The sequence below is a fragment of the Muscardinus avellanarius genome, assembly GCF_963383645.1.
Source record: "Muscardinus avellanarius genome assembly, chromosome: 13".
Lineage (NCBI taxonomy): Eukaryota > Metazoa > Chordata > Mammalia > Rodentia > Gliridae > Muscardinus > Muscardinus avellanarius.
Window position 1 is genome coordinate 70217560 of NC_137799.1, and position 69535 is coordinate 70287094.

At 39.6% G+C, this 69535-nt stretch overlaps 1 protein-coding gene across 1 annotated transcript; it reads right to left on the bottom strand.

The window, feature by feature from the left end:
* Nucleotides 1-24991: 24991 nt before the first annotated feature.
* Nucleotides 24992-45105, bottom strand: KCNV2 (potassium voltage-gated channel modifier subfamily V member 2; the record flags this gene model as incomplete). The annotated part of the gene is made up of 3 exons (XM_080708991.1): nt 24992-25104; nt 32356-32632; nt 43696-45105. 3 exons carry the CDS (start codon nt 45103-45105, stop codon nt 24992-24994), a joined length of 1800 nt encoding a protein of 599 aa, XP_080565117.1.
* Between the last annotated feature and the right edge of the window lie 24430 nt (nt 45106-69535).

The window sequence follows — 69535 nt, forward strand, 5'->3', positions numbered from 1 at the left end:
GAGCCCTTCAGTTTCCAAATCTCCTTATTTCAGCTGCCCCTGGGGAAAAAGACGCAAAAATAAAACAAGTATGACCAAGTCTCTGAGTTGCAAACCAGACTGTGACATTCGAAAGGGATTCTAGTCTCACTCTGGCCACCTGCCAACTCTGTCACCTTGGATCAGCCCCTCTGACCCTCCGCTGGACTTTGCTTTTCTCATCTGACAGATGAATAATAATTCCTGCCTTTATATCTTGGAGCTATGTTCACAATGAAATGAGATGAAAGCATTTGTGACCTAAACACTGCACACAGGTATGAGGCATGATTAAGAACATTACAAAGGCTTCTTGTAAAATGTGAGATGTGAGATTGATCTAGATTTGTGACACTTTAACATATCTTCCAATCATGATCCGAAAGGTCTTACTTGACTGATTCAGCATCACAATGGAAAGAAAAAGCCCCATCAGTTTGCTGAACCCATTAATCTTCATTTGATCTTTAATTGACAACTTTACTAGTGATGGCATTCACCTAAATGGGCCACAGGTCTAGTGGAATTGTTTTCACTTTTAGACAGACCCAAATGAAACAATGCCTACTGATAGCGCTGTAATTAATTACTGCCCTATCGCTCTAGGCAAATCTTTCTCTTCATTTCTTGCTTCTGGGGAGAGGAGGAGAAGGGGGAGAGATAAAAATATTGGCTTGTTTTCCTGTTGGTAATTCAATGTTGGTAATTCACAATTGATAAAATTAATTGCTGCCCTTATCAGTGGATTGTCTGGAAGGTTTTTTTAAGAGTCCACTGATTACTTATAAAGTCTCAAGGACAGAAAAGGAGCCAGATCTGGCCTGGCCTTATACCATCATTCTTCCCTAGTTTCAAATACTTTTGGAAATAGGGTTTTACAAGAGATTTTCAGGTTAAAACAGTAATTTAGAAGTTATTGGTTACCCGTGCCTATCATTATGTGACTAGTATTAGGAAGACTAATGATTATAAAAAAAAGAATCATAGTGTGAGCAGGTATGGTGGCACAAACTGGTAATTCCAGTACTCGGGAGGCTGAGACAGGAGGATCACACGGGTTCGAGGCCAGCCTCAGCTACTTAGTGAGGCTCTCCACAACTTAGTGAGATCCTGTTTTAAAATAAAGAATAAACAATGGGACTGTGGGTGTAGCTCGGAGGTAGAATGTATGGGGTTCAATTCTCAATACCAAGAAAAAAATCATTGTGTGTGTGTGTGTGTGTGTGTGTGTGTGTGTATGGGTGAAATAAATACACCCTCTCCCTATCTCCCAGGCAAGGCACTTCAGTGCCTCAGAACTTACTGACTTTGGATCTGTCATCAGATCTTCCCCACTCCCTGGTTTCTTCTGAAATTTAGCCAGGTATTTGGAAACTTATTCCTCAGAAGTTGTATGTGGGTACATACACAAAGACATGCACACATATATAATTTGACATAAAGTTATAATTGTGAACCAGGCATGGTGGTGCACGCCTGCAATTCCAGGTACTTGGATAGGAAGTTAGAGGCCAACCTGGTTAACTTAGGAACTTAAGTCCTTGAATCAAAATAAAATTTGAGAATGGCTGGGGATGTACTCCAGTAGTAGTCTTGGTTTCAATACCCTGGTTATTTCATTTTGTGTGTGTGTGTGTGTGTGTGTGTGTGTGTGTGTGTGTGTGTGTTTGTGTGTGGCACTGGGGATGTAACCCAGGGGCCTTTTTAGAAACAAGGTCTTACTACTTTGCTGAGGCTGGCTTCGAACCTGCGATCCTTCTGTCTCAGCCTCCCAAGTACTGGGATTACAAGCATGCACCACCCCACTCAGCTCATGCTTTTTTTTTTTTTTTTTTTTTAAGATACAGCTTTTGTTTTCTGGCTTTTCTCTTTTCCCATCTTCTCTTACTAGTTATTATACATCTTGTTAAAATAAAATATACCTTTTGCTATCTTTTTTAATTCAATAACTAATCTTTCCAAAACAACTGCTATAACCCAACCATTTCCCTGCTGTTGGGCATTCATCATTCTATTATTCCCATTCTGTGTCTGTCTGTCTGTCTGTCTGTCTGTCTGTCTCTCTCTCTCTCTCTCTCTCTCTCTCTCTGTATCTCTGTATCTCTCTCTGTATCTCTGTATCTCTCTCTGTGTATCTCTCTGTGTGTCTGTCTCTCTGTCTCTTGCTCTGTTTTGTCTGTCTCTGTGCGTCTGTCTCTGTCTCTCTGTCTGTCTCTCTCTCTCTGTCTCTTCTGTGTCTGTCTTTCTCTCTGTGTCTGTCTCTGTGTGTATATGTTTCTCTCTGTGTGTCTGTGTTTCTCTGTGTGTTTCTGTGTGTGTCTCTGTCTCTCTATATGTCTCTGTCTGTCTCTATGTCTCTATCTCTCTTTTCTGTTAACTACAGTTTTTCAGCAGCAGCTGAGTGATCCTTTTAAACATAAATAGGCTAATGTCACTCCTCTGGTCAAGACTCTGCAGTTACTTTGTTCCCCCACCCACTAACAGCCCAAGTTCTTCTTGTGGCCTCTGAGGTTCCCCATCTCACACACCATCTCTGCCCCTACAACCCACTCCATCTCGGTCTTCATCTTGCTCTCTTACTTGTGCGCTGTGCTCCATCCACACTGTACGGGGCTCTCTGATGCTCCTTGAGCTTGCTGGCAGGCGCCCACCTTAGTGTCTTGCCCTGGCTGTGTCTGCTTGGAAAGCCCTTGACCCAGGTGTTCCTAACTCCTTCAAGCTGGCTTGACTTGCTTTTCACTGAGGCCTACTGCTATAGGCTGAGTGCTGTGTCCCTCCAATATTTCTATGACACTTTAATTCTAATTGTGATGGTATTTGAAGCTGGTGTCTTTTGGAAGTAATTAGATTATGAATATGGAGACCTTATAGGGCTTATAAACGTGGTGCCCTTCTAAGAAGTCGAAGGGAGTGTGCTCCTTCTAACATGTGAGGATACAATACAAAATAGGACACAGCCTTCTGGGAATCCTGATCTTTCCAGCCTCGAGAATTGTGAGAAATTAATGCTGTTTTTCAAGCTACTCACTGAATGGTAATTGGCTATATTAGCCTGAGCTTGTGTGTGTGTGTGTGTGTGTGTGTGTGTGTGTGTGTGTGTGGCACTGGGGTTCCTGGAAGCCCTTCTACCTCGGGGCTACACTCCCAGACCTATTTTGTATTTTTTTTTTTTTTTAATTTGGAAACAGGGTCTCTTAAGCCAGCGAGGCTGGCTTTGAACCAGCATGATCCTCCTGTCTTCTCCTCCCAAGCACGGGGATTACAAGTGTGCGCCTGGCCTTAGCCTGAGCTTTGATGCCCACTTACTACTTGAACTGGTGGCTCCTGCCCCTGACCTCCTATATCAGTGCCTCTGGCCCCCTTGCCTTCGACACTGTGCTCCTGGTTATTCTCAAGTTTCTTATATACCACAGATTTTGTCTATTTATTTATTTATTTATTAGATTATTTTCTATCTTCCCCCCAAAATATTAACTTTACTATATAAGTAAGAATCTTTTTTTCTTTTTATTATGCTCTGACTCCTAAAAGTATCAGACATAAAGTAGCTGCTAAATAAAGTTTGTTGAATAAATAAACGTTGCAATAAACATCACTGTTTGCCCCTTTGCACCAGTGGTTTTATTTATATGAGATAGAATCCTGCACGTTGTATTGTTGGGCCAAAGAATGTACACTTGATTTTTAGTGTAAGTTCCTGGATTGCTTTCCAAATATTCAGTAACAACTCACATTAAAAAAAAAAAATTGCATCTTTACTAGCAGTGGAATAGAATCGCTACTTTTAATTTTTCTCAGTCTGATAAGTATCAAATGATGTTACTGCTCTTTTATTTTTGCATGTCCTTGACTCTTAGCATTTTCACATGTTTTGTTGGCTATTTGAAAGTGCCTTTCTCTGAATTGCCTATTTACTTCCTGGTTATTTGTCTCCTTCCTTCCCTTTCTTTCTTTCTTTTTCTTTCTTTCTTCTTTTTCTTTCTTTTGCTGTGGTTAAACCTAGGACACTGCCAGTAAACTACATCCCCATTCCTTTCCCTTTTTATTTTGACACAGTCTTGCTAAGTTGCCCAGTCTAGCTTCCACTCATGATCCTACTTCAGCCCCCTCAGTAGCTGGTATTACAGGATTACTCTCCCACACCCAACACTTGATCTTTTAAATATGTGTAAGATTTTTTACTTATTTGAGATGCTTAAATTTTACCTGATGTGCATTATAAATGTATTTTCCTAAAATATCATTTTTATGATATATTATCTTTTTTTGTGTGGTACTGGGGGTGGAACCCAGAGGCTTTCTACCTTTGGGCTATACTCCAAGACCTATTTTTTATATTTTGTTTGGAAACGGGGTCTCACTAAGTTTCTGAGAGCCTCAGTAAGTAGCTGAGGCTGGCTTTGAACCTGTGCGATCCTCCTGTCTCAACCTCCCAAGCACGGGGATTACAAGCGTGTGCCACCACGCCTGGTGATATGTTATCTTTTATTATAAAGAGCTCATCTTTCTGCTTTGAGTATTTTGATTGAAAAATATTTACCTAAGGTATATGTATAGTCATTCTGATATTTTTGTAAGTTTTTCCATAAAAAAGTCATAAATTTATTTATTCAACCAATATTTTATTCAGGTTTGAATCATATGGTACTGTGTGTGTGTGTGTGTGTGTGTGTGTGTGTGTGTGTAGGTATAGATGTACACCAGGGAGTTTAGTTTCTTCACTTTCATATAGATAGCCAGTTGTGCCAGTAACAATTATTCAATAATTCATGATTTCCCCCATTGGACTGAACTAATCTTATCATATGTCAAATTCTCATATAAACTAGTAACTATTTCAGAGCCTCTGTTCAGCTCCAATAGTATATATATCTATTATCCTATAAATACTTTAAATTTGATTATATAGCTATTTCCTTTCTCTCACTATTCTATTTTTCTTACTTCTTTGGTTATACTCAATTATTTCCTACCTGAATGTTACAACCATTTTACTTAGATCTGTGGAACTTTCTGAGATTCATCTATAGAGAAACAACTAGACTTTGATGCAAAAATTATAGTTAAGATTTTTTCCTGAGCTATATTTTCTTATCAATAAAAGAGACATAATAATTCTTGCCCTATCTACCTCTGGGAATCGATATAGATTCTCCAATATGTAATATGATGAATTTAAATTCCACTCGTCCAGTAGGATGTGTGTGTGTGTGTGTGTGTGTGTGTGTGTGTGTGTGTGTGCGCTTCCATGAAAAATAGGGTAAGGAAATAGATACCTTCCCACTATTTTATTAGATGAGATTTGTCGAAGGTAATAGGAACTTAAACAGTTCAATTTACTTATGCAACACTGTAAGAAAACAAATGTATTAGGGTTATAACTTCCGGTATATAGGTCCTTAAGAGGGTCGAGCCTTATTTCTGTGGACATCAGCTCAGGCCCTGCTCACAGCTCCTATCTGTGGCCACTTCAGGGCTTGTTACTTCCTGTTTCTATGATCTTAGAATGAACTAAGTTCTCTAAGAGAAATTACTCTGACACAAAGTGCCTGAAAGCCATCAGTCAGAAAAATTTTTGGTGTCTCCTGCACTTTATTTCTCTGAGCAGCAGCGGGGCAGTAATTTTCGGTGGCTGTTACCCACTGCAAGGACAGCTTCCTGCTCTTTAGAGACAAGTGTGGCTGTAAGTCACAGGCAGCATTAGGATGATGTGAGGACTTGGATGCACTGCACTGAGAACATGAGTATTTGGTGCACCCTCGCTCGCGTCTGTCTTTAGTTATAGCAAACACTGCAACTCCTGGATGACTCTAACCCCACCTGTTACTAGTAGAGTTTTGTTTGTTTGTTTGTGGAACTGGGGATCGAACCCAGGAGCATTCTACCTTTGAGCTATATCCCCAGCCATATTTTTATTTTTTATTCTTTATTTTTTATAATGTGCTTTTTAAGTTTTTATTTTTATGTGGATCATGTTGAAAATAGCATACATTCAGACTCTGCTTGGTGCCCTCTCCCCCTTACTTCCTCTTTATAATGTGCTTTTATTGGTGTATTATAGTCTCACATCATAATGACATACATGTACACAGCACTTGTGGGCCCTCTCTACCTCCCTTTTTTCTCTGTTCTAAATACAGATTACTGAGATTGATGTTGGTATATTCATACACACACACACACACACACACACACACACACACACACACACACATTCGATTATAGTATTTCCATTAATGAACCTCAGTCTTCCTCTTCCCTATCCCTTGGACCATCTCCTTAGCTCCTCTGAGATTTCTTTAGCATTACCTGGAGTCCCACTTGATTCCAATTATTCCACGTCTTGTGCATATTAGAGAAAATATATGACCCTTCACTTTCTGTGATTGGCTAATCTCACTTAGCTTAATGTTATCCATTGTTTATTTTGAAACAGGGTCTCACTAAATTGCAGAGGGCCTCACTAAGTAGCCGAGGCTGCCATGAACCTGTGATCCTCCTGTCTCAGTCTCCCAAGTACTGGGATCACACGCATATGTCACCATGCCCAGCTCTAGTGCATTATTTAATAGACCTGAGCAGATGTTTGAAGTGTCCATGCCAGATGTTTTTGTTTTTTTAATCCTGTTTTTCTGGGAACATCAGTTTGAAATATAAGTCTGCAATATTATGTTTGTTTTTGTTTAGGAGACAGCCAGGGCATATAAGAGAAAATTACTCATTTGCATATAACTTTGAATCCCAAAGTTCTTAAAAATCAACTAGCTTGTACAACCATGGATTATTTGCAAATTGTTTATATGTTTTGTTTTTTTTTATGCAGAGGTGTTGGAATTTGATTTAAGGCTTCTTTAGTGTAGAAAGCTAAGTGATATGTATTCTTTTAAAGAGAAAATAGATCATAAATTCACATTTAGTACATAGAGTTTAATTTAACATCTGACTTTAAATTTATATATCTTACTTGTGAAATTTTGATTCTCAATATCTTTAACATAACTTTTTTGTTTTTCCTACAAGAATATATTTAGTAGTTTTAGAATAACAATATCAATATTATCATCAATTATATGATTATTAAAAATCTAAAAATATTTTCACAATTGCTTTATCTTTCAGCTATATTTCACTAAGAATGTATAGTCAAATTATTGTGTAAGAGACACTGAAAATAATTCCTTTCTGGGATTATGATACCAACTAGATACAGATTTGTTTCATTTTGGTTTTATGTTTAAAGATTTTTAAATTGTAATTTTGAGGTCTAAAATTATATAAAATATTACATGGATAAAGTCAAATTATAAGCAAGATATATTCAGACAAGTCTATATTTTACCTTGGTCTGCACTGCCATTTTATCTTATTCACTTTATAAATAACCATTCAAAAAATTATGACTCATTCTTCTATTTTAATGTGCTTATCTATATATTTCCCCTTCCTTTCTTATATAAATGGTGTCATATCAAAACACCCTTCTCATTTTTGTACCTTTCTTTTTCTTACTGCTGCTTTTTTTGGGCTGGGGGCCATTCTACCTCTGAGCTACACCCCCGACCTATTTTATTTTTATTACTTATTTTGAAACAAGGTCTCCCTAAGTTTCAGAGATTGGCCTTTAACCTATGATTTTCCTATGTCAGCTTCTCAAGTGCTAGAATTACATGTATGTGTCACCATGCCTGGCTTCTTGATGTGCGTGTGTGTGTGTGTGTGTGTGTGTGTGTGTGTGTGTGTGTGTTTGAGCCTTTCAACTAATAACATGAACATCATGTATACGGATGTTTCTCAGTCCTATTCATAGCTGCATTGTGCTTTATTTTATGATCGTAACATGGTTCTAATCAATCAGTACCTTGTGGATGAACGCTTATCAATTCCATTTTGGGCCTTTCACAAATGGTTTATAATAGCTGGGTATGGTGGCACATTCCTGTAATTTCAGGACTTGGGAGGCTGAGACAAGAGAATGAAAAGTTCAAGGCCAGCCTCAGCTACGTAGAGAGGCCTTTTTCAAAATAAAAAATAAGCTTGGCATAGTAGCATATGCCTGTTATCCCAGTATTCAGGAAGTGCACCTTCCTACAAGATGCAGGGAAGCCATTTCAGTGGTCCCTAAAGCTGCTTCCACACTGCGGATCACAGGAGTATCACAGGTTTGAGGCCAGCTTCAGCAACTTAGTGAGACCCTGTTTTAAGTAAAAATAATAATTAAAAAATAGGGCTGGGAGTGTAGCTTAGAGATAGAATGTCCCAGGTTTAATCCCCAGTACAAAAAAAAAATCAGTTTATATTAAGTAGCTTTATATCTGTTTGTGTTTTTTTGCCTCTGAAATCTATTCTTAGAAGCAGAATTGCTCAAAGGGTAAATGCTGATATAACTTCTCTAAATATTCCACCAACATTTAAAAAGTAAAAACAAACCTGAAAGTAAATGTCAAAAAGGGAAAAACCATCTACATTTATATTAATTAACACAAAGCTGTTGTTCGCATTCACAGATATTTGTAACACCATAGAAATTTATTTTTTCCTAGACAGACTATTATAAGGATTCTGTGGCCTCCGACCCACAAGTCCACATAAGAATCCTTGACAGCCCTGGTGCCAGATGATGGAAGGAACCATCTAGGACTGTGGAGGTCGCTTCCTTGCAGTGGTGCTGTGTTGAGCCCGCACCTCTGACATGTGGTGGGCGCACCTTCCTACAAGATGCAGGGAAGCCATTTCAGTGGTCCCCAAAGCGGCTTCCATACTGTGGTTGGGAGATGAAGTGCAGCCAGTATCCTGAAGGTGTTCTCCATCAGGAACTCTGAGGATAGGTTGGTAACTTTCATCCCAGGCTGGGCAAGCTATTCTCTCCCCAGCAGAGAGGTCAGATCTACCTTTTTAACTCAAAGCACCAGCTTTTATCCCTTTCCTCTTTGGTTCTCAGCATAATTTTGCTTCCTTAACTTCCAAATTAAAAAACAAAAACCATATGGTAGAGTGTTCTGATAATTCTTGATTTTGTTCCTGAAGTTGTATATAACTCACTGTGTCAAGAAAATCAAATATACCAAAACCAAGAAGCAACAACAGCAAGGAATGGTACCAACTGCCTTTTCATCTTGCAACACTCTCCTACATTAGCAAAGATAAAATCAAATTATCAAAATAAATTATCCTGTCATATTCACATTAAGTACAAAATGGTCATAGCATTTGGCACCCTGCCTAGCAGTTTGAGAAATGAGGCAAGATAGTAAAGCTGGAGAGGGACAGCAGTTTGCAGATAAGTCTGGGCTCTAGGGAGACATGACAGAGCCATGTCATGAAAGTTCATGGGTTGTGAACTTTGTAAACAGAGTCATAATTCTGTCACTGTCCAGAGGATGGTCACTCTTTTAGATAAAGACTTTCTAACCAAGACCTAGGAGCCCAGTGCATAAATCATAATGGCAGTTTACTGGTTTGTGTCATGAATGTGTAACTTTCAAAGCTGGGGTTCAGTCCCTTAGTGAAGATTCATCAAGTGTACTATGCACCAGATGTTGCAAATAGAGCAATGAGTAGGACAAATTGGGTCTGTGCCCTTGCATGGTTAACATCTGTTGGTCTGTTTGTTCTCTCCCTATAGGAAAACCACACAAAAAGCCCACTTATGATCAGAAAGCTGCTTTATGAGCCTGAAATTAAAAAAACCTCAGTGAAGTACACGACCCTACACAACTAGTGGCACCTGCCACGATAATCCATGAAGGCACACCTGTTCAGATATGGTCTGTAGGTCAAGACTTTTCCTATTAAAAAGTGCTGAAAACAGCCACTAATCAGAGTCTCAACTCTCTTAACTATATCCAGACCCCTTATTTTCCTAAAACAATAAAAATGTCTTAACATTTTGAAGAATAAAATGATAACCCACATTCCCGCCACCTAGGTTTACTGCTTTTAATATCTCAGCTCATTTGCTTTCATTAATTTCTTTTTTAAAGAAAAATCAATTTTATACTTTTGGCTAAAAATTATTAAGAGTAAAAAAAATCAGAGAAGTGCAAACATTGATGTTTAAAAGCATTACCCCAAATATTGCTACTCAGAAATACCCATCATTAATATTAGTTGAGAAATTGATAGTACTTGGAAGGTTGAGACAGGAAGATTTCTGGTTTGTGGCCAGCCTCAGCAACTTAACAAGGCCCTCTGCCACTTAGTGAGACTCTGTTTCAAAATAGAAAAACAAAATGGCTCTAGAATACTTGTAGTGCAGAGGCAGAATGCCCCTAGATTCAGTAACAGTAACACACACACACACACACACACACACACACACACACTAGCTGAGAACTTGAAAATAAGGATGTTCAGTTTGAAGAACAGGTACATAGAACAACTTATAATACTTTTATAAAAATCATGCTTTGCTGTTTTTAAATGAAAAAGATCAGATTTAAGCTTACCTAAATTAACAGAATAAGGAATTTTGATAAAGGAAGTACTGGACTAATCTTATTTTTTGCAAGAAATAATATTTCTTAGTCACAAAGTTTGGAAGTGTAATTATGAGAAAACTAGGATTTCAGAGGTACATTTGCCTTTCTGTTAAGAAACATTTAACACTCATCCTTCTGTCTCCCCTTTTCCAAGTTTCTACTTTTGTTTTTGTTGTATAAAGTATGTGTTTGTATAATGTATATATATGTTTATTTAGTTATTTGCTTTGTAACATTCACATTCTGTCTGTAACCATCATTGCCTTGGCTATTTATAATTAACTCTATTTAATTTGATTTAGTGTTTAGTCTTTTTTATTTTGTTTGGTTTGGGTTTGGATTTTGGTATTGGCAATTGAACCCAGGGCCATTCTACCCCTAAGCTACACCCCCAGATTTTTTCATCTTGTATTTTGAAAGGGAGTCTTGCAGGATCTCAAAATCTTGTTAAGTTTCCAAGGCTGGATTTGAACCTGTGATCCCCCTGTCACAGCCTCCCAAGTACTAGGATTACAGATATATACCAACATGCCCAGCATCTTTTTGGTTTTGCATCCTGGGTTCTTTCTCCTGAATCCTTTATTAATTAGCTGGATACTAATATAGGTAATTGCTTTATAACTATATGGCGGTCATTTTGTTACTGTCATATAGTAAGGAATCTCCATTATGTCTTTATATTTGAATACTATCCTGGCTGGGTACAATTTCACTAAGTTACCTTTTTTTTCTCAAAACATTGAAAAAATCTATTGTCTTACAGCATGAAAATTGTTCTGTGGAGAACTCTGAAACCAGGTTGAATTTCAAACTTTATTGGAGTTTTTCTGCCTGCATGTTTTCATTTTTTTCAATAGCTTAAATAGCTACCTCCAGATTTTCTTGATTATCTGATTCTGTTTCATATATTCCTTATATTCTTGTACAACTTTTTGCTGTATGTATTGGATTTTCCATTGGCAGGAACCAGTTATGTAAGTGATTGATCACCTTTGTCTCTATATATCATTAGCATAATTAGCTTCCCTCTAATTGGTTTAGTATCTTTTTATAATATATGTTCACTATGATTATCCTGTCTTTCCTCTTAAAATTCAGTATTATCGCCGGGCGTGGTGGCGCACGCTTGTAATCCCCGCGCTTGGGAGGCAGAGACAGGAGGATCGCGCAGGTTCGAAGCCAGCCGCGCGCGCTGGCTTAGGAGACCCTGTTTCCAAATAAAAATGTAAAAATAGGTCTGGGAGTGTAGTCCGGAGATAGAAGGGCTCCAGGAACCCCAGTACCACCACAAAAAAAAAAAAAAAAAAAAAATTCAGTATTATCTTTTTGATTCCTTGCTATTTCTACTTAATTAGTATTATAGTTGGTTTGGGTCCTAATGTGTTTATTATCCTATTCCATAATCTTAGAATCTTTTTATTTCATTCATCTCATTTTTAGAGTCTCATTTTGGGCCTCTTACATAGGTGGATAAATATTCATACAGTATCACTCTATAGGGAGAATACATTGTGAGGCACTACGTTTTATTAAATTAGGTCCCAGGTAGAATGGAACTAGTAGGCAATTTTGCCTACTTCTTGTCTGTTTTTTTTTTCTTTCTCTTTCTTTATTTTCCCTTCATTTTCCTTCTGCATGTAGCTTTTTTAGTTTCCCAGAAATTCTTTTTTCTATTATTTTCCACCTATGCAGACATCCTATCCATGTCTCTACTCTAGGTTTAGGTGACCTCTTGACTTCTTCCCAGAGGAAGCAAAACTAAGTTTTGCTCTCATTCAAATTCAACTTTGAGAGATGATTATTTGGGGGTTTCAAGTTTGTTTTTGAGCTTGGAACAATGGGCAGAATGGGAGAGACATGGATTTATAGAAGGGATAGCAGTGGTGGGTGAGATATATTTAAATGAGTCAGAAGGCAGCTTTTAAAAATGATCTGAGCAGAAGAGATCATATGTTGTAAGAAAGGCTGCACTCAGGAGATTGATCTATCTAGGTAAAGAATATGTCCCATTCTGTGGGATAATATCCTTGGACTCCAAATCTTTTGCTCCTTCACTTGCAGCAGAGAACATCAGTGCCTTTTCACCCAGTTCTGCTATGTTTTCCTTTCCATTTTTCTACCTTGAGCTAGTACACTAGTTCTAAATCAGAAGAGATAAAAAGCTGATACCCACTTGTGATAGAAATAATCCTGCTACCACCTCCAGATAGCCATGGCCTAAACACTAGAACTTTTGTTCATGTTAAGACTCAAACTTCTGGACTGTCTGTGGACCCATTGTGATCCCAAGGGTTCTCAGAAGTGAAATCAGGACTCAGGCAGAGGGCTGGAAGGCTACTATGGCACATTGCTTCCTAGCTATACTCAAGTTAATTTTTATGTCTTCATTTTGTGTGTATATGTGTATGTGTTTTCTAGTAGAAAATCATTAAAATGAGAAGAGAGGAGTTAGAGGTTTCCTTTTCTCTAGCTCAGTATTAGTATGGCCATGGTCAATGCCATTAACCTTCAGTCGGGAATTTCTCACTTGTTTTTATTCAGGGATAGTTTCAGCCTAACAATTTGAACAAGGCCTATAAATGAAGGCCCCCTGGATACTCAGAGATGGGAAAATATTCTCCTCAGCTAGAAATAGCTTGATTCAGTAGCACCCTCTAGCAAATAAACAATATCTCTTACCCTTTTTTTTTTTTTTTTTTTTTGGTTTCCCAAAAAGCAGCCAAAAAAAAAGCTTGGGTATTGCTGACATATCTTGACCAACTAACATGAAAAATTGGTTCTCTTAGTGCCAATGAGGCAAACTGTATTCCTGTGATCCAACTTAAAATGATAAACTCAAAAGCAACTGACTGGATATACTCTTAAGAGCTGCAGAGGCAGCTGGAAGGGATGGGTAGAGACTTGGAGATGATGTCTACTTCCGAAATTATGAATAGAAAAATCCAAGGTGAACACAACAGCTAAGACTTTCTACTATGGCAACTTGTCTTGGTAACATTCTTACTGCTAGACTCAAAGACTTACTACACAACACAGAGGAAAGAAGCTTTGCTTGCTTGGTGTTTTTGGAGATTTGGGGTTCAGTCCATATGAGGTTGGGGTCTGTGGAGATCAGGTAATGGTAGTAGGAAACAGAGAAGAGAGCAAGGGCTCTGCTTTCACATTAAGAAAGCAGTAATCTGAAGAGAGTGAGCAAGAGAATTCAAAAACAAAAGCACAGTCTCTAAGACCACACTTCCAGAGACCCAACTCCAACCACACCCTACCTTCCTAGGTTACAGCCCAGCAAATCCATCATAATGGATTTACATACTGATGAGATTACAACACTCCTGACTTAATTTTATCAACTCTGAACATTAATCCATGAGTTTTTCAGAGGACATACTATATCTAACCATATCACAACCTGTCCTTGAATCTTAGAACCTTAGAGGCCTAGTCCACATTTATAAAGATTAAATAAAAACTAGAAACCCAAAGAGGTAAGGTCTAGCTCATAACATCACAATAATTCTTAGTTGAATGGGAACATTATAATCAAGTCTCCCCTCGGTAGGATCAGTTTTCCACCTGACAGAATTTCAGAGCAAAAAGTAAGAAAAAATTTTAAAAAAAACTAAAGTATTTGGTGTAAGAATGAAAAGGAAGAAGATATGTAATGTTAAACTTAAAGATACTGGAATCATTCATACATCTTTAATCTGTATCTCCCAGGTATTTATATTGGCCCTGCTTTCTTATTCTCTAAATTGATTTGTATATGTGCATGTTTTTTTTTTAATCATTTTAGATTAAATTATGGAGCTAAGTCTTTTGTGTGTGTGGTACTGGGTGTTGAACTCAGGGGTATTCTATCTCTGAGCTATGCCTCCAGAACTTTTTATATGTTTGTTTGTTTGTTTGTTTGTTTGTTTGTTTGTTTTGAAACAGGGTATCTCTAGATTGCTGAGAGTCTTGCTATGTTGCTTAGGCTGCCCTGGAACCTTCAGTCCTCCTGTCTTAGCCTCCTAAGTCAATTATAGGCATGTGCTACCACACCCAGCTAGGCTTTATCTTTTTATCTCTAAATATTTGTGTGTTTTTTCCTAGATTAAGGACTTTTTAAAAATTACCATACATTTTTCAATCAGGAAATTAAAGTTGAATATAATATTTTGTAACCTGCAGTTTATATTTCAACTGTCTTAATAATGTCCTTTCAAGCTTCTTTTTTTCCTAGTCCAAAGTGCAGCCCAGGATCATATATTATGTTTAGCTCTTATGCTTCTGTGTTATTCTATTCAGGCTACTGTATAAAAATCCCAGAGTCTAGATAGCTTATAAACAAAAATATCTCATATTTCTGGAGGCTGGGAGGCAGTCCGAGATGAAGGTCCTGCCAGATTCGGTGTATGGTGAGGGACTATTTCATGAATCTCGCTGATCCTTCTCATAGTGTGGTCACATAGTAAAAGGGGTGAGGGGATGTCTTGTGGTCTCTTTTATAAGGGTCATAATCCCATTCATAAGGATTCCACCCTCATGACCTAGTTACTTTCCAAAGATGCTACCTGGAAATAAGGATTTCAACAAATGGATTTGGGGAAATATTAGACATTCAGACCATAGCAGTCTCTTTAGTGTCCATTAATCTGGAATAGTTCTTGAGTGTTTCTTTGTCATTCTTGATCTTGATATTTTTGAAGAACATAGATCAACTACTCTAAAATGTCCTTCTGGAATAGTTCTTGAGTGTTTCTTTGTCATTCTTGATCTTGATATTTTTGAAGAACATAGATCAACTACTCTAAAATGTCCTTCTGGAATAGTTCTTGAGTGTTTCTTTGTCATTCTTGATCTTGATATTTTTGAAGAACATAGATCAACTACTCTAAAATGTCCTTCAACTTGAGTTTGCGCAGGAATAGCATGTAAATACTTCTGTGTCTAGGTGTCTTAGGAGGCACTTGATTTTAATAGATTAAAGAAGGCCTGTCTCAACTCTAAAGCTACTTTCTTTCCTTTTTTAATTAGTATGTAATTAATGGTATGCACTATGACATTATGTAAATGTTATGTGTATGTAAAGCTTTTGTCCACTAGTTTTAGCAATGATTGATGTTTTTCTACTGCCATCTTTTGAAAGGATTGATGCTTAGGTATAACTAGATGATATTTGAAATATTTCTTGATGTAATTTTCCATCTTGGTGAATAGTCTTTGTTCTGCATTATTTCCATGCCTGGGATAGAGGCCAATTCTCACTGCCTCAGGAAAGGGCAGGTGCTAGGTACCACAAAGAATGAGGTAAAATTCTTGACCTGGAATTTCAAAATCAGATCTTAAAAGCCACAGTTGACAGAATTTGAAGACTGACATTTTTAGAGGACAAAGAGCCTTTTCCCTTTTTCTTTTCTTGTCTGGGTGTGTCTCTGAAAGTGTTTGCGGAGACATCAGCATGTGGACCATTGGACAGAATGTGGTAAGACCCACCCTGACTGTGGGTAGCAACAGCCTATAGGCCAGATGGAACAGCAAGACAAAGAGAAAAGCTCATACTTGCATATACTAGACCTTTTCTTGAGTGGGTACATCTCTTGCTGCTGTCTCTGCTCATGAACCTGAATCCAGATCTTTAGACTTTGAATGTGGACTTTATACAGTGCCTCTCCAGGGAGCTTTCAGGCCATTAGCCTCAGACCAGGATTGCATCATTAGCCCTTTTTCTGAATCTTCCTGCTTCTTAGATTGAGTGGCTACTGTTCTCCCTGGCTGGCTAGCCTGCAGGTGGTCACTGCAGGATGGTCCAGCTTCTGATTGTAGAAGCCATCTAATAAACCCCCTTAGAATTATATATTCATTCTAGTGACTATGCTTCTGTGCCTTACTGATACAGTTGTCAATTCTGACTTAAAAATTCAAATTCATGGCATAGATATTTTTGAATCTCTTTTTTCTATCAAAGAAGATCTTCTCCCAAAAAAGATTAGTTTTTTTATCATGTAGAATGGTGATCCAGCTATATTAAGAAAAAATCTTAATTTATTGGAATTCCAACATAAGACATGTATGTTTCCCTTATTGCTTCTTTTTTATAAGTGTTTGGTATTAACAGTGTTAAACTTTGTCTGAGCCCTGTATTTCTGAAAAAGGCTATCTGTAAAGACTTCCTATTCTGACATAATCTAAGAAGGCTTATCTTTACCCTTCCTCAAAAACCATAATTCCTTTGAAGAATGACACTACATTCTCAGACCCTCTTCACTTTCTTTGAAGGAAGATAAAAGTTTCCCTTTATAAGAAAAAAGGCCTGTTTTGCCATAGAAAGGCTTTATAACTGAAATGCTACAAAAAATTGCATGTAGATCCAAAACTGGTCAGTATGCACAGGATAGTAGTAATCAGTTGGGACTTTATCAACAAAATTTTGCTTTTTTTATTAGCAAAAATCATTTGCATCTTATCAGACCTCTAGAAGTTAACTTCTGTCCCTACAGTATTGCCAAATAGTCAAAGACAATGGAAATTACAGTTCTCTTCAGAGTCAGATAACTCTGGAAGATTCCTCTGGCTACATAGCATTTTATTAAAAGGATGCTGAATAACTTATAGGCCTATTACAGTTTTTTATACTTCTTCCTGGCATATTTTAATTGTATGCATTTAAACTCTGCAAGGAAAAATTCTGAACACTAAGAAATTAGCTGAGAATATAATGATTCATTGGACACTATGCTACTGTTATGAAATGGGACACTATGCATATGTTATGAGATGATATATAAATGTCATATATCATCTATCATCTCCCTATATAAATATACACATATATATTTGGTGGTACTAGGGTTCCTGGAAACCCTTCTACCTCCGGGCTACACTCCCAGACCTATTACATATATATATATGTAAAATATACATATATATTTTTGTTTGTTTGTTTGTTTGTTTTTGGTGGTACTGTTCCTGGAAACCCTTCTTCTACTTCCAAGCTACACTCCCAGACCTATTTTATTTTTTTATTTGGAAACAGGGTCTTTTAAGCCAGTGCAGCTGGCTTCGAACCTACATGATCCTCCTGTCTCCCACTTCCCAAGCACGGGGATGACAGGTGTGCACCATCATGCCTGGCTGCACGTACATATTCTAATAAGAATGTATACGTGTATGTGATATATATGTACATTATATATGTACATATTTTTATTCACATAAAATGCTTTCCATCCATTTTTCCTGAAGACATCCTATACTTCAGCTTTGGAGCTGGTTAGGCATATTTACAGACACGTATGCCTAGAACCTAGTGTTTTACCCCTGTCAAAATGCATCTAATGAGGCAGAAATGGTGGTGCACACCTGTAATCCCAGTACATGGGAGGCTGAGATAGGAGGATCTCAGGTTCAAGGATAGCCTCTTCAATTAATGAGACAACCTAGCGAGAATGTTTCAAAATAAAAAGTTTTAAAAATAAATATAGGTCTAGGGGTGTAACTCAGAGATAGGATGTTCCTGGGTTTAATCTCAGCAACACACACACACACACACACACACACACACACACACACAATGCATCTTCTAACTTATACACTCATCTTATACCTAATGACATCATAAGAAGCAAATTTGCAGAACTAAAATTATGTGACTTTGAAGGAAGGGCTCCTGTCACACAGCACACTTGAGTCCCTTGTTGTTTCCTCAGCCCTGTCCTTTTTCACCCTTGAAAGGATTTAAATGCTCTCACAGTAGGAGGGGCATGTTCCCTGGGGATCAGAATTCTGAAGACAGGGCCCCAGCATGAGTATTTAAAGTTCCCAGGTTATTGCACTTAGATTGAAGGTTAAATAACCCTGTGTTTAGTCCACAATTCCTCTGACAAAAATATATTTTTTTTAAATTTTCTTTGTAGCCAGGAGTTGTGGCACTTGCCTGTAATCCCAGTTTTTGGGAGACTGAGACAGGAGAATCACAGGTTCAAGGGCAGCTTCAGCCATAGTAAAACTCTCATCAGCCTTGTGAGGCCCTGTTTGAAAATTAAAATTGGCCTGGGGGTATAGCTCAGAGGTAGAATGTCCCTGGGTTCAATCCCCATTACCACACAGACAAAAAATATATATATATAGCCCTCAGAGTAGACACTCATTCTATGAAGGTTAGGGAGACATGATTTTATTATAGGGAGGGTTATAGATTATCAGAATTAAAGGAGAAGGAACTTGTCCAAAGTCATTCAGCCATTCATTGGCAGAAACAGGAAAAACATCAGACAGAAGAATTTGAAGATGATCCAATGGTCTTCAGCCCCTGGTGCTGCCTCTGGGATTATATTATGTGGCATGTGACAAGGAACCTCTCCCTGGCCAAACTTCAGTGAGGCTCCTCTAAGCTCAACCTCTGGGCATGTCGTCCAAGAACACAATTTAAGCAAGAATCATGCTAAATCTGTTTATCCAGAATCTCCTACCCTTGAAATCTGATAACCTTAGATGTCTGTCCAAATTCCTCATCCTCTTCTATCCCCCAGGAGATGCTGACCACTTCAGCAAGAGTCCTTGGTAGGTCAGTTTAGCCAACATCTACCTTACCCTTACTCCTGAGGTTTCTTCTTAGGAATCTACCCACCATTCCTTGCTATCTGTTTCCAGTTTCCCTTGTACTCAGTATTGAGCCCAGTCTTCCTCTTCTGCTGCAAAACCCCATCCCAGGAATCTATATACCTACCTTGATAGTCCCATCTTGAATAAAATATTTCCTCCTGTCTTTATCAAGTATAATTTTTTTTTTTGCAGTACTGGATATGGAATCCAGGGACATTCTACCTTTGAGCCACACCTCCGGCCCTATTTTTTATTCTTTATTTTGAAACAGGGTCTAACTGAGTTGCAAAGGGCCTCACTAAGTAGCTGAGGCTGTCCGCAAACTGCAATCCTCCAGTCTCAGCCTCTCAAATGCTAGGATTACAAGCATGCACCACCACACCCAGCTAAGTATCATAATTTTTTATGGCTTAATCTAATCCCAAGAGCCCTTTATGAACAGCCAATAGCAGAATCAAAAAGGCTTACAGCATGAGGGAGATTGACATGATAGCAGTTCTTCACTGAAGAGATGGAGGGGCCCGTGGAAGTATCCGAAAGTGGCCTTGATAAGCTGAGAGATCCCTGAACACAACCAGCAATAAGACAGAAACTTGCCCTACAACTTAACTGAATTATCCAACGACCTAAATAAGCGATAAAGCAGTCGATGCACAGAGCATCCAGTCAAGAACCAACGTGGCCTTAAATTTAGCCTGGTTAGACTCTCAGCAGTCAACCCAGTTAAGTTCCCTAGGGCTTCTCACATACTGAACTGTGACATAATACACATGTATTGTCTTAAGAGGCTAAGCTTGTGGCAATTTGTTATGCAGCAATATAAGTGTATCTTAGAGCTGGGTGTGGTGGCGCACGCTTGTAATCCTAGCGCTTGGGAGGCTGAGACAGGAGGATCGCACAGGTTCGAAGCCAGACTCAGCTACTCAGTGTGGCTCTCAGCAACTTAGTGAGACCCTGTTTCCAAATAAAGTATTAAAATAGGTCTGGGAGTATAGCCTGGAGGTAGAAAAGCCCCTGGGTTCCACCCCCAGTAACACACACACATATACATACACACAAATAAGTGTGTCTTAGAGTCTATGCCTTCACAGCATTTGAGAGCCTTACAGACCAGCAGGATGTTGGCCCTTCCCATGAGAGGGAAAAGGGTTTAGAGGGGTGGAGGAATTTGAGACTGGTTACCTCTGTGAATCATAATTCCACTGCCATTGTTGAGTGGGTGCTGGGAGCCAGGTATTACAACTAGATGCTTTGCATTTATTACTTTGATTCTCAACCACTATCCACCCACTTTAGAGGAATTGTTAATTTAACAGATAAGAACCTCAGTCCCACCCAATAAGATAAGTCCTGACCCAAAGTCGTGGCCCTAGGAAGTGGCAGTGCCAAGGCTGAGTCAGTTGTCTTGCCCTGTGATTTTGTACTGATGAGATTAAATGGCCTTGTGTTGGTAGGCTGGTGTAACCTACACAAAGTGGAGGGTATAAATGACAGAAATGTGTCTCTCAGTTCTGGAGCTGAAGTCTGAGATCAGTGTCAGTAGAGATGTTTTTATTTTTTTTCTAGACGCTGTGGGAAGGATGTGTTCTAGGACTTTCTTGTAGATTCTGAAACTTTGCTGGCAAACTGGTGTTCCTTGATCACTGCCTTCTGGTTCATGTGGTGGTGGTGGTGGTGGTGGTGTGTGTGTGTGTGTGTGTGTGTGTGTGTGTGTGTGTATGTGCCCTGTGTCCATATTTCCTATTTTTACACAGACACAGTCCTATTGCATTAATGTTTCACCCTAATGACCTCATTTTAACTTGTTCACCTTCCAAGACCCTCTTTCCAAAGAAAATCACATTTATAGACCTGAGGAGACACCATTCAACCCATTGCAGATCTTACTCTCTAGTTCTTACCTTACGAAAGATCAGAGAAACACAGCAGTCTGAAGATGTGTGTTCCCTTGCCCCATTAATCTCACCTTGGAGATGGTATCAGTACCCAGGCCCTAGGCAAGGAAACTTGTGTCTTTTCTTCCTGCCCTTTTAATCTTCCTGTTTCTTATCACTCCATTCTCTACCTGTAGGCTGTCTCAGCCTCCAAAGGTCCTAGAAAAATGAGGCTGTCAAATTCTCCTGATCTGCTGTCCCCTGCCTCTCCTGTGTGATCCACCTCCTGTCTGTACTAAACAGAACCATAAAGGCCTCTAGTCCCCCACGGGGCAATCTTGGGGCTGTGTGTGATTCAGGGCATTGATGAGGTTTCCTGGCTGCTGATATCACCGACCTGACTGACTTGCTGTTTTTTCACTTTATTAAAGGTGAGCCTGTCAGTAGAAATAAGCCCTATCATGTGTTCCCCTTATACTGCGTAAGATTTCACTGTATTTTCATTTTCACAATTGGCATTTACAGTGTCTTGTACTTGCAAAACATTTTTTCCAACCTTTGCCACACCTCTTTGAGAGAGGAGTTTATTTCCATTTTGTGGGTGGGTGAGTGACTTGCTTGATGTCACTCCAGATGACATTGAAGTGATGGGCATTGATTTCTAGGTTCACAGAAGTAGGCACACGTCCATGGGAACAGCTCAGGGGCCTGCTGGAGAGGAGGTGTTTTTTTCTTTCCCACCTGTTGTTGGAGAGCTTTGGAATTTTTTTTCCTCTGATGTGCATGTGGGAGGTAGTTGACCCCATCCTATCCTGAAATTCACATATACACTTGATTTGATAAGCTCTCGGTGGGTGCCACCTTCCACAACTGACTGTACCAGGACCTAAAATCTGTTCTTCCTTGTACCTCTTTGCTGTTCCCCTTCCCTCAGTGTCTGCTGAGATGCAGTGGGCACTGAGGTCACTAGTAGATGGACAGGTCTTCATTTTGTGACCTCTTCTATGTCTTGCTGTGCTCCTCGCCTCCTGAGAAGCTCTGTTCCACTGTCATCCTTCACAGCAAGGCTCATTCTAATCATTTTGTTTAGAATTGATTCATCTTGCTGGGCATGGTGGAAAATACTTGTGATCCCAGGACTTGTTAGGCTGAGAGAGGAAGATCATAGGTTCAAAGTTGGCTTCAGTAGCATAACAAGGCCTTCAGTAACTTAACAAGATCTCATTTCAAAATAAAAATAAAATAGGACTGGGTTTTTAGCTCAGAGATAGAATACACTGGGTTGAATTCTCAGTAACTCTCCAGTTGATTTATCCCAATATTTCTTATCCTCCTCCTATGGTTCACTTTTCTCCTTTGTACTCATTAGTAAGATATCATATTTTAATATTTTTATTGACGATTGTAGCCATAAATCCTAATGGAGTACAATATGGTAAAGGAATACATGCACACATCACTCATTTAGCCCTTGCCTAATTTCCACCCCATTCCCTTCTTATGTTTGGCTTAATAATTGACTCTGATATGTTTATGAATATATCATGTACATTAGGGAATTTCCCTCTTCCTCCTTCCATCACCCTCAGGTCATCTTACTTGCTCATTTATGGTTTCTCCTTTGTCTAGAGTTTCTCCTATGACCCTTTTTCTCCCTAGCTTCCACATATTAGGGAGAGCATCCAATATTTTACTTTTTGTGACTGACTAATCTCACTTAGCATAATGTTCTCCAGTTCCATTCATTTCCCTATAAATGACATAATTTTGTTTTTCTTTATGGCTAAGTAAAATTCCATTGTGTAAATACCCCATAGTTTTGTAATCCATTCATCTGTTGATGGACATTTTGGCTGGTTCCATAGTTTGGCACTTGCAGCTATGAACATAGATATGCATGCATTAGTTTGGTAGTTTGGTTTCCATTCTTTTGAATAGATACCCAGAAGTGGTATTGCTGAATCATGTAGTAGGTTTATACCCATTATTCTGAGGATCTTCCATACTGTTTTCCAAATTTGCAATACTACCAACAATCTGAGTTCCCACTTCTCCACATCCTTATCAGCATTTATTGTTGTTGTGTTTTGAATGATTGCCATTCTAGTTGGAGTTAGGTGAAATCTCAGGGTAGTTTTGATTTGCATCCCTCTGATTGCTAATGATGTACATTTTTTCATACATTTATTGGCCATTTGAATTTCTTCTTTAATGAATTTCTTCACTTTTATGAAGTGTCTATTTAGTTCACCTGCCCATTTTTTGATTGGGTAATTTGTACTGAGTTTCTTGTTCACTGTATATTCTAGATATTAGTTTTCTTTCAGAGGAATAGTTGGCAAGATTTTTCTCCCATTCTGTTGGCTCTCGATTGAGGTTCTTGATAGTTTCCTTTGCTGTACAGAAGCTCTTCAGTTTAATGCAATATCACATATTGATCTGCCTTTTAGTCTCTTGTGCCTTTGGGGTCTTGTTGAGAAAGTTTTTTTTACCTGTGTCTATATTAAAATGTTGAGCCTATGCCCTCTTCAAGGAGCTACAAGGTCTCTGGTTTGATTTCCAAGTCTTTTTTTAGTTTGTTTGTCTAGATAGAAGTCTAATGATGACAGGGCATTCTGCTCACTATAACCAGTGCCCAGAACAGCGACTGGCACATATATGGTTGCCAATAAGTATTTGTCGTGTGAAAACAAGTGTTAGGACTGCACGTTGAAGCCACCAGGTCAGTTGGCCTAAAAAACGCCTCCTCCTCACTGTTCCATGCCATTTCAGATGAACCACGGATATAAGTCAGCAGTGTGGGACTCATGGAGTCTTAGGCTTTTCTGGAGGTATTAGTGGGATCATCAGGAAGGGAATCCATAAAATATCTTTGGCAATATATTAATGACTGGCAACAAACTACCAATTAAACTTTTGGGAAATGATGAAAATTCAGATGTCTTACAGATAAAATGAAGGCCCCGAACCAGTTTCATTGCTACTCTATTCTTGCTGTTTTCTTCCTTACTCATCTTAATCTCTTTTCCCTTCTTCTGTATATCTTTCAATTTTCCTACCTTCCTTCTCCTCTATCTCTCCTTTTCTTACTTCTCATTCCACTGACCCCTTTTCTTTTTTCTCCTCAGCTTTCTCAAAGAACAAAGAAAATTATTTTTTGAGGGAATTTTAATTTCCAAGGCATAGGGAAAATGAAATTGTCCCCTTTCCCAAGGTTCCCTTGAGCATCCTGTGCTTTAATGAAATAAATGGCCTGGAGGAAGCTGTGGTGTGTGGAGTCAGGGGTAGGTCTGTCCGTGCCTGGGCTCTCTCTTTCCCTCCCTATTTGGACTCTGCAGCTCTAGGGGGATGAGCAGGGCAGGGCAAAATTGTTGCTGGCCCCTTGTCCCATGCTACTTATGAAATAGAAATAAATGACAGATGAGCCAAGAGACTTGGAAGAAAATGAAGGAGGGAGGAAGAAACCCCTTTTGGTAGTGAATCTTGAAGCTGGTAGAAAAACATAATCTTCCTGAATACCAAGTCTTAATTTCCATGGATGAGTTGGCCTGGGGGAGTCCAGTTTCTCTCCCATCTCAATATATTAGTCTACAACAGCCACAAGTGTGGAAGCAAAGGACAGTTCTGGTGTTGAGGCGCCTGTCCCATCAGTGGGAAGCACAGCTGTCCCAGAAAATCGGGCTGCACAGACTGTATCAGTCCTCACTGGGCAGTGTTTACAGCATCCTGGAAAGGATGAGGACTTTAGTTTCGGGCATATTTGGGTTCACCCTTGCTGCAACATTTCTTGCCTCTGAATCCTCAAGCATATGTCATGACTGCTTTGTGTCTTAGTTTCCTCTTGTATCAAATGGAGACATTAACAGTCTATCTCTCTGGGTTTTCATAAGGATCGTGTCATATGCAACATGCATAATAATGGTGAAAATGATAATGGGCATGTATTTGAACATTTAATATATATGAGACCTGTCTACACATTTGTTTGCATAAAGTCCCCAGAAAAATGCTGGGCATACAGTAGGCATTTGATACATTTTAAGCAGCATTCTTATCCAGCACTATGTAGATCGAGTCAATTGCTTTGGGAATATGAGCGTTTTTCAGGTAATTTCTCTGTTGTGAGACAGAAGTTTCAGCTTCCCTAGCACCTTGATGAAGAAAGGAGTGTTATTTAAGTTGGATTTGATTATGGCTGAAGGAAGAAACAACTACAAAATCTCTGTGCCTTGCTCAACCCAGTTGTATTTTTCGCTGACACTACATGGCCAATGGGGGTCAGCCTGGGGTTCCCCTCATCACTGGTACTTGGAACCCTTGCTGTGATGCCTGTTTCCACAATTATAAAACCCCAGAAAATGCCTGGAATAGAGAAGCAGCAATTAAATGTTTCTACTGAAAAGTACTACATGTCTCTCTTGCTCACATTCTCTTGGCCAAAGCAAGCCACTTGGCTACATGTAACTTGCATGTGATGTGGAAACATATTCCAGGAGAACTGAAGTATTTATGAATAGCCTAATGACTGTGACTTTGATGACCACCATAGAAGGACACACTCTTGATGGTGCATATCACTGACCTGTCTATAAAAATGAGTAAGAGCTATCATGAACAGGGCACCTATTATATGATGGGTATAGTGCCAGGTACTTTGCATTCACCTATTAGTTAATCTTCCTAGCAGGGAGGTCAATAAGCTTCATATTATAATGTGGAAATTGAGGTTCAGGGAAGTTCACTTACTAAAACTTCCTAGGTACTAAGGATAGCATGAGCATAGTTCACATGATTTTTCTGAATTTATAGGAAAGTCTTTCAAAAAGAATAGTCACTGGAGACAATAGAGACTGGTTTCTAGTTGCTCTTCCTTATCCTTAAAGCCTGAGAACAAGTGCCAGGATGGCAAATAGACTTTGAATGTCAAATTGGGTAGATTTGTGTTGGTTGCTGGAGAACTGTAGACAAGTCTTTCCAATGGGAAAGAGTAATGTCATTGATTAACAATTTCTCCTGTGGACATGAGAAAGGAGGTAGGTGTCAGCATGGTAAACAGACATATCTATACACATCTTCCTTAATTTTTCTGGGTTCCAATTATTTTACCTACAAAACAAGGTGAATATACCTCATCTGAATGAAGGTAGAAATTTGGCCAAGATGACTTCTTTATGTCCTCTGAGGGCACCAAAACTTCCTGTTCCTAGTTGCATACATTCAACTGATTCTATGCACACTATCCTATCATATATTTAGGAAAATACATTTGTATATGTGGAATGGGGTTGAGTAAGGGAACTCAAGAGGTTGAATAATTGAAAACTGCTCCTGAAGAGGGCAGAGTGGGAAGCTTTTGACAGGAAGAGTGAATCACTTATTAGGATTTATGGGTGTCAATTGTCACTTCCCTGCCAATCAACTGTGAACTGGATATGCCTCTTGGTTTCTTAATTTTTGGACTGTTTTACTTAGTCTGTGGTGATATGTCAGGGATGGATAATGTTTAACAATCTGGGGAATACAAAATAAATACATATATAATATATAACATGTATTAATCAAGGTTTCAGTAGAAAATGGTATACTCAAATAGTTCAATTGAAGAGATCTTAATTAAGATTCTATTTATGGAGGCATGGTCAGGACAAAGGAAACAAAGGAGTGGTAAGATATGCAGGGACTAGCCCCATTGGAAGTCCAAGGGCTGAAGGAACAAGAGGAAGGAGGGGTATTCTGGAACCTATGAATGCTGTTACCCAAATGAGAGGGCTGCTTCTCTGATCCATGGCTGTAGAAACTCAGCTGCTGCCTAGATTACCAGTGGACAGAGAGAGAAGACAGGGAGAAAACACCCAAGATGTCCTCCCATCTGCTGATTTCCTGCCAGAGGGCTTGGAGCCTGGTTGCTATAGACATGGCAGACAGAACCCTTGAGCTACACAGCCAAGCAGGAAAGGGTACGTAACAGCTGTGGAAAGACAGATGGAGAAGGCCCAACACACGGAATAAATGTAGAATGCAGAATACACATTTGTGTGACTTTTAAGGATGTCATATCTGAGATCAGGCTGCAGAAATAGCTTCTGCCTGGGCTGGGGTATAGGAATGACATTCCTCCTTATTTAGGGGGGACTAGGGCATCCGCCTGGAAGAAAAGCACTTGGAGCTCAACAGATCTTAAACCTATTTCCTATACCTAGTATCCTTGGAAACCTGCTTTTTTCCTTTCTGTAGGTGGTATCTTAATGTTTTCTCTTATTTTTAAGAAAATATTTCTTGTGAAGATGCCACTCTTTTTTTTCTTGCAGCTGAGGTAAAACAAGTAAGTAAAAAACAAATTAAGTAAAAACAAATTTTTTACTTAATTTGGGTTAGAGGTTTAAGATGTGTATGTGGCACATGCCTATAATTCCAGCTGCTGAGGAGGCTGAAGCAGTGGTACAGTGTTTGGCTCACAAATATGAGACCCTGGGTTCTATCTAGTATTGTTGGAAAGGAAAAAAGGGTTTTAAAAAAGGGCATGGCCTCAGGACAGGCCAAGTGAAAAAGCCCTAAGTATTCAGGGTAAAGTTGAGACCATTTGGATAATGGTCACAATCATCTCACACATTTTTGTTACTATCACTTAAATTTTGGAGGGTTTTATCTTCTTACTGCTTTAAAAATAAAGAAAGCCGCCGGGCGTGGTGGCGCACGCTTGTAATCCCCGCGCTTGGGAGGCAGAGACAGGAGGATCGTGCAGGTTCAAAGCCAGCCGCGTGCGCTGGCTTAGGAGACCCTGTTTCCAAATAAAAATGTAAAAATAGGTCTGGGAGTGTAGCCCAGAGGTAGAAGGGCTTCCAGGAACCCCAGTACCACCAAAAAAAAAAAAAAAAAGAAAAGAAAGAAAGAAAGCCATCCAGGCTCACCAATTAGCTAGACCATATTGATTTTCAATAATACATATCTTGGTCTGAAAACCCATTCCAGTTTCTAGCTGCAACACGGGAACTATTATGTTTCTTTTCTTGCTTCTGCTCCCCTCTAAAAGACAAACCCTTCTCCTGACATTGGAAGCAAATACTTCCATGAGGATAGAAGAAAAGCTTACATCTACACTGTCCAATGTGGTAGCCTCTAGCCACATGTACCCATTTGAAGCGAAAATCATTAAAATTAAACTTTAAAACTTCACTTCTGAGTCACACTATCTGTATTTCGAATGCTCAGTAGCTAGTGGCTACTGTAGCAGAGAGCGTACAATGGCCTCATCATTGCAGGAAGTTCTTTTGGACGCACTGCCCCTGACCCTGTGCAGAGCCCTAAAAGGATAGGATTCAAAAGCCGTCATCTACAGAACCCTTTTCTCAGTGACAAGAGGCTCTCTTGGGTCTGCACAATTTTCTTGTGTAGCCAGCAAAACAGTGATGCTGGTGGTGGTAGTGATGATGATGATAATTTATATTTATTTACTATATCATATGTGCCAAACAGTGTGCTAAGGATTTTATTTTATTTTATTTTTGTGGTACTGGGGTTCCTGGAAGCCCTTCTACCTCTGGGCTACACTCCCAGACCTATTTTATATTTTTTTATTTGGAAACAGGGTCTCTTAAGCCAGCGCGGCTGGCTTCGAAGCTACGCGATCCTCCTGTCTCTGCCTCCCAAGCGCGGGGATTACATGTGTGCACCACCACGCCCGGCTTAGGATTTTAAACATAATACATCATTTAATTACCACTACAATCTCAAGACACTTAACAGTGTAGAAATTTCCACTTAACAATGCAGAAACAGGTTAAGAGAAATTGTGATCATACAACTGTAGGTAATGCCAGATGTAATTGCAAATATTTAGCTGGTTTTTTAAATGAAAATGGAAATTGTATATGGTTCAACTTCATAGTAAGTAGTACTTATATGTTAGTACCAGATTTAAAGCCCAGACCCAATTCAATGTGGCTTCGCCTCTGTAAGTGAACACTTTGAAACCTACTTCACGGGACAACTAGAGAATTACATGGAATATTGTTGGTTCTGTGCACAATGTAGAGTAAAATGCATAAAATGTTCTTTTAGTTTCAACTCCATTCTGTCTGTCTATTTGCTGGGGAGACAGTGCACAGCTGTCTGAGCAGATGTGACCGGTGAGATCGGGAGGAGGCGGCCTGCTGCCATATTCTAGATTCCACCCCAGGGGCCTGGAAAGTTCCATCTCTGTCATCGAGATCTCTGCCAAGCCTGCCTTCACCAGTCCCCACTCCTTAGTTGGAGTCTCTTCTGTTAGGCAGTTTGGGGTCATTTTCTCTGGACCTTGAGCAGAGGGAGGGGTGATAAGCCCTGGCCCTTCCTAATCCCTGTGCTTCTTAACCCCAGAAGCCACCTTCGTCAACAAACCCTTCCCTCAGAAGGTGCAGGAGGGGTGGAGGTAGATAGCAGGGGTGTCGGCTGGGTTGTGTCAGGTGGTTATATGAGCTGTGCTCTGCATGGACCACTTGCACATTGTAACTGCATGATTGTATCTGGCAAGGAGACCGATTCAAATTTCCTCCTCCTCTTTTTTGGCAAGAGGAGAAGAGGAGCCTCGCTTGACTGAGGGGCCAACTGCTTGGGTGGGGCTTGAAAGCTTGGGAGCGATTTCTATCCATATGAGGTAACTTGGTCTCTTAAAAGTGAAAATATAGGATGGTCAGATCTAGCAAAGAAAAATAGAACACACCCAATTAAATTTTAATTTAAGATAGATAATGATTTTTTTAGTAGAAGTTTATATTACTATTTGGTACATGCATCTACTAAAAGCGGTTTGTTGTTTACCTGAAATTTAATTTTACTTGGTGCTTTTTGAATGGGTGTCTCCCAAAAGCCAAGTGTTGCCAATGTGGTAGGGTATTTTAGAGATGATTGGACCATGAAACTCCTTCCTTGTGAATGGAACTGAGGACTTCATGAAAGGTTTTGTGCAGCCTTTGGTGAACTCACCTATCACTTTGAGAGCACGCAGCACTCCTCTCCGGAGGACGCAGCAATAATGCAACATCAGAGCAGCCCTCACCCAACAAGCAAACCTGCCTGCACCTTCACCGTGGACTGCCCAGCTCCAGAACTATAAGCCATCCATTTCTGTTCTTTATAATTCCTTATAAGTTACTCAGTTTGAAATGTTCTGTTATAGCAGCACAAAATGGATCGGGACACCTTGGTATCTTGTATTTTATTTAGCAAACTTACAACATTAGGACTTATGTCCACCCTTCAGATGCCAGGTTACTTATTTATTTCTCTATTTGTTTTTGTGGTACTAAGGATTGAACATATGGGCATTCTACCCTCTGAGCTATACCCCCAGTCATTTTTATTTGAAACAGGGTCTTGCTAAATTGATTACAGTCCTGCTAAGTGTATGAAGCTGGCTTTGAACCTGCAATTCTCCTGTCTTGGCCTCCCAAGTACTGGGATTACAGGTGTGTGCCACAGCACCCGCTAGCCAGGTCACTGGTGATCAGAATATATGGGAGTAAGAGGGAGATCTGGAGCTCACTTTGCCAGCTGAGGCTTGGTTTCACAATCATAGCTCCCTTTGGGTGGGGCAGAGCAAAGACATGTGGTTCTCAAAGTGTGTTCCTGTGGACCAGCAGTATTACCTGTAACTTGTTAGAAATACAAATCCTCTGCCCTGCCAGGACCTACTGACTCAAACACCTGAGTGTGGTCAGGTGGGTCCAGCACACCAATGAGCACAGCAGGTGACCCTGCTGCAGTGAGAGCTCAAAGTGTGGCCTTTGAGCAAGATCCTTGGGGTTTGATATTCAGTCCCACCATTTATTGGCTATGGCAGCGTAGCCAAATTGTTTCCTAAATAAAGCAGATAGCTATATATTAAAGGTTAAATGAAGTTATATGCTAAACATTCTGTATAGTATAGTACTATATAACGTACAGTCTGATGATTGCCATCATAAGATATGCAATGATTACTCTTATTTGTAAGATACCTCAGGGTGTGACTGGGCCTACACCTGTAAGTTTGACAGTGTGGCAAGCTCCAGTGGCTCAGTTCAGATAAGCCTTTTATTTCAAGTCTTCAATTTCCAACAGCCCTATGAAGGGAGAAGGAAATTAAGAGAAAAAGTCAGAGGGAGAGAAATGACTGACCACTGTGAGCACTGGTTTCCACATCCACAGACAGCTCAGAGTAGGTCTCTTGTTCTGTCAAAGCAATTGTTCAAAGGCAGGCTTAGGTTTTTCCCCTTTCGTGGTAAATGGAAGGAAAGGGGGCCTGAGACATGGCAACAGTAGGGGCTCCTTTTAAGGGAGGGAGAATTAACACAGACATGTTTCAAAGGTCAAGTTGGGGTCTCCTATAGTAAGTCTTGAGGCATGGAATCGCAAAGTTGGCCATACTATTGGCAGGGGCAGTGCTGAAACAATCCAGGGGGGAGTGATGGTAGCCTTGAATGCAATTGGAGGGCGTTGCATAAAAAAGAAAGGAAGTGTCCAGGGTGACACTGAGTAATTTTTTTTTCTGAAGTGAAGTCAGCAAGCCAATAAGTTCAGGGATCTATGATTAGACTGAAGTTTCTCAAATTGGGCATTATTGACATTTTGAGTCAGATGATTTGTTGTTAGGGGAGCTATCCTGTGCACTGTAGGAATTTTAGCACTGTCCCAGATATCAGAAGACCCCCCCTTCCCTCCCTCTACCTCACAGTAATGACAATCAGAAATATCTATAGATGTTGCTATATGTCCCACTGGGACTTAACTTTGGTTTTGGTAAAGCCCCACTGGTTTAGAGAGTCTATTAGATAATACCCACTCAAACAATGTTAGCAGTTATCATTTATTGAGAATTTACCAATATCTCTGATCCTCACGCTCATATTATGTGATAAGTATTATTACCTACATTTCATAACTTAAGAAACTGAAGCTCAGGATTAAAGTAACTTGCTTCAAACCATGAAGTGAATGGATCTGAGATTCTGAGAGGTTGGTCTAACTCTAAAGCTCATATGATTCCTGCTTTAATATTCATTCCGTTTTCCTGGAAAAGTAAAATATTTTTCCTTAAAGTAAGAAAATTCTTCTCAACTCAACTGAAGTCCAAAACTGTGTATTGAGCTAGACACCAGGAGAGATAAAAGAGAAATCCAAGATGTTATACCTCTCAAGAAACTTTCATTACCAACGTATGGGGAAGGTTAGAGTCTCACGTGCGGCTCAGTTAAACAGCAACCTGAGGCATTCTGAGCTTGGGCCAAAACAAGCGTTTCTAGAGGCAGAACTTTTTGAACTGAATGCTTTTTGTGTATGTCCACTTCACAGGTCTGTGCTGCCAACTGTGATGATTTTTAAAGGGGAGCAATACAAGCAGGCCTTGGAGTTCCTGGGATCTACCAGCCATGTGTCCTATGAAATACTTTCTTGCCTTGGAGTGGGCTGGCTGTTGCTTCTAGCCAGACACTCAGCCATCTTCTTTCTGGCTCTCTGCATGAAGTTCACCTTTCCCCTCTCCTTCCGTATGGCCGTATACTCGTAAGCTTTGAGCTTGCTGTAGTAATCGGAGAACTTGTTGTAGAGGATGGAAATAGGCATCCCATTAAGAATGATCCCAAAAGCAATACAGAGGAAAGCAAAAAGCCTGCCCAGGTGGGTCTCTGGGTACATGTCTCCGTAGCCCACGGTGGAGATGCTCACCTGTAGAAGAGGGAAAGCAGGAAAGAATTGTTAGTTACATGAGGAAATAGAAAAGAGAAGCAGGCATCGAGTTTTCCCTGGTTCGAGCACAGGACATGTAACAGCCACTCATGGAGCCAGCTTTAGGAGGTACCAGAGAGCCTGTCTGTAGTACCTGGGTCATGGAAAGAGTACAGGCTACAGAGCTAAAATACTTGGTTTGAATCCTGATTGTGACTCAAATGTTCTTATATACAGCATGGGGGGAAAGATATCTACTTCAAGAGGTTATCGTAAAACACATTTAAGACATCATAGAGCCGGGCGTGGTGGCTCACGCTTGTAATCCCCGCGCTTGGGAGGCGGAGACAGGAGGATCGCGCAGGTTCGAAGCCAGCCGCACTGGCGTAAGAGACCCTGTTTCAAATATATATATATAAAAAATAGGTCTGGGAGTGTAGCCCAGAGGTAGAAGGGCTTCCAGGAACCCCAGTACCACCAAAAAAAAAAAAAAAAAAGACATCATAGTGCGTTCCTAGTACAGAATGTGCCCAATAAGTGTTGGTTGTTGTCCTGACTTCCCTGAGATGAGGCCAGCACTGGGACAGGGCTTCCCTGGGTTTTCCCGCAGGTGTGTATATATTATAAAGAGTCTGAGTAGAGTTCAAGTTCTGACACTGAACCTTTCCAGCTGGAGAAACTTAAGCAAAACATTCAGACTCTGACACCCTTGTTTTCTTCCCCTAAAATAGGAGGATACTACATAACTCTCAAGACTCTTGTGAAGACTAATGAATATTAAGCATTCAACACAGTACCAGGCACATACAGGGCATTAAGCTCCTCCACTGTCCCCCTCTGATCTTTAAAATTAAGACAATTATCATGCTTCTCATAGTCATTATATAATTCAATTGAGGTATTTCACATGAAAGCACTTTGATTGCCAGTGATGGGAGAAACACACTCTGTTGTTGTTATGAAGGGACTTTTGGAAGACCTCACCAACCAAAATTGTTTACCCTAAATGAACTGTGTGTGTGTGTGTGTGCGTGCGCGCGCAGAACAGGGGCATTCTACCTCTGAGCTATACCCTTAACCCTATTGTTTATTCTTTATTTTGAGACAGGGTCTCACTAAGTTGCACAGGGCCTCATTAAGTAGCTGAGGCTGTCTGCGAACCACCATCCTCCTGCCTCAGCCTCCCAAGTGCTGGGACTACAAGTGTACGCCACCATGCTCAGTTTAAATGAAATTCTTATCACTCTTGTTACACCATTTTAAATTCCACTAATTAGAGATTTATTGGGATTAACAAGATTGTTTTAAAATGCAGATACCCATGGGACTAGTTATCAGCTAGTGTAGCCACAGAAGAACCCTAGGGACTGCTTTTTTATGCCTCATGTACTTTCTCTGGTCCCAGACTATTGGCTAAGTTCCTGAAGCCTCTTAAGTATGCTGTTGCTTACAGTCTTAAAGATTTCACATTGCACAACTCCAGGGGGCACTCACTGTTCCATGGATTTGTGTAGCTGTTGCTAAAATTTTCCAGCAGGCGGCAATAGTCATACAAAGTCTCCATGTTGACCATACTGAAGTGGCCTTTAGCTTAGAAAGGTAAGCATTTTTGTTTTGATGATGTAAGGATTACTTTGAACTCACAAGTATGATTGATTGACTAGAATGAAATGGAGAAATGAGCCAGCTGAGCAAATCTGGTGGTGCTGATAAGAACAAGAGCTCTATCCAGCTCATAGAAAGGGACAGGTGAGCGCCAGGGCTCACTGTTCCATCTCTGGTGAAAGGTGGATGTTATTTCCCACAGTAGAGGAATACAAGCAAGCATAGAAGAGGCCAGGTGATGTAGACCAAGTTAAAGAAACAAGTACCGCACTAGACTTCCTAAATCCACTTTGTAGCTGTGTTGGTTGGGCAAACATCTAAATTCTCTCTGCTTCAGTTTCTACTTTTGACATATGAGAATTACAGTACCAACCTTACAGGATTGGTATGGAAGTCAAGGTGCCTGGCACAGGACATGTGAGTAATAATGTTAGTATATCATGTGGGCCAACCCAGCCCCCCACCACAGCAGAAGTGAGACAAACACCAACATTCCTTGAGTGCACTCTACCAGAAGCTTTGCATGTTAACCTTATTAGACCATGGGCTGCTCCCTGACTTCTAATAAGTGCTGGGGGACCAAGACTAGGGAGACAGGTGTCCTCTGGCACTGGTAGGAATCTCCTTTTCCTACCTTCTGGGTGAGAGGGTGATAAAAGACAATGATGGATGCAGTCATAGCCGGCTGCATGTGTGTGTGTGTGTGTACTGTCACTGGAACAAAGTAAAAGAACACAACTCGGGTATCTATCCAGGTGTATGAACTAAGCAATAATTTTGGCATGAACACCATCATTCATAACTGTCTGAACGTATAGTCAGTTTTCCTTAGAAGAGGGCAAAAGAGTTTGGATGTAAAGGTGAGTGGCAGGAGGGGGTCATTTTAGAGTATGAAACATCCATGAAAATCCAGCAAAGAGCTTGGAGGATACCAGTGCTCAAGAGTCCAGGATCTGGAGGGAGGGAAGACTAAGAGGAACCAGAGGAAGGAAAATAAGAAAAAGTGTGTATGTTAAGCTTTTGATAACTCCCCACATTGGTTCTGCTTCATCTCCAACCTCAACTCGTGTGTGTGTGTGTGTGTGTGTGTGTGTGTGTGTGTGTGTGCGCGCGCTACTTTTTGGCTAAAATTTGTGTGAAAAGTCAAAAGTAAAGAGATTTGGCTTAAAGGAAAGTAAATGTTTTATGTGCATAATATGGTCTAGATATTTTGTGTGATCTTGGATCTCTAATTTCAGAGAAAAGATATCTTCTGCTAGAAGGCTATGTGTGACTGGTACCCAAGAATTTGTTCAAAATGTTCAGTTAATTTATGATCTGATAATTGTTTCTTGGCTCAGGGAAGAACTTGGGATTCCTTGGCTACACAGAACTTTTTCTCCAGGTTCCATAGGCAAAGCATCTCTCCCTAGATGGACATCAAACACTGAAGGCCCCAGACTAGCCTAAGTGACTTTACAGAGTGAGTTGTTACATTAGCAGAGGTCGGGCTTGGAAATATAACCAAGTATCTGCAGTCTGTCTTAACATCCAGAAAACTGTCAAGCTCCACTACTCTGTAAGCTGTTAACTTACTGTTCTGTTGAAAACTTAGATATATTTTCTTTAGCTTTGGGTCCCAAATACCAGAATGTGACCTTCTCCCAGCAACTCACTCACTAATCAGCGAATCCTGACCTGCCAAATATTATAAGGACATGCATCAAATTTTCCTCCAAAATTTTAAAATGACTATACTTGAATTTCTCCTTCAACAAGGAATGTTTATATTCCTTCTTAAGGAACTAGGCATAGATAAAGTCTTAGCACCAAGAAATCAATGCATCTAGGAATTAGAATCTCAATAATATTTCGAGCCGGGCGTGGTGGCGCACGCTTGTAATCCCCGCGCTTGGGAGGCGGAGACAGGAGGATCGCACAGGTTCGAAGCCAGCCGTGCTGGCGTAAGAGACCCTGTTTCAAAAATATAAAATAGGTCTGGGAGTGTAGCCCGGAGGAAGGAGGGCTTCCAGGAACCCCAGTACCACCAAAAAAAAAAAAAAAAAATCTCAATAATATTTCAAATATTGGGCATAAAACCAATATTTGAAAGTAATGTTTACATCTTTTAGTTTTCCCAAAGAATTGAAGGTGGTAACGACTGATTTTGTTTTCTAAAATTATCATATAACTTTGTGCATGTTGTATTTCAAAGGAGTCGGTTTCAAAGGCATTACTTGGAGCTGAGTGTGGTGGAATGCACTTGTAATCCCAGTACTTGGGAGGCTGAGACAGGGGGATTGCGGGTTTGTGCCCAGCCTCAGCTACTTGGTGAGGCCCTATAAAACTTAGTTTCAAAATAAAAAAGAAAAGCCGGGCGTGGTGGCACACGTTTGTAATCCCACCATTTGGGAGGCTGAGACCAGAGGATTGAGGTTTGTGGACAGCCTCAGCTACTTAGTGAGGCCCTTTGCAATTCAATGAGACCCGGTTTCAAAATAAAGAATAAAAAATAGGGCAGGGGGTGTAGCTCGGAGGTCGAATGCCCTTGGGTTTCATCCCCAGACCTGCAAAAAGAATAAAAAAGTACCGCCAAAAAAAAAAAAAGGTACTTACTTACCCATGCTACTATTGCAACAAATATTTTGAAAATCTTTCTTTGGATTATAATTTGAACAAAAGACTCAGTGGTAAAACTTTGTTATAAGGTGTTTTATGTTTTGATAGTTAAGTCTAGGTACCAATGCTAAACTCATGTCTTTTAACTACTTTAAAATGCTGAATACAGCTTCAAAAATGATAAATATAAAAGAAGCAAAGGTACAAGTCATGGGCTCTGAAGGCAATTCCTCAGTGAAATTCAAAGAATATTTTGACTGGTGGGAGCACTGTTAGAATGAGGTTGCGGTGATCACCCTAAAGGGAACAACCGCCCTCATCTGTACGTTACAGTCCCAGTGTGTAGTGTGTACCTACATGGTGCAAGGAGGAGGAGGTGCGCAAGCTAGAGCAAAGCCACAAATGCCTCTAGTAATCTACCCACAAGCAGGCGCTGAGCAGAGGTGCCCTCTGCTTTCTCAGCTTTCTTGGCACCTCTCCCTGCCCTCTAAACTGTCACGTTCCACTTAATTTTTATGGGACAACAGGAAGAGCAAACTTTAAAGACATAAAAAGGGACCACTCTAAAATCAGGAGACCAAAATTAAGAGTCATAAAGTGTCTTCAAAACCTTGTCCCATCTATAGGTCCTGTGCTGTTTCTAAAGGGGCTGGGACAACTTGAACACATTTTGTGCCAGGTACTCCTTGCTGTTTATCAGTCGCAAGCCTGACGCTCCTCTGTACTCTTTCTGTAATTCTGAAGCTGGGAGTCTACAGATTACATTTCAAAGATTCCCTTAGCTGCTGTCCTTTGTTTATGTTCTGCGAAGGAAAGGCATGTTGGGGAGACTGGACGGTGGGACAAAGACGTAGGGGTCTTAGTTGCTGTTTGGGGTTTCTAACTTCATCCTTCCAATAACAGAAGATAGCTATGGTTCAGACATTTTTTAATCACTCCCAACACCATGAAGTCCCATATCAGAAATCTCTTCACAAGCTACACAGTACTCCTACACAGTACTCTGGTAACACTACCTTCCCCAATTTGTTCTCCCAATTTTAAGGTCAGCTATTCCCTGCAGTTTTGATTCTTGCTCTAATACCTATATCTATTTCCTCGTATCAAATACCCACCTTGGTTTCTGTTTTCCTGACTGTGACCTAATTTACCTTCCAAATAGGTCTCCTCAAAGCAATCAATCGATCAAAATAAATTTCAGTGACTTTTCTAAGTGCCAGCTATTTGTGAGGAAATGATAACATACTTTAGAAAAACACAGGCAGAAGCATGGCCTCTGGGGGCACACTTATCTGGTGCCTCGGCTTGAGGTAAATTTTCTCTTTGGAGAGTCTTTGATGAGTTCATGCCATGGTTGGATGTTTGTTTTCTACAACTTCCAACTTGCTCTGGAAAGCTCAGAAGGAAATGGTTTGTTGACCGTCTGATTGCCCTTCTCTACTTAAAAACATACCCACACAAGAAGCTGATGATTCCAACTCCATCTTAGAGTGAATTGTTTTTGTTGAGCTGTATCATGCATTCTCCACTCCCAGTCAACCCGGGAGTGGGAGCTGCTCCAGGTGTTGCCTGTTTATCTGCATACTCAGGAGCTCTCCCATGACAGAACATCAGACCCTTTTGTATATTTCACAGTCTCTCTCTTTGCCCCAGTAGAGAAAGAATCACTTTTGTTTTGATTTCCCCCAAAAGGAATCTGGCAGCAAAGGTTATTGCTTCTGTGTGATAGACTATCAACTAGTCAAACATGGTAGCTTCTATTTATTGCAGACTTACTACAGGCTAGTGTTTTACATATGTTTCTTATTACATTAGCACTCACAAATAACCTCTATTTGACAGACGAGTAAGATGGGTCTACCTTATATCCTAATGCATTAGCTTTTGCAGATGTAAGGATCCATGAGGGATTTGCTTTGCAGCTGTAGAAGAATTCAAAATAACAAAAATGATTGTATTCATCTTTAAAAACCTGAGTTGAATTATAGAAGAAGGTTGCAGGCTCCTTAGCATAGAGAGAAGGAAGATAATTAAAAACAAGTTGGGCCTGGGGTTATCCAGAAAGCAATAAAAAATATAGGAGACTGGATTAGAAAATCTGTATCATGTGTGTTGAAAAGTCCAAAAGGAATACAGCTCAGGAATGGCATAAAATATCAGTCATGGTTTTCTTTATCTCACTTTGAAATTGTCAATTTCTGAGTATGTTTTCTGAAGGATCTGATATATTTGAACAGTAATATAGAACCGCAATAGAATGCCTATGTTATTGAACCTAGTTCTTTTATATTGTTCTGTGGTCAATTTCTTTGTCCTCAAATTTCATAGTGCTTTTCATTTTCTTTTTTTCTCTTCTTTGTTTTTGAGGTTGGAGTGCTAGAGATTGAACCCAGGGTCATTCTATCTCTGAGCTGTACCCCTGGCTTATACTTATTTTCTTTCTTTCTTTCTTTCTTTCTTTCTTTCTTTCTTTCTTTCTTTCTTTCTTTCGTGATACTGAGAGTGGAACTCAGGGGCTTCCTACCTCTGGGCTACACTCCCAGACCCATTTTATATTTTATTTGGAAACAGGGTCTCACTAAGTGTCGGAGAGCCTCACTAAGTAGCTTCAAACCTGTGTGATCCTCCTGTCTCAGCCTCCCAAGCACGGGGATTACAAGCATGCGCTACCACGCCCAGCTTTATTTTTCATTTTGAAACAGGGTCTCATTAAGTTGCCGAGCTTGGCTTTGAACCTGCACTCCTCCTGCCTCAGTTTCCCAAATACTTGAATTACAGGTGTGTGTTACTGTGCCCCAGCTTTCTTTTTAATTTTGAAAGAGGGTCTCACTAAATTGCTGCGGGTCTCATTAATTGTTGAGGCTGGCCTCAAACCTGTGCTCTTTCCATCCTCCTAAGTCTATAACTAGGATTATAGGTTTGCACCTAGCACTTGGCTCATAGTACTTTCCTTTTGGGGTGTGCTAACCTGAGGATGCCCCTTGACTAAATGTGGCCTTGTGTCTTGCTTTGGGTTGAGCATATACAACTCAGTGGGTTGAGCAACTATGGAAGAAAGAAATACAGTGCTTACATGACTGGGCTTGTATCTCCCTCTCACCCTTTGTCATAGCTATCAGTATGTGCCTGCTGGAGGATGAGGGACAGGTGACCCAGCCTCCTCATCAACCTGCCATCTAGCTCACCATCAGAAATGAGAACAAGTGACTTAATGAGAAGAGCCTTCCAGTTAAAGCCAGACTAAACTGCTTGTTTTTACACTCATGTGCAAAAGGAACACTTGATGTTTTAAGCCACTGAGTTTTGGGTGGTTTATGATACATCATTTCTTTGGCAATAAATAACTTATAAGTTATATATAAATAGTGAAATATGAGCCAGGCATGGTGGTGCGCACTTGTAATTCCAGTACTTGGTGGGGAGGCTAGACAGGATCACAGGTTCATGGCAAGCCTCAGCTACTTAGTAAGGTCATATGTAGCTTAGTGAGACTCTGTTTCAAAATAAAGAATATTTTAAAGAAATAGGGCTGGGGGAGCATCTTGGAGGTAGAATGCCCCAGGGTTCAATCCCTAGTACTTAAAAAAAAAAACACACACACATGTCAAAACATATACATATGGTTTGTGATCAAAGATTTAAATTATGAGATATGATCAATAAAATACTTGGAGACCACCAAATCGCTATTTAGGATTCTATTCCTCAATTTCTCATGTCTGTTTATTCATGTGTATTTAGGGGAATTTCTTCATATCATTCAATATCTTCTGTAAGAGGACTTCTTTGACCATACTATCAAATGAAATTCTACCATCCAAATTGCTGTCGGTCCCATTATCCTACAACAGACACTCAATATCTGAGGGGATTATCTGTCTTTATCCACTAGTATGTAGCTCCTTGATGGAGAAAGCTCCACCTTTCGTTCTCCCCCCATCATTCTGTATCCCTAGTCCTTAGCATATTGGTGGTGGTGAGAAACCTCCTGCTCAGTGAAGAGGTTTTTGTGGTTAAGAGGAGGAATGGATACTAATAGCTTGCATCTTTTCCCTTTTAACTACATACAAGAACCACGACACTTTGTCTGCATCATTTTGATGATGTTTCTTTTTCTTTCCTTTTTGCTCTATGAAAATAACCCTTACTATATAATGTTCAAGGCAATCAGAAGTACAGAGGACAACTGCGTTAAAAGTGTCACTTCTGGGGAATGCAGCAGTCCTAGATTATCAAAGGGAATTCTCCTGTGTTCACAGATTTACTTAGTAAAAATATATAAGCTATCCATACTTTATCTAATTTTTTTTTTAGTATCAACCTCAGAATAAAATGGATGAAGGTCACTGGTAAAGGGTAAAGTTGTTAAGTGGAAAGATGAGAATACGCAGAATTTGATCTGTGAAAACAGTGTTTGATAGAGATAATGGGTACCAAAAACAAAACCCCCAAAATACAACCACCACCACCAAAAAACCCACAAAAACCTTTCATTGGTAAAAGCAATACGTTGGTAAATTTTATTATGGATAAGAGCTGACTGGCATTTCAAATTTTGTTGTAAAATTACGGAAAATATTTGTTTTGTATAAAAGCATTTCAAACAGCATAAAAGGGGATGACTTGAACATTTAAACTCCACCGTTCCACTGTGTATTAAATGGATGAGGAAATTAATCAATGGGCATTCACCTCAAGAAATATTTAAAAAGTAAAAATCTAATACTAATGATATAATTAATACAATATTTATCTTAATATATAAAATATTAAAAACCATTTTGGGTTAGAAATGGTACAAATGATCCTTTGGGTCCATTGCCTGCATATGCTGGCCTTCTAAGATACTTGGATGAATAAAATTTGAGTCTAAAACCCTGCATTATAATATCAGCACGTGGATTTGCTCTTTGGCCTTCCTGCTTAGTCACCTCCAAAGTAAATGTCATTTGCTAGGGACAAATCATCCTCTGTGAGCCCCATCTGTACACATGGTTTATCTGCTATGGGAATGACCTTTCGTCACTTGGAATATGATCAGAGGAGCGGCATTTGGCTAGCTCATTCAGAAGAGCCTAATGTCTTCCTGTCATTGAAGAAAGCTCACATGTTCTTGTGTGTATTTGAACTCCGTTTTCAAGAGAAGGAAGACTCGCTGGATTGGAGAACTTCACAAGTCTAGCTTCCTATCTGGAAATATGGAAACTGAGGAGAGGGAATGATGGATCGAGGTCTCACAATTATTCTGAGCCACGGTAACTATTGCAGATGTAAGACTAGAGCCTGGTGTTCTAATCTTTCATTATGCTTCACTGAACTGTTCGTAGCCCTAAGGTGGCTCATCTCAGAATTTTACACTAGACTTGTAGGCTCTAACATACAGTGTTAACATATCAGTGTTAATGCTGAAAATACATGCTTTTCGTTCGTTTGTGTACTGTCTCTGAAGGCATTATAATCTACCTTAAATAAAAATAAGGAGAAAAGACATCTAGTTTTCTCCCATTCTCCCATATATGCCAGATTAATCATTAATTTGAGACCTGGTAAGCCTTTGTTTCTAGGGATTCATCTAGCACATCAGAAATGCAGATATTACATAAATGACATAAGTTAGTATATGAAAGCAAATACCCAAAAAATGACAAAAATAACTAGTGCATTAACTATACAAAATAGACAAGTCACACACACACACACACACACACACACACACACACACACACACACGCTTTTGAAAAGATGGTGCCCTAGCTTGGAAAGGGCATGGATTATGGATTTGTACAGGTTTAGCTTCTAATCCTGGCTCTGCCATCCATGGCTGTGCCTAAACCCAAACCCTCTGTACCTCAACTACTCGAACAACTATACTTAGTCACTGAAAGAACTTCAGTGAGCTTAGAACTAGTTTTAGTATTAGATATATGTATTTTTTATTTTCTATGCACAGATTTAAGTAAAACCAGAGGCAGTGGGATTTCAGTTAGGGTCAGTGCTGTTCAGCCAAATCTAACCTCCTTCCCTGTGTAAGTCTACAGTTTCTTTTGAAAACTGAAGTTACTTCTTCTTTGTCATCTTCTTAAAAACTGGTGATAACAACCACTTCAACAGGGTTGTGAAGCTTAAATGAGATCAACTTCACAAACCATTTAATAGGAAATTACAAATCAGATGATGCTGATGAAGCATCCCACATCTACAAGGAATCTCTCCTAAAGTTAGCCTATGGAAGGGTGTGTGTGTGTGTGTGTGTGTGTGTGTGTGTGTGTGTGTGTAAATGTGTAAATGGGGATGGAACCCAGGGGCATTGTACCTCCAAGCTACACTCCTAGCCCTATATTTTAGTCTTTTTATTTTTTGAAACAAGGTCTCACTGAGTTGTGAAGGGCCTCCCTAAGTAACTGAGGCTGTCTGAAAACTGGTATCCTCCAGAATGCTGGGATTACAAGCATGTGCCACCATGCTTAGCTAGTGTTTTTTTTTTTTTTAAATACTTTTTTTGGTGCACTATAGTTCTGCACCACAATGCAGCTCATACGGATAATGACACACATGCACAGAGGACTTTGGTGGGCTTTCCCCCGTATGCAAGGCTTTAAGATGGAATCTGGATTTGAAGGCTTTTAGGACCAAGTCAAGTTACTTAATAGACTATACAGTCTCTTTCCAACTCTTCAACATCCACCCCCATTTTGTTAGCTGGAGGCAGCGATGGGGTAGAAAGAGTAGTTTCCTTTTGCAAGGCTGAGAAAAGACCAGCAGACACGCCTGAAGGCTGCTGACCAAGGCAACGAAGGAACAGCTTCCTTGAGGCTGGGGAAGAGGACAGAGAGAAGAAGCCCAAGGGCCTTGGTACTCACCGCAGCCCACCACCAGGCATGGAGGATGCTGGTGAAGTTGGTGCCGGGGACGTCGTGCTCCACAGAGTAGACGGCTGCCGAGAAGGCGAAAATGCCCATGGTGATAAAGAGCATCAGGCAGCCCACCTGCTGGTAGCACTGGCGCAGCGTGAAGCCGAAGGCGCGCAGCCCCGTGGAGTGGCGCGCCAGCTTGAGGATGCGGAAGATGCGCATGAGGCGCATGACGCGCAGCACCTGGCCCACCTTGCCCACGCGGCCCACGGTCTCCAGGTCGTGCTCCCGCGGGGAGCCCTTGCCGCCCCCCTGGTCCTCGCCCGTGAAGCACTCCAGCAGCAGCTGCAGGTAAAGGGGCAGGATGGCCACCAGGTCCACCAGGTTGAGGGCGCTCCGGGCGAAGCGTCGCAGGTCGGGGGTGGAGGCGAGGCGCAGCAGGTACTCGAGCGTGAAGAAGGCCACGCACAGCACCTCCACGTGCTCCAGGATGGGCCGCGGGTCGCCGCCCCCCGCGCCCTGCTCCGCCTGGTGCTGCATCTCCTCCACGGTGTTGAGCGTCAGCGCCACCACCGAGATGAGCACGAAGAGGTTGGAGGCGACCCCCATGGCCTTGGCGGCCACCGAGGAGAAGGGCTTCTCCATGAGGTTCCAGAGGCGGCGCCGCTGCGCCCCGTAGAAGCGCATGTCCTGGAAGAGCTCCTCCGCCTCCTCGGCCTGCGCCTGGGCGCGCAGCTCGCGCTGGATCTTGAGCTGCTCGCTGAGCTCGTCCCGCCGCTCCTCGAAGCAGATGCGGCAGCAGCGCGGGGTGTACTTGAGCCGCACGCCCCAGTAGCCCAGCTCCTCCAGGAAGCTGCGGGGGCACAGCTCGTCACGCACCAGCAGCACCCCCGACGTGTAGAAGTTGTAGATGAGCTGGAAGACCGCAGGGTCGCGGTCGAAGAAGTATTCGTCGGTCTTGGCTTCGTAGTCGTCGCACAGGCCCAGCTGGCGGCTGCGGCTGGTGGAGGTGGCCAGGCGGCCCAGGCGCGTCTTTGGGTAGCTGGCCAGCTCGCAGTAGTCCAGCTGGTAACTGTGGCCCCCCACGTTCACGTTCAGCACGGACAACTGGGCTGCAGCGTCAGAGTGACCATCCGGCTGAGCACTGGTGACTTCCTCTGGCTGCCGATCCTCTTTGGCTAGGTCTTCCTTCCACTCCTCTTCCTCCTCCTCGCCCCCATCCTCGTCCTCCTCGATGTAGTAGTTATAGTTGCCCTCAGTCCAAGGTGTGATGCTGGCCAGGGAGCCTGATCTAGCCCCTACGGAGCAGATGCTCCTGCGGGGTTGGCTCACCCAGGTGTCTGGAGCGTCCTCGCCCTCTGCGGTGCTCCAGGGTTTGTAGCTCCAAGACCGCCTCCTCTTGCTGTTCTGTTGCAGCATGGCTGCGGGAGTTGGACCCCTTCCTTGCTCCCCCTGGCTGTTGTGGGGAACCTGGCTTGCTCACTGCCTCTGGAAGGATGATCATGTTCCCTGCTGTGTCACAAAAAGACCAGCCTGTATCAACATACCTGGGGGCTCCGGCATTGTCCTCAGAACTGCTAATCCTCGGGCCCTGAAGCCCAGCCTGCCAGGTCTGAACGCAAGGCCGAGCCTGTCTACTACTGTAATCTTGCTGAGAGGGAAGAAGCAAGTGTTAGGAGGGATTTGGGGCTTCTTAGCCAGCTCCCTCCCCCATCCCTCCCCTTCACTCTGACGTGGAGGATGATTATGTGGCCTTAAATCTCCAGATAATCAGAAGAAGGAAGAGATTATTGCTAATAAAAACGTCGCTCAACCTTGCTGTCCAGGAGTGCTTAGAGTATGTGTGCGGAGATAAAATCAACTGAGTTAACCATAGAATATGGGTGCTTTTGTCTTCATAGTTCACTATTGAGACTGCAGCCTCCGCCCTGGGTAAACTCACTATTAACAGGGATAACAAAGAGCAATAGAATGCTGACCTTGCGACAGCTCAGTTTCCCCTTCCATGCAACTCTTGGTTTAGATCCTATAAGATCTTAATCTAACCTCTTTTCCATCCATTCACATGATTACATTTTCTAATGTGGATTCTCTTTAACAGAGCACTACTGTGGAGTCTAGCCAGTTCGTGTGTGTGCGTGTGTGTGTGTGTGTGTGTAGGGTATTAGATATTAAATCAAGGGACATTCTACTCCTAAGCTTCACCTCTGGACCTTTTTATTTTTTGTTTTTGAAACGGGGTCTCACTTGGTTGCTGAGACTCTTGCTACGTTGCTGAGGCTGTCCTCAGATCTGTGATCCTCCTGTGTGAGCCTCCCAAGTGCGGGGATTACAGGTGTGTACCACCGCACCTGGCTTAGCCAGCTTTTAAGTATATTTCAGCTTCTTTCTCTCCTTTCCTTCTTTTAAAAGATAAGGATGTTAGGATTAATATAACATTTAGTTTAATTTCTTAAATGTGCTAGTTACAACTATGTTTAAAAGCTCGGAAAAGTGTTTTACATGTCATATATATGTGCAGTTATGTTCAATTTCAGTGTAGCTTAAGAGTTTCACAGAGGTTTAGAATTTAGATTACAGTTAGCGTTAGGACTAATATAACATTTTGTTTAATTTCTTATGTGCGTTAGTTACAGCAATGTTTAAAACCTCGGACAACTGTTTTACATGTCATATATATGTGCAATTATGTTCAATTTCAGTGTATTGTAAGAGTTTCACATATGATTAGAATTGAGATTACAGTTAACGTTAGGACTAATATAACATTTAGTTTAACTTCTTATGTATGTTAGTTACAACAATGTTTAAAACCTCGGACAACTGTTTTACATGTCCTATATATGTGCAACTATGTTCAATTTCAGTGTATTTTAAGAGTTTCACATCTAAGTTTAAAAGCTCGGAAAAGTGTTTTACATGTCATATATGTGCAACTATGTTAAAAAATCTATGATGTGAAAAAAAAAAAACAAAAAATAAAAGATAAGGATGTGTTTGAAGGTAGAATCACAGGATTGATTGAAAGAGGATTTTTAGGACCTTGTTCAAAGTGGCCAGACTTCCTTCTAAGAAAAACAGGGTTTGCTTCATCCTTCAAAACACTGGTTTAGAGCCGGGCGTGGTGGCGCACACTTGTCATCCCAGCACTCGGGAGGCTGAGACAGGAGGATCACAGTTCATGGACCGCCTCAGCTACTTAGTGAGGCCCTCCACAACATAGTGAGACCCTGTTTCAAAATAAAGAATAAAAAATAGGGCAGGGCGTGTAGCTTGGCGGTTGAATGCCCCTGGGTTCCATCCCCAGACCTTAAAAAAAAAAAAAAAAAAAAAAACCCAGTGGTTTAAAACATCCCTTTTCGTGATCAAGACACTGAGCTAACACTGGAGCTGGAAACATGTGAAAGACAGTTGCAGCAGCATTTAAAGTTCTAATGGTCTTGTTGGTAAATATGTAAAAATGACAAAAGCAAGAAATAAACAGGTGTAGCGGAGAAGAAGAAATCTGTTCTGGGTATGGAATTGACATTTGATTCAATTTATGTTGAATAACTAGTACATATTCATGGTAAATTCAAAAGATGTAATGATACACTACAGTAAAATTTTCTTCCTTTCTCCCACCCATAATCTCCAGCTACCCAGTAGGCTTAATAAAGCAACTACTGTGTGCTACTTGCTGGCTGTACTTTTAAGAATACTCTAAATATATAAAAACAACAAATATGCCTATATCCAGCTATCATTTGATAAGTTCTCTATTATTAACATATATCACAGAATTTTATGTATTTTGCTTTTTCCGGTTAACCATGTATCTTAGAGGTGTTCGCATATCTGAACATAAATATTTGTCTCATTTTGAAAATAGCCACTTAGGGGTTTGACAATGATAGGGAATAGTTTTCTGCCTTTGTTCTTAGAAACAGTGGAGAACCAAATAGCCTAATAGGTATATTACCTCACAAATGCTCAAAATATATGAAAGATAAATTCCTAGAGGGTTTACTTAGGTCAAAGCCTGCACATTTGTAATTTTAATTGGTAGTGTCAAGTTTTTCTCCATAAAAATTTTACTGGTTTACAATTTACCCTCAGTTGATTAAGAATGTAAGCTGGGCATGATGGCGCATCCTTGCAATCTCAGTTCTTGGTAGGCTGAGACAGGAGGATTGCAGGTTTGAGGCCAGCCTCGGCAATTTGTGAGACCTTCTGCAACTTAGACTCTGTTTCAAAATAAAGAATAAAATAGGGCTGGAGGGTGTGGCTTGGAGGTAGAATGCCCCTAGGTTTTGTCCCCAGTATCACACACACAGAAAAATATAATGTATTACCATGCTTTTTGAGCTCTCCTAATTTTTTCATTTGTGATATGGATTGTAAATAATTTTTCTTTTTTTTTTTTGGTGGTACTGGGGTTCCTGGAAACCCTTCTACCTCCGGGCTACACTCCCAGACCTATTTTATAGGTTTTATTTGGAAACAGGGTCTCTCAAGCCAGCACGGCTGGCTTCGAACCTGCGTGATCCTCCTGTCTCCACCTCCCAAGAGCAGGGATTACAAGCATGCGCCACCACGCCCGGCTCAATACTTTTTCCTTTTTTTTGGGGGGGGTGGTACTGGGGGTGGAACCCAGAGGCTTTCTACCTCCGGGCTATACTCCCAGACCCATTTTATATTTTATTTGGAAACAGGGTCTCACTAAGTTGCTAAGAGCCTCACTAAGTAGCTGGCTTCGAACCTGTGCAATCCTCCCGTCTCAGCTTCCCAAATGCTGGGATTACAAGCATGCGCCACCACGCCCACCTTAAATAATTTTTCTAAGCTTATCCTTGGGTGAGGTTTTTCTGTGTAAAAGTGTGTGTGTATGTGTGTGTGTGTGTGTGTGTGTGTGTGTGTGTCTGTGTGTGTGTCTGTGTGTATTACTAGGGACTGAACTCAGAGGCATTCTACCTCTGAACTACACCCCTATCCCTGTTTTATTTTTTTTACTTTTAAACAGGGTCTCACTAAGTTGCTGAGGCTGTTTGCAAACCTGAGACCCTCTTGTCTCAGCATCCTAAGTACTGGAGTTACAGGTATGCGCCACTGTGCTCAGATCACATAAAAATTTTATCTCATTATTTCCAGATTTTGGGTCATATTAGAAAACTTTTACCACTTTGTAATTCTTAAAATCTTCTTTTTATATTTTTACTTTTTTCACATTTAAAAATTGATCTATCGGAATCAGGTTTGATGAAAAGAGTGAAATAGGCAACCAACTGTATTTCCCAAGTTTGTATTTGCATGTCTCAAAGCATTAATTGAGTAACATTTTCCTTGCTGAGTTGGAGTACTATCAGTATCACAGCCTTCAGCTTTAAGTATGCTTCAGAGTTATTGAGACAGGTAACATGGCTCTGGGGTCTGCACCTGCTAGTCTGACATTCACTGATGTTGTTTAGCTTGCAATAGGCCTTTGACCTGCAGGCTTACAATAAAGCTTCTTACAAGGCTTAACCTTTAAGTTCCTAAACATATTGCTAGAGTGCTCCTATTGGCATACAACATTGGGATTGTTTCTTTATCCACAAATTTAACCATTTTTCTCTCTGTCCTTTCTATTGTACTGAGTATTATCATAGTTTTCACACATTGCATACATTTCTATTTCCCTCTAGAGCCAATTATATTATAAAAATATCACCTTTTAATTCTTATTTTCCTCTCTTCCCACTGAAATAATAATTACGCCTTACCTAATCTTTCAACACTCTCAAGGCTACTGTACTTAACAAGTACAGAGTTTGCTGCATCTGCTGGTGCATGCCTATAATCTCGGTATTTGAGAGGCTAAGACAGGATGGCATTGAAGGTTCGAGGACAACCCCAGCAACTTAGCAAGAAATGATGTTTCAAAAACAGAATGGGCTGGGGGTATTGCTCAAAGGTAGAATGCCTGTGTGTGTTCAACACCAAATAAATAAATAAATAAATAAATAAATAAATAAATAATAAGTTTTTGAAAGAATATGTAAAATCTTTCTGTATTAGTTCATACAACTGTGTATGAGACTACAATGATCTCAGAATAAAAAGTTAGAAACTATGTCTTGTTCTGCATTGACATAGCCCAAGTCTCACTTGGATGCAAGAAAGCTAGTAAGCCTTGAGGATCAGTGAACGGGTCCTCCTGCTTTCCCCTAGACGTAGAACTTTAGGCAGCATGGTACAGAGAAGGAATACTGAGATGCATCTGGACTCTATTTTACATTTTTGTTTTAAAGCATTGGACAAATTAGCCTGTTTAGTCTCTCTTTTCTCATCTGAAAGTGGGTTTCAATCACATTTCCTACTAATAATCAAAAGAGAATGCCTCTCCATTTTAACTTCATTTGGTCTGCCTATGCCCAAACCCTGGCATATAATAGGTACTCATAAAAATAGCTAACTCTCTTGATTAGCTCATGCCTGTACTCTCAAAACTTGATAAGCTGAGACATGTGGCTAGTGGATACCACCTTCGTGTCATGTGAATGTGAGGGACTGTGTCTGGATCAGTCTCTTTATAGGAGTATAGTACATGAACCTCTTACGCAAATGAACTTGCCAGCACAAACTGGCTCACCAGTTCAAAGACTAAACGGGAATGTGACTGGGAGAGTGCGTAGTGAATGGGGTGATGGCATGGGATCCAGAAGCCCGAGTAGGTTGAGGACAGGTTTCAGGATGGATGCATTTCAGAATGGATTCAGGACAGCTTGGTGCTATTGTCTGAGTCTTAAATGTACCCCCCAAAACTCAAAGGCTTAGTTCTCAGTTTTGTGCTCCTGGTCGATGGTGAGAACTTTAAGAGGTAGATGTGGCATAGTGAGAGGTCTTCCAGCCACTCTGGCGGGGGGGGGGGCATTGTTAGACACTAGTTTATTTCTTTCTCTATTTCAATTTGGTTGTGAGATGGATAAATCTGCTCCACTCTGCACTCTTCATCATGATATGCTGCCTCACCACAGGCCCAGAATCCCTAGTTGGGTCTGAACAACTGGAGACTGAAACCTCCCAAACTTTGAATCAAAATACACCTTTCCTCTTCATCAATTCATCATCTCAGGTATTTTGTTACAATAATGGGAAGCTGAATAATAGACTTGGGGAGAGAGTAGGATTAAAAGGGGGGCACTAGCTGGGCGTGGTGGCGCACGCTTGTAATCCCCACGCTTGGGAGGCAGAGACAGGAGGATCGCACAGGTTCGAAGCCAGCCACGCGCTCTGGCTTAGGAGACCCTGTTTCCAAATAAAAATGTAAAAATAGGTCTGGGAGTGTAGCCTGGAGGTAGAAGGGCTTCCAGGAACCCCAGTACCACCAAAAAAAAGGGGGGACACTGAGGCAAATGGTGGGAACAATATGGTCGATGAAAACAGATACTTTTGTAAATTTAGAAATGTTAGTCCTGAAAGGCAAAGAGTAAAGAAAGGAGGGAAAGCAGGAGGAGAGAGGGAAAGAGAGAAGCTTTGACATTCATTTAGCAAGCTACTTTTCATTTAAGGCTCTTAAAGTACCTTTACTAAATGACTCAGACTATAATTATGAAGTAAAAATTTGAGATGAACACCTGGATATGGAATACCCAAGCCCAAATAAATGATAAAAAGAAGAATTTCCCCACATTTTAATAAAAGAAAAAGAGTAATTTGGTTTTACTCCCCCCCCCCATTTTCCAAGCCTCATTGAGTAAATTTCTTCCAGTAATTGAAGTATTTGTTCACCACCTTCTTAAATTTGCTTGTCTCACTATAGGTGAAATGTGGAATGAAGGGGAGCAGCCATTGATTGCAGAGTGTCTGAGTCAGTTGAAAATCTTGCAGACCAAATTAAAGTTGTCTGTGAGTTTGGAGAAAGGAAAGTAAATGATAGGGAGGAGAGGAGACTAAGTAAACATGCTTCTCATTTGGGTCTTATCATCAGATTTTAATGTGGAAACTGTACCCACTTCCCCAGCACTCATCCACCCACTCCAATTCCTTCTTTTAAAGAAGAACCCAAGTCCTCCAGATGTGGGCTTCCATCTCTGATGTCACTTGGCAAGTGGTTGGCAGAGCTGCTTCCAGAATAAGGGACTCCTCTGCCAATCTGGGCTTCTCCCTCTCCTCTCGCCACTGTGCAGCCACTATTGATGCTCCCCAGGCTTGGGATCTTCATTTATTGTTCCTCCTAAACATACATAAACCAGATTCCAACGTGGCTCTTGTTTTTGCCCCAGTGGGTACCACAGGTACCATTTGGGAAGTGGATTCAAAGCAGCCTTTTTATGTACAAGGGATGGTGCCGCTTTCAAGCCGGGAGTGACCCTGACTTTGTCTCAGTCCCACGGTTCTCTTTGTAGATGAGGGAACTAAGGTGTCAGACCAGGTAGGTGGTGACTCACTCAAGGTCCCCCAGATAGGTAGATGAGCAGCACCTAATTCAGACCCTGGAAGTCTGTTCTAATTCCAGCCTGATATACTTTCCCCCACTTGACACTATTTTTGTGTTGTATTTTTCACTGAAATTGTGCCCATATGTCACAAGCAAGTTGTATACATGGAAGGAATGTTTTTGAGTAATTTAAGTATTGTATCCTAGAATGTAAAAAAAAAAAAAAAAAGACCTGAAGCTAAGCTAAGTGTGAGGTTGGTGGCACACGCCTGTAATCTGGCACTTTTTTTTAAAAAAAATCCCATTTCTTGGGAAGCAGAAACAGTATTATAGGTTCAAGGCCAGTGTGCAATAACTGAGTGAGACCCTGTTTCAAAATAAAAAATAAAGAAGGCCTTGAGTATAGCTCAAAGATAGAATGCTGCTGGCTTCAGTCCCTAATAAAGCAAAACAACAACAACAACAAAATCAAATAAATTAACCAATCAAGAGGTGGGCTTAGTTATCCAGACTAATTGCCTTCACTGATAGAATTTCATGGAAAAAATTTCCCCTTTCTTATATTGTGTAGATACACAATTGTATGTTGCATGGCTTCCAAAAACAAAACATTTTCTTCTGCCAATAAATAGCAACCAAAGTGTTGCTTTTTTTCCACTGAGGAACCCCAATCCTTGCAGATGGAGCCTTACGTAGTTGGACACTGCTTCGTGTCCTGTTTCCTTTGGCTTCCCACTGTCCTCTCCTGGGCTCTGTTGGTGTCTCTGCTCCTCCGCAATGAGCAGGAAGCACCCCCTGACTGAACCGTCAGAGGAGTGAAAATGAGGCTACCAAGCGTCACATTCACTGAGAGAGAAAACACTTGCAGAAAATGCTTTCGTCCAAAGGGAGTTTCCCCCCACCCCAACCTTAAAATCCATATTAAAAAATTCTACCAGGGAAGATAAATATGCCAGAGAATAAGGAACATCTGCTCTGATGCTGGCATTACTGTGGTGACAAGGGGCTCCCTGGAGTAGGATGACGAGAGCCAGATGATGCTCCTGAAGAGATTTGCTGATTTAAAAAGTGGCATCTGCAAAAACCTAGCAAGACTATGAGGAATGTGCTTGAACAGATGGTACGCAAAGAATGTTGGAATAGAATCAGTCTCTGAAATATTTTAAGGATTAATAAATGTGATAAAAGGAAAGGATTACAAATGAATAATGATGACTCGATTGTACAATACATATTTCCCATGGAGCTTCAGAACTAATGTCTTTTTTTTATTTGTTTGCTTAGGTCAGCAGTTATCAGTCATGGCAAAATTATATAATGTAGATAAATATTTTTTTTCTGGCAGCTTTCTAAAATATCCTTTCTTCCATTACAAGGGTTATTCATGAAACCAGAACAGAAGGGTTGAATCTTAGGTAGATGTCTGTGTGGGAGTTACATTCACTGAAAAGCATAAATAATAGTTTTAAGTATATTTGTGGTTATATTGATCTTTTGTTGATGTAGATTAAACTTTTTATACTTTTATGAGTACATTTAATTATACACCATAAAGAGACTCAGTGATAGAAACATACATGCCACAGCACTCGGTCTGTTTCCCTCCACATCCCAACTCACTTCCTTCCCTTCTCCATATATATTATTAAGATTGCTATTGGTAACTTGGTTAGTGTGTGTGGAGGGTTACTGGGGATTGAGCCCAGGGGCATTCTACCTCTGAGCTACATCCACAGCTTTATTTTATTTTTACTTGGAAATAGGGACTTGTGTCCTGATAAACTGATGAAAGCCTCACTATTTGCTGAAACTGTCCTCAAAACTGCCATCCTCCTGTCTCAGCCTCTCAGGTATTGGGATTACACATGTGTGCTACCACAGCAAGTTTATCAATAAGTTCATATATGTACTTTATAACTTTATTTTTTATTAGAACTTTATTTTTTAATTTTTTAAATTTTTAATCAATATCTTTTATTTTTTTCTTTTAACAATATTTTTTATTGAACATAAATAGTATACATTTAAACTATATTTGGTGCCCTCTCCCCCCCGCCCCCATTTTCCCTTCCCCCCTCCCACCATAATTTTACACATGTTCAGATGTAGACCCTCATTAATCAAGATCAGCCTTCCTCCTCTCCTATCTTTCCATTCAAACGTTGCTGATATTTCCCCTCCATCATCTGGAGTCCCACTGGTATCCTCTGTGTTTCCTAGTTTGCAAGAAGATAGAAAGCTCTGGAGAGCATTATGTTAAGTGAGATCAGCCAAGCACAGAAGGAGAAGGTTTCCTCTAATATGTCCAAACTAGGAAACACTTTATAACTTTATATATGTACACAGCACGGTTTGATCTGCTTTCAATCTTACATCTCTCTTTGTTCTTCCTCACCGTCTTCCTGAGGCCCCTTCCAATAGTCTACAGATCTCTCTCCTCATTTACCTCAAGTCTCTTGTTTCCCAATTTCTTTCTAGCTTCCACAAATGAGAGAAAACATATGACCCTTTCCTTTCTGAGACTAATTTCATTCAGCATAATATTCTCTAGTTCCATCCATTTTCTCCTAAATGATACAATTTTTTGTTCTTTATAGCTGAGTAAAATTCCATTATGTGTATATGCCACAGTTTTGAAATCTATTCATCTGTTGACACTTAAACTGGTTCTATAATTTGGCTATTGTGAATTGTGCTGCTTTAAACATGGATGTGAATATATCACTATAACATTCTGACCTCAGTTCCTTTGGAAAGATACTCAGGAGTGGCGTAGCTAGGTCATTTGTTGTTCCAGTCCCAGCCTTCCGAGGACACTCCATACTGATCTTCAGAGTGTCTGTACTAATTTGCAACTGGCCAACAGTGTATAAGTGTTGCTGTCTCTCCACATTCTCACCAGCATTTATTGTTGTTTGTTTACTTGATGATTGTCATTCTAACTGGACTTAGATGGAATCTCTTTGTCATTTTGATTTTCATCTTCCTGATTGATAATAATGTTAAACATTTTCATCAGATATTTGTTGGTCATTTGTATTTCTTTTGAGAAGTGTCTATTCAATTCCTATTTTTGATTAAGTTGTTTGTTTTTTGGTGTTAAGTTTTTTATATATATTCTAGACATTAGTCCTCTATCAGTGTAGAAGCTGGCAAATATTTTCTCCCATTTTGTAGGCTTTGGACTCTTGTTTTTTGTTTTTGTTTTTGTTTTTTTTAACCACATGGAAGCTTTTAAATTTAGTGCCGCCCCATTATTGATCCTCATTTTTATTTCCTGAGCATTGAGGTCTTATCTAGGAAGTCTGTACCGGTGCCTATATGTTGGTCCTACACTCTCTACTAGAAATTGCAGTCGCTGATCTAATTTCTAGGTCTTTTGTACATCTGGAGTTGACTTTTATGAAGGGTAGGTGATTTGGGTCGAATTCTATTCTTCCCAATGTTGATAACCAGTTTTCCCAACATCATTTGTTGAAAAGGCTGTCTTTTCTCCAGTGTATATATTTGGCACCTTTGTAAAAATTCAACCGGCTATGAGGGTGAGAATTCATTTTTCTATCTTCTGTTCTATTTCACTGATCTGTGTGTCTGTTTTTGTGCCAATACCATGCTGTTTTAGTTCTGTAGTATAATTTAAAATCAGGTGTTGTGATGCCTTCTGTATGGTTCTTATTGTCAAAAAATTGCTTTGACTCTTCTAGGTCTTTTGTTTTTCCATATATTTTTAAATTGTTTTTTGAGGTCTGTAAATAATAATAAAATTGGTTATTTATTTACCTCTTATCTATCCATCTATCTGTCTATCATCTATCTATCTTTGGCACTGAGGATTGAACCCAGGAGGATTCTACCTACAAATTATACCCCCAGGCCTATTTTTCTTTTGAAACAAGATCTTGATAGGTTGATGAGTCTCACTACTTGCTGAAGTTGTCCTTGAACCTGCAATTCTCCTCTCTTAATTTCCTAAGTACTGGGATCATAGGTATGTACCACTGCATCTGGTGATATTGGTATTTTAATAGGGGTTACATTAAATCTGTAGATTGCTTTTGATAATATGGCCATTTGGATATTTATTCTGCCTATCTAAGAACACAGGAGGTTTGTTCACTTTCTAAGTACTTAAATTTCTTTTTTTAGAGTTCTATAATTTTCATTGTAGAGGTCTTTAACATCCTTGGTTAAATTTATTTTTAAGTTGTCTGTTCTTGTTTCTGTTTGCTTGTTTGTTTTGTGATACTGGGGATGAAACTCAGGGGCATTCTATATATGAGCAACACCCCAGCCCTATTGTGTTTTTATTTTATTTTATTTTATTTTATATTTATTTATTTATTTATTTTTGGTGGTACTGGGGTTCCTGGAAGCCCCTCCGGGCTACACTCCCAGACCTACTTTATACTTTTTATTTGGAAACAGGGTCTCTTAAGCCAGCGCTGCTGCTTCGAACCTGTGTGATCCTCCTGTCTCCACCTCCCAAGCGCGGGGATTACAAGTGTGTGCCACCAAGTCCGGCTTGTATTTTTATTTTTAAAACAGGGTCTCACTAAGTTGTGTAGGGCCTCACTAAATTGCCAAGGCTGGCCTCAAACCTGTAATCCTCCTGTCTCAGCCTCCAAAGCACTGGGATTATAAGAGTGCACCACCATGCCTAGCTTATTCTTAAGTTTTCTGGATTTCTTTCTCAGTGGTTTTATGATTGGCACATAGAAAAACTACTAATTTTTATAAGCTGATTTTTTTTACCCAGCTACTTTGCTGTATTTATCAGCTCTAGCAATTTTTTGGTTGGTTTTATGGATCTTCTAAATATAGGATCATGTCTTCTGCAACTAGAGATAATAAAGCAGTGTAAATGATTTCAGAGAACTTCATGAGAAAAGTCATTATTCTTGACAGCAGATCAAACTGGAACCAGATTATCTCATTGCTATGAAGGGGTTATTAAATAGAAAATATAATTGACATAACCACTATTTGTATGTAACTGTGTAGGGTGCCGCCGAAGGGTTGTGATTAATAAATATTTTTTCAAGAGAGGTAATGATTTTCCTTGCCTTCATAATTTCACCCTCGATTTCTTTTAAAATTAATTTGGCAAAAATCAACATTAGATCCAGTTTATATAAAAACATCACAAACTAGAACTAAGCAATATCGATTTAAGGATTTTTATTACATACATCTTTTAGGATTACATTAAACTACAGTTAACTGAAAGAAGGAATGCTAAACAGGCACTTCCATGTATTGTCATTATTTTCCTTCTATGAACACAGAACATTATCTTACTTCTATGAGAAAATAACCCAAAGATGGGCAGTCCAGGACTAGAGATGCTGGTGAGGCTTCCATCAAGAATATAGGCTTCTTCTACCTTTCTACTTTGCCATATCGAGTCTATAGCTTTTTCCCTATAATTGCAAGATGGCTTTTGTTCATACAGGGATTGAGTCTATATTTCAGGCTTTTAGAAAATGGAAAGACTAAGAACACTGTAACACATAGGCACAGATAAAAACTTTCTCAATAAGACCCAAAGGCATAAGAAACTAAAAGGCGAATCAATACGTGGAGTTGCATGAAACTGAAGAGCTTCTGTACAGCAAAGGAAACTATCAAGAACCTCAACCAAGACCCAAAAGAATGGGAGATTTTTGCCAACTACTCTAAAGCACATGATGCACTTAAACATATCAAAGTCAATCACTAAGCCAAGCATGGGAAGGGGGGAAATGGGGCGGCGATTGGGTAAGGGTTATTTGGGTGATGTGTGTATCTATGTCTCCACCATCCTTTATCCCATTAATGCACCAATAAAAAAAAAATTAAAAAAATAAAAAGAATGTGAAGCCTAAATAAAAATAAATTAAAAAATTAAAAAAAGAAAAGAAACAAAAGGGTCTTTTAGAAGGATTTTTTAGAAGGAAGCTCTACCCAAGCAAGTTCCTTTACTCCTCATTAGCTAAATCTGAGACACAGAGTTCTGAAAGGCTATTACACTGACAGTATTAATATCTCTAATCTCAGTATTTGGAAGTCTGAGACAGGAGGATCACAGGTTCAAGGGCCTCAGCAACTTAACTGTTTCAAAATAAATAAATAAAATAGGGCTGGGGTATGACTCAAGAGGTACAGTGCCCCTGGGTTTGATCTCTGATACACACACACACACACACACACACACACACACACACACACACTTACACACTTTTACACTCTTAAAAATTAACAATAGAGAAATGTATAAAAAAGCTCTCATTTCTCTTTTTCTCTCTTTTTCTCTTTCTCCCTCCTTTTTTGCACTGCTGCATACCAAATTCAGGGCCCCATACATGCTAAGCAAGTTCTCTACCACTGAGCTATATCCCCAGCCCATTCACCTCTGTGTGTGTGTTTCTGGGGATTGAACTTAGGGGCATTCTACCTCTAAGCTATGCCCCAGCCCTATTATATTTTTTTTTATTTGGAAACAGGATCTTTGTAAGTTGTTGAGAACCTCTCTGAGTTGCTGAGGCTGGTCTTGAACCAACAAGATTCCTATCTTAGCCTCTACCCAAATACTGTGATTGCAGGCATGCACCACCATGCCTGGCTCACCTCAAATCTTACAACCCAGATAACTACTGTTAACATCATAGTGAACTTATCCAGAAATTTATCTATATATGTGTATGCTTATATACTTATCCATAATGATATATATGTGTCTATTTGGTGATTTCTCTCTAATTGTGTCATAATAGTGCTGCAATACAACTCTGGGCCTAGGTTAGATTGTACAAAGAAGTATAGTCTAAATCCTTCGAACTAATCTGAAAGAGTGAATAGCAAATTGAGACTGACTAGAGAACTGAGTTTTGTTCCAGCTTGGCTACCTACTGTGTCAATTTGAACAAATCACCTCTTTCCTGGGCCTCTCTTTCCACATCTGTCAATGGCTTGAGTAAGGTGACACTCAAGGTCTCTAACACTAACCCTTGTGTTTTATGATTTTATAAAAATCATCAGTAGCTCCCTGAGAACATAAATTAGGTTTAGACTTTTACTGGTATGTAGGCTACACCTTGGGATTTTGAAAGTGTTCAATCAATGTTTGCTGAATGGCTGAATGCAAGTGTTAGCTCACTCATGTTCTGAATTATTCTCCAAATGTACCAAACACATTTTCTCCTCTTTGCTTTTTTCCAGACATAAATATAGAAGCCAGGCATGGTGGCACATGCCTGTAATCCCAGTACTCGGGAAACTGAGACAAGAGAATTGCAGGTTCAAGGCTCTCATCAACTTAGTGAAATTCTGTTTCTAAATAAAAAATAGGGCTGGGGTGTAGCTCAGAGGTAGAATGTTCCTAGGTTCAATCCTAGTACCAAAAATAAAGTAGAGAAAATGTCTAGAATAATATGCCTTTCCACTTGATTTATTTATAAAGATTCTAAGCATGCTGTGTTTAATTTCTCCTGAAATACTTTATTTACTTTTATTTGCTGTTACAAATGAAATATCACCCACATTTTCATTTCTAGGTATTTATTGCTATTAAACAGAAAAGTTATAGATCTTGATATATTTGTCTTGCATTAATCCATTTTATCAAATTATCTTAGTCTAGTGATTTTTTTATCTTGATGTGGAAATAAAATTATATGCTCAGTAGGTCAAAGTTTTATCTGTTTTTTCCAGTTTTTTTTTATTTAATGCAGTTATAGATCACAGTGGGGTCCTGTGTAATAACATATGTGCATACAGCCCTTGGTGCATTTCCATCCACATTCCACCCTACTGCTCTCTGCCCCCTCCCCATTCATGTGAGCAAAACTGGTGTTAATACCTTTGTATATTACCAAAGCATTATTTGAACTGTTTGCTTCTTCAGTCCTCATTTTCTTTTCCCTACCTCCCTCTCCAGACTCCTCCCAGTCTTCTACTAGTCTCTTTCCACATTTATATAAAATTACTTATGTTTTCTTTTTTCTCTCTAGCTTACACATAAGGGAGAAAACTACAACCCTTGACTTTCTGTGGCAGGTCGATTTTGCTTAGCATAATATTCTATAGTTTCATCCATTTTCCTGCAAATAATGTAATTTTGTCCTTTATGGCTGAGTAGAATTCCATTGTGTGTATATACACCACATTTTCTTTTTTTTTGTTTTTGTTTTGTTTTGTTTTTGTTTTTATAACAATTTTTTATTGAACATAAATAGTATACATTTATACTATATTTGGTGCCCTCTCCCCCTCGCCCCCATTTTCCCTTCCCCCCTCCCACCAATGGTTGTCCAGGTTAACCATGTCTTATTCATAATTTTACACATGTTCAGGTGTAGACCCTCATTAATCAAGACCGGCCTTCCTCCTCTCCTATCTTACCATCCAAACTTAGCTAATATTTCCCCTTCAATATCTGGAGTCCCACTGGTATTCTTTGTGTTTCCTAGTTTGGGCATATTAGAGGAAACATATGTATCTTCTTCTTCTGTGCTTGGCTGATCTCACTTAACATAATGTTCTCCAGGGCTTTCCATCTTCTTGCAAATGATATAATTTTGTTCTTCTTTATGGCTGAATAGAATTCCATTACACCACATTTTCTTTACCCCTTCCCCTATTGACTGACACCTGGGTTGGTTCTCTAATTTGAATATTGTAAATATTGCTGCCATAAATATGAGTATACTTGCTATGGTATTCCAACTTTAATTCTTTAGGAAGCGTACTGAAGAGTGATATAGCTGGGTTGTATTGTGGCTCCACTCCTAGTCTTTTGAGGAACCAACATCGTTACTTCCATAGTGATTGTACTAGTTTGCAATCTCACCAACGTATATAAGAGTTCCTATTTCCCCACATCTTTTCCAGTATTGGTTATTGTTTATATTATTTTTAATTTTTTTATTTTGGTGGGACTAGGAATTGAACCCAGGGGCATTCTACCTTCAAGTTACATCCCCAGCCCTATTTCTTATTCTGTATTTTGAAACAGGGTCTCACTAAATTGCACTTAATTAGCTGAGGCTGGCCGCAAACCTACAATCATCTTTGTCTTGATTGCCATTCTAAGTGGAGTTAGGTTGTATCACAATGCAGTTTTGGTTTGCATTTCCCTAATTGCTAATGACATTGAATATTTTAAATATTTTTATTGGGTAATTGTATTTTTTTTTCAGAAATGTCTAAGTCAATTGCCAATTTTTTGATTGGGCTATGTTTTAGTGCTAAGATTTTTTAAATTCTTTATATGTTTTAGATATTAGTCCTCTATCAGAGGAGTAGCTAGTTAAAATTTTCCAACATTCTGTAGGCTTTCTCTTCATACTGTTTCCTCTGCTGTGGAGAAGCATTTTAGTTTAATGTCATCACATTTATTGATTTTTGCTTTTGTTTCCTGATCTTTGGAGGTCTTATTGAGAAAGTCTCTATCAGTTCCTGTATGTTGGAGAGTTGATCCTATGTTTTCTTATAGTAATTGAAAATTTTCTGGTCTGGTTTCTAGATCTTTGCTCTATCTTTATTTTATCTGTTTTTCCAATGTGTGTAAATATTTTTTTTTGTCTTTTGAGTTTGATCATTGCCCTAAGACAATATTGAATAAAATAAGGTAGGAAATTTAGAAATTACAAAAGAAATACTCGATACATATGTAATAGGCTGTAGCTATTTTAGTTGAGCCAGGCACTAAAAAAAGAACACCAACTCTTGCTTTTACATGACAAAACATACCATAATAAAAACACAAAAATATACATTTTCACTGTCAGTCACATAACAAAGTAGCAAAAATATATATTGGCGAAAAGTACATTAACCCTTTGTAATGCTAACAGCTTCCTTCAATGTTCCCTACTAATACCTATTAAAATTAAAAGTTCACTTACACATTGACCCAGTGTCCCACTCTTTAGAATTGAACAGTATCTTAAATTCAGGGAACTCATACTTTGTGCTTATATTAAAATATTTTGTCAGTGTGTGGCTTGTCTCTTTCACTTTTTTATAGTTGTTTTTGATGTTCAATTTTATTTAATACAGTCAGATTAATCATTTTTATGGCTAGCACTTTTTATGTCTACTTATAAAACCCTTTCATATTATAAGTTCATAATTATATATTTCCATGGTTTTTTCATTTCTGTCAGACTTTTACTTTTTACATTTAAGTTTAAAATTTACCTGGATCTTACTGATTTGAAGATATGGCTTGAGATAGGGCTACAATTTTACTCTGGATAATCAGTTTTTCCCAGTACTATTTATTAAATAGTAAATTCTTCAGTTAAATCTATAAAATCTTAGTATATGTGGAGCCTGTTCATTAGTCTTGTATCTTTTCTCTTCAAAAGTTTTTGGTTTTGTCCCTTTGAAATATTTTCATATGAGTTTCAGAATATACTTTTTCAGTTTCAAAAATTTTAGGGTCTTATGTTAGAATTGGATTAATATATAAATTTGGGGAAATTGCTATTATACTACTTTACTTATATCTCTGTATTAATTTGGGCTTTTGAAATGTCTATCACTGAAATCTTAAAACTTTCTTTTAAGGCTTTGAATATTGTTTATTATATTTATTTCAAGGTAACTTAACAATTACTGTCATATACATTGCATACGCCGCCCCTTGATTCCCCCCCAGTACTGGAGATTGAATACAAAAACTGATGTATTACTGAGTTATGTATCACCAGACCTTTCACATTTCTTTTATTTTGATACAAGGCCTCATTAAGTTTTCCAGGCTGGCCTCCAACCTGTGATCCTGTCTCAGCTTCCCAAGTTCCTGGGATTATAGATGTGTGTCACTGTGCCCAGTACCTGATGGTCTAAAAATATGCCCACATATTATTTGAAACACTTCGCTTTAAAAGATAGATCTCAGCTGGGTGTGGTGACACACAATGGTGATCCCTTGGGAGGCTGACACAAGAAATTGGCAAGTTCTAGGTCAACCTCAGAAACTTAGATCCTCAGCAACTTAGCAAGACCCTTTTTTAATAAAAGAAAATAAAGGGCTGGGGTACCTAGCTCAGGTAAGATGCCCCCGGATTCAATCTCAATACAAAAAAAAAAAGATAAAGTTTAATTCATTTTCATTATGTGTGAAATGAACTCGGTGAATGAACTTTTATTTTTCTACTGAGGAATAAAAGAAAGTAATAGTAATTCAGCAATTTGGCCATGAAAGTTACTGTAGCTTTTTCATATCATGCTCTTTGCAGAAAGGCAGGTGCCATGCCATGAGGCTATTTAAGTAGCCCTACAGTGAGGTCCATATAGAGAGAACTGAAACTCGTTAATATCCAGTAAGGCTAGGTGGAGATCTGCAGCCTCTGGTCACATGAATGGACCGTGTTGGAAGTAGACCCTCTGGCCCAGCTGATATTCAGATGGCTGCAGCCCCCACCAATGTGTGATTGCAACTTCATGACAGGCCCTAAGCAAACCATTCAGCTAAGTCAGTCTTGGGTCCTCAGTCCTCAGAAACCCTGGGAGATAATAAATATGTGCTATTTTTAGCCACCAAATCTGGGGACGATTTGTTAGACTGTAACTAATATGTTCCTTTTCTTTTCTTTTTTTGATGCTGAGGATTGAGCCCAGGAGCCCTTTATGTCTGAACTATACCAACTGCCCTATTTTATATATTTTTTTTGTTTGTTTATTTGGTGGTACTGGGGTTCCTGGAAACCCTTGTACCTCCAGTTACACTCCCAGACCTATTTTATACTTTTTTATTTGGAAACAGGGTCTCTTAAGCCAGCAAGGCTGGCTTCGAACCTGTGGATCCTCCTGTCTCCGCCTCCCAAGCGTGGGGATTACAAGCGTGCGCCACTGCTCCCAGCTATATTTTTGTTTTAAAACAGAGTTTCACAAAGTTGCTGATGGCTTCACTAAGTTGCTGAGGCTGACCTTGAACCTGTGATCCTTTAGTCTTCCAAGTACTAGGAGTACAGGAATGTGTCGCCACACCAGCTCTACACGTCCTTTTAAAAGCTAAGTTTTCGAGGATGGGGAGGTACCTCATTCATAGAGAGCTTACCTACCATGTGCTGGCCCTGGGTTTGATTCCCAGCACTATAAAAAATTTTAATTGTGTTGGTATATAAAAAATGTTTTAACTAATTAGCATTCTAAGCTCTCTTCTTAACTTTAATAACAGTACATTTTTATAGATTCAATTGAATTTTGTATAAATAATTACTTTATATGCAGTTTTCTTTCCAGTTTCTATTTTTCTTCTGTTATTCCAGAAGGTTTAGTCTTTAGAGTAATCCTGACTAGAAACAATGATAATGGGTTTGTTATATTCCTGATTTAAAGGGAATTTTCTGATACTATTCCATTTAAGAGTATTATTTTTTCTTAGGTCCTATATCTTTATTAGGTTAAGGGAGTTCTTTCTTACTTCTCATTGCCTCCTGCAAACCAGGCATGCACGCACACATGCACATATGCACACACATACACACACACAATGTTGGCTTATCTGTAGTTTATAAGCAAGAATGCACACACATTGTTCATGATGCTGTACACTTGTAATTCCAGTACTTAGGTGTCTGAGACAGGAGGATCACAGATTTGCAGTTAGCCTGAGCAATTTAGTGAGGCCCTTCACAACTCAGTGAGATTCTGTTTCGAAGTAAAATATAAAATAGGGCTAGGGGTGCAGATCAGAAGTAGAAAGTCCCTGGGTTCAATCTCCAGTACCAATAAGTAAAAAATAAGCATTTTATATGCTTTTATTGGTGCATTACAGTCTCACATCATAATGTAAATCATGTTGACAATGACATACATGCACATAGTACTTTGGTGGGCCCCTACCCAGCTACCTCCTTATCTTACCCCTGTACCCATATAGAATACTGAGGTAGACATTAGTATTTTCACATATGTACACATAGCCAAAGGTAATAATTCCTCTATGAGTCTCATTCTTCCTGCTCCCCTACCTTTAGACCACCTTTCTGGCTCTATTGAGGTTTCTCCTCCATTGTCTGCAGTCTCTCTGGTATCCTACTTACTCCTGAGCTTGCACAAGTGAAAGAAAACATATAAACCTCTTTCTGTGACTGGCTAATCTTGCTTAACATAATGTTTTCTACATCATTCCATTTTCTTGCAAATGCCATAATTCTGTTCTTTATTGTGGATTAGAGTTCAGTTGTGTGGATATCCTATAATTTTGTAATCCATTCATCTGTTGATGAACACCTAGGTTGGTACCATAATTTGGCTATTGTCAATTGTGCTGCTATGAATGTGGGCATACATATATTACTGCATTTTTTATTTTGTTCTCTTTGGAAAAATACCCAGGAGTGGTATAGCAGGATCATATAGTGGGTCCATTCCCAGTTTTCTGGAGATTCTCCACACTCATCTCCATAGCTGCTGAACTAATTTGCAATCCTACCAACAGTATAGAAGAATTCCAATTTTTATTTTTGCTTTTGTTTTTTAACTTCTTGATAATTGCCATTCTCATTGGGGTTATATGAAATCTCAGTGTAGTTTTGATTCACATCTCCTTGACTACTAATGATGCTGAACATGTTTCATGTATTTATTGACCATTTCTATCTTTTCTCTTGTGAAGTGTCTAAATAGCCCACTTCTTGATTGGGTTGTTTATTTTAGTGTAAAGTTTTTTAGGTTTTTTTTATATATTCTAGGTATTAGTCCTCTATCAGAGGGATAAATGGCAAAGATCTTCTCCTTTAGACTTTCTCTTGATGGTTTCCTTTGATGAGAAGCAACTTTTAAATTTAGTAACATTTTATTTATTTATTTATTTATTTATTTATTTATTTATTATTTTTTTATTTGGTGGTACTGGGGTTCCTGGAAACCCTTCTACCTCCAGGCTACACTCCCAGACCTATTTTTATATTTTTTAAATTTGGAAACAGGGTCTCTTCAGCCAGCGCTGCTGGCTTTGAACCTGTGCGATCCTCCTGTCTCTGCCTCCCAAGTGCGGGGATTACAAGCCTGCACGACCATGTTTGACTAACATCTCATTTATTAAATCTTGTTTTAATGAACTTTGTGGATCTTGATGAGTAAGTTTCTACCTGTATGCATATGTTGGAGTATTGGACCTATGCCCTCCTCTAGTAGCTTTAAAGTCTCCGGTCTGACTTTCAGTTCTTTGAATCATTTCAAGTTGACTCCTGTGTGGGGAGAGGTAAAAATTTAGTTCCACTTTTCCATAACTGTATAACTAATTTCCCCTCACCATTTGTAGAAAAGACTGCATTTTCTCCAATGTATGTGTCTAGCACCATTGTCGAAAATCATTTGGCTAGGTGTGTGGATTTGTTTCTGTATCTTCTATTCTGTTCCATTAGTCTGTGTCTGTTTCTATGCCAATACTATGCTGTGGTTTTTTTTTTTTTATTGGTGCATTGAATTCATACATCTTAAAGGGATAAGGAACTTGTGTAGATATACACGCATATATTAACCTGTTAAATCCTACCCCCTTCCCATCCCATTCCCTCCCCATCCCTCCCTCCCATGCTTGGCTTAGTGGTTGGCCTGGATATTTTTTTTTTATGTACATCATGTACTTAAGAGAGTTTCCTTCTTACCCCCTCCCATCCCCTCATTTAGGTTGCCTTGTTTGCTCCTCTATAGGATCTCCTTTTTCACCTGGAGATCCTCTTATGACCCATTTCACCTTAGCTTTCACATATTGGAGAAAGCATCCATTTTCTTACTAACCTCGCTTATCATAATGTCCTCCAGTTCTATCCATTTTCCTGAAACTTATGTAATTTTGTCTTTTTATGGCTGAGTAAAATTTCATTGTGTACATATCCCATAGTTTTGTAATCCATTAATCTGTTGATGGTCATCTTGGCTTGGTTCCATAGTTTGGCAATGGTGAATTGTGCAACTATGAACATAGATACACATGCATTAGTTTGGTAGTTTGGTAGTTTGGTTTCCTTTCTTTTGGATAGATATACTCAGAAGTGATATTGCTTGCTGGGTCAAATGGTAAATTAGTTCCCAATTTTCTGAGAATCCTCCATACTGTTTTCCAAAGTGGTTGCACTAATTTGCAATCCCACCAACAATGTTTTAGAGTTCCCACTTCTCAACATCCTCGCCAGCATTTGTTGTTGTTTGTGTTTTGAATGATTGCCATTCTAGTTGGAGTTAGATAAAATTTCAGGGTAGTTTTGATTTGCATCTCTCTGATTGCCAATGATGTTGAACATTTTTTAATGCATTTATTGGCCATTTGAATTTCTTCTTTTGTGAAGTATCTATTTAGTTTGCTTGCCCCTTTTGTTATTGGATGCTTTGTTTTCTTAGTGTTGAGTCACTTGAGTTTTCTGTATATTCTAGATATTAGTCCTCTATCTGAGGGGTAGGTGGCAAAAATCTTCTCCCATTCTGTTGGCTCTTGGTTGAGGATACTGACAGTTTCCTCTGCTGAACAGAAGCTCTTCAGTTTCATGCAGTCCCACATATTGATTTGCCTTTTAGTTTGTTGTACCTTTAGGGTCTTGTTGAGAAAGTGTTTATCTGTGCCTATGTGTTGCAGTCTTGGACCTATGCCCTCTTCAAGGAGCCTCAAGGTCTCTGGTCTAATTCCCAAGTCTTTCATCCATCTTGAATTGACTCTTGTACAGGATGAGAAAGTGGGATTAATTTTCATTTTTCTGCATATGGTTAACCAGTTTTGACAACATCATTTGTTGAATAGACTATCTTTCTTCCAGTGTATTTTTTTGGCCTCTTTGTCAAATATCAATTGGTTGTGTGTGGATTTGTTTCTGAGTCTTTCATCCTGCTCCATTGGCCTATGTGTCTGTTTTTGTGCCAGTACCATGCTTTTTTTTTTTTTTTAATTTTATTTTATTGGTGCACTGTATTCATACATCATAGTGGGATACAAACTTTTGTAGACATACATGCACACATCGCCCAGTCAGCCCCCACCCGATCCCCACCCCATTCTCTCCCCATCCCTCCTTCCCATGCTTGGCTTAGTGGTTGACATCTAGTATTATAGCAATTTATCCAAAATTAAAAATGATAATCTCACATAACAGTTTCATTTGTCTGATACCAAGTGTTTGATGATTTAAAGATAGCATTTCAATATTTCTTTTTGCTTTCTTTCTTACTAGAGCATATTTTTTCTGTTTTTTTAGGTGAAACTATCATATATTTATATATTTATTTTTCAGAAAAAAATCTATCCTAATATGGAATATGAATTCTAGATACCCAAAACGATCTTGAAAAAGAACAAAGCTAGCAGATATATATTTTCTGATTTCAAACCATATAAAGCTACAATAATTGAAACAGTGTAGTACTGTTCTAAAGGCAGATATATAGACCATTGGAGTTAAATACAAGCCTAGAGCTAAATTCTTCCCTATATTGTCAAGTTATTTTTGACAAGGTTTCCACGAACATTTGGTGGTGGAAATAATAATCTTTTAACTAAATATTGTTGAAAAATAATAATTACATGGAAAAGAATAAAATTGGACCTTTACCTAATCCCATATACAAGTATTAACTCAAAATATATAAAAGACCTAAATATAAATCTTAAGACTATAAACTTTTAGGAGAAAATCTGGGTCATAAAACCTCACAACATTGAAATTGGCAGTGATTTCTTGGATATGATTTCAATGGCACAGGCAACAGAAGAATATACAAACTCCCTAAAAAATAAAAGAAAATATTGTATATCCAAAGACAATGTAAACAGAGTTAAAAATTACTAATAGAATTGGATAAAATATTTCCAAATGCTATATCTGAAGGTATATTAATATTCCAACTAGAAATCCTAAAAATTAACAACAATAAAGGCAAACAATACAACTTAGAGATAGGTAAAAGACTAACATAAATAATGAATCTCCACAGATAACCAATCTTAGTTGTCTGTTGGATGGAAAATCTTGTTTCTCTGGTTCTGGTGAGTGTTACCTATTTCTTCTTTGTAGTTAATCTCTTTGAGTATTTTCTCTAGCGCTGGTTTTGAAGACATAAATTCCTTCAGTTTCTGTTTGTCATGGAAGCTTCTTATTTCTCCATCTAATTTGATAGAAAGTTTTGCTGGATAGGAAATTTTTGGCTGGAAGTTGTTTTCTTTCAGAGTTTGGAATATGTTACTCCAAGCCCTTCTGGCTCTCATGACTTGGTTTGGGAAGTCTGGAGTGATTCTAATTGGTTTGCCTCTGAATGTCACTTGGCCCTTTGTTTTTGTTGCCTTTAAGACTCTCTGCTTGGCTTCCACATTAGTCATTTTGACAATTATATGGCGTGGGGATCCTCTCCTCCGATCCTGTCTAAAGGGAGTTCTATAAGTTTCCTGGATCTGTGTATCAACCTCTTGCTCTATATTTGGAAAATTTTCTGCTATTACTTCCTTGAAGAGATTGTTGATCCCTTTGGTAT